Below are 52,626 nucleotides of genomic sequence, written 5' to 3'. Positions count from 1 at the left end.
TGCCTCTTCGATCCACATTAGGGTAAGCAGGCTTCGACGCTCATAGATCGATGCCTTCCTCTTGCTTTCTTTACCCTTTTGTTTTTTTTACGATTTCGGATGACTTTCTTTGTTTTCGGTGTTTGCAAGTAAGATAAAAACGATTCTTCCAATCGGTGTATTTACTTGGTTTTCGTTCTGAATCTTTAGGTTAGGATTTTAATTTCGTCCTTAAAACTGGGGATCTACACGAGTAAATTTTTGTGATCATTTCCTTTTGACGATTATAGTTTCCACGTTATCATGTGGAATCCGTGGTAGGAAATCGCTTTCCTCTGGTTCTAATGGATCAAATAGTTGTGATGGCAACTCAATTGATCTTATATGCTTATTGACGGTCCAGCGCTGATTCGATCTGAGTACGTCAGCGCTTAACAAAATCATAAGCTAAAGCAACCATTTGCTACTGAGTGCTTGAAATCCCTTCACGAACAAGTATCAACTTCTGTGAAGGTGCACTGGTGGTATTCATTTCAGCAATTTCTCGAGATTTTATTGTAGCAACCTTTCGGTTTATGTTTTGCGGTTTTGATCTCTTGCTTTCGGGGATCGGACGGAAACGTACCCAGAGCTGAAATGCTCGTTATGGACTAAAAAAAGAGGCTTTTCTATTAAAAAAACTAGAAAGGTGCTACGGGTCACTAGGAATATTCCCAAAGGTTCATATCTTGAATATAGTTTTGATGATATAAAATTGTGACATGTAATGCAAACCATTTCGGTGAAAGACTTGAGGTCGGAAAAAAAAATGATAAATTGGTTCTGATGGTTAAGATTTAGTAGGTTTTAGTGGAATAGTAGAATTGCATTGAACAAAATTTGTTACATTAAAATGAAAAAAAAACAAGAAGAAAAAAATAACTAACTGAAGGGCGTCAATTTTAATGCAAATAGTTGAGTCTTTTATCTTTGCCACTATCAAGTCTTTTGAGCACAACATGAGCCAACATGGGTGAGGTTGCGAAGCAGCACGAGAGGTCATACAAAGGGACATAGCTACATCTTACAAAAACTAGAGTTGAAGTGAAACCTCGGGTGGATGGGTGGTTTTCTTATTATCTCTCTTAAGAGGGCTCTCAAGATAGTAAAGCTAATGCTGGTCATTGTTCCTACCATTCCATAAGAACAAAAAAGTAGGGTAATGATGCAGCAAAGGAGGGTTTGTCGAGATCAATACTTTCCTCCAAGTAGGCTCCCTAGCGCCAACCATCAAATCCCTTGATGCAATAAGAGAGCTTCAAGATGTGGTGAAGGGAATCAGATCCTAGAGACTGGAGCAGGTCTTAGAAAGATCAGACAATGTGACAAGAGAAGATGTAGTGAGTGAAGGGAATTAGAATCCATTTGCAAAGAAAACAATGGTTGATTTGGCAATGTAAGATGTTGGACAATCATAAAGAAGTGGAGAGACAATACCAATGAAACTTCCATAAGAAAATTTTAACGTTATGTGTTACTTTAAGTTGCCAAGCCACAACCAATTCTCTTCCCCTGGGCTCGGTCCTCTACTTAAGCTGATATGAGCATTACTTACCGAGGTGCTGGTGCTTCTAGATGAGTTGAGAGCCTAGACTCATCTGGTGCTTCTAGATGAGTTGAGAGTCTAGACTCATATCTCATCATTGCTCATTTGAGAGCGATGGATACTTTAGGATTTGTCCATCAGTTGGCCATGCAATAAGGTAAGGTGTGACAAAAAATTGGAGTAAATTAGATTAGACACTCGAGGGAAATAGTCCATGATACTAACATTAATGTCGGTGGGCCATCTAAAGAATGGAGTGTTATCGAGCCATAACAATCTAACGGATAAGTTTTCTAACTACCTTTGAGAGAGTGGAATCATTTGAAGATTGCATAAAAAGTCTTGGATATCTTTTTCGGAGTCTCATTCCCCTAAGAATACATGGGGCCCATATTTAGAGAAGATTTTAATTCATAAATAGTCATCATTGTTGAGAATAAGTATTAATTTTTAGGCACAGATGGAACTTTGGCTACGAAAAGATCTTTGATGCTCAATTTTTTGTAATCTTTAGGTGTAGTCAGAATTTTCCAATGTATAAGATGCATATTACAGTGATTAAGATTATCATTCCATAGAAATTCCTTGGTCAAGGAAGAGATTCTATTTAGTCTTCTTTCTTTCGAAGACCCTAGAGTTGAACAGATGGTAAAATTTATGTATAGTTTTGCCAACTTAGGACAAGAGATCTCTATACTAACCTTGAATTCTTATCATAATTTTATCCATTAGAGTGTTGAAATTGGTCTCCTAGTCTATCAAGGGAAAGAAAGGTTTCGAGGTACTTGATAGAGTAATTTCCCTCACTAATACCAAAGGTAGAGCAAACGTTATATTTGGACGAAGGAGGATAGTGTTTCGAGAAGTAGATATTGGATTTGCTCAGGATGACTTTGAGATTGGCAAGGTTTTAAAAATGCTAAAAATTTTCGTATGGGAGTAAAATTTGGGATTTGCTCTAAAGACAAAAAGTAGATCGTCGGTAAATATAAGATGAAAAATTTTGATGCCTTTGAGGCTGAAAGGGGTGATGCCTCTATACACAACATTAGAGACTAGAGTGGATATAATTTGTTGAACAATGATGAACAGGTAATGTAAAAAGACAGTCACTTACCTAATTCCTCTCCCTTTTGAACCAAGTAGATTATGCATTATTGATGAAGTACGAGAAGGTTAGGGAGAGGCTCCGATCCAGTCAATAAATTGGGCAGAAAAGTTCTTTTGTGTAATATATGCATAATGGTAGACCAAGATAACAAATCAAAGATCTTTTCTAGATCAGAGTATGAGGATAATGGGAGATATTTTCCTAGAGTTACTCGTGGAATGAACCAGTTCGTTAGCTATGCATATGCTATTCATAAATGGTCTTGCCTTTAATAAAGATGAACTATTCTTGACTTGTTCAGGGAAGATCGTTTCAAAACATGTCTTTTAAATGTGCATTTAGAGAATAGGGCTTGAGTGAGTAAATGTGCATTTTAAATGTGTAATTATAGAATGTCTCTAGTGTTTGTAAACAATAGATAAAAATTATATTTTAAATATGTTTCGTGAGTATTATTTAGTAAAATTGTATTTGAAAAGTCTATTGAATGTTATATGATAAATTTATGCTTTTAATAATTTGAATATTTATTCAAAAGTGAATACATATTTTTTATGTTAAATTAATTAATAAATAAATAAATGAGCGGATGTAAGCTTATGAAAACGTCTTATTACCTATATATAATAAATAAATAATATAATCATATAAATAAATATAAAATAATCTATAAAATAAATAAATAAATAAAATTTCACATTATAGAAGACATAGATCATGTTGGTTTCTTACTATATTATGTTGGTAATTTTATGATTTTATATAATGTCATAGTGTATATTAAAATTTTAAAACTTATATTAGCTTCCCACAAATGATGAAATGCTAATGCTATCATAAGATAGCATGAGCATTTAAGCATTTGCAAAGTAGCTGCATCTTGGCCAAATACGATTTAAAAAAAAATTATCAAAGACCAAATAATATTTAAAATATATATTAGATTCTCAATGCATATTTTAAATATATTACCAAATGCACCCTTATAAAGAATATTGTAAAAGGCAATTGGGTCAAAGTCCTTGATAAGAGTGGCATTGAATTTTTTGAGAATGAACACCAGCCAAGTCTTGCCCCCATCTGGGAGAAAGAGTAGCAGTGTCATGAAAGATATCAAAATTGGATCATATTCATAATGATATCCAAAACCTAGAGTTTTTGTATCCTTTTTATATTTCAATGAATTTTAGTTCAAACCATCATTTAAGTTTAAGTTGTCTATTGAAGATTAAGGGGGCTAGTCTCCATCGAGAGGGTTGGTAGAGTAATAATTTTTTATCGAGTTCACAGTCGTCAAGCTCAAACCAATACCACTCAATCTTGATGTTGAGGTTAGGGTTTTTTCCTTTTGAGAATGTGACCAAGTTTAATGACGAGGAAAATGGTCGGAAACACTAAGGGGAAGATATCAAACAAAAGTCAAACTATATTCCTTCTTTCTTATTTCCCTATATCAAACAAAAGTGAAGGGGGAAGAGACTACTCGATGGGATATGCCTTCTTTCTTATTCCCCTATATTCTTTCTTTTTCTTCTTTTCTTTCTTATTTTAGGTTCGTAGACTCTTATCACTCCGAAAGTCACAAATCTCATCATCATCCTTGACCAAGAGAGTCCTTTATTCATCACCCTATGGAATGTAGTAACCATGTGATCTACTAAAGCATCAAAGGTCAGAAGAGTGAGACGTCGGTACTTACAACAAACTCAAAAATAGAGCAATGATCAGGAGGAAGATACATACCCATTCCATCTTTGGCTTAAGAAGATAAGATAGGGGGATGGTTGGAAGCAAACGGGTTGAGGAATTGGATATTTGAATGGTCTTTCATATCAATATCCCAATTATTCGGATATGAGAAGGAAATACACCATCAAGTCGCGTGAGGAAAAAGAGAAGATTGGGATAAATGGTAATAACTTACTATCAGGTAGATTTTCACCCTTCTCTTATTCCCTAGCATCGAAAGAGGGAGAGATTTTGGAATGTGTGATAAGCCAAGCTTGACCTTAACAATTGCCCCCTAGAGTTGATAATAAATGGAAGGCATTTTTTGAGTCATTGAAGTGACATATAAATAGTGCCCTTGCTATATGTGTTAGATAGAGGTATTGGGAAATTATGATTTCGAATAGTCACTATGGCCCAACTGTGAGCTTGACTCAATCAAATTAGCTAAGTCGATAAACTTGGGGAGAAAATTACAATCTTTGTAGCAATAGCTTTTCTAAGTCGAGGAGAACGCAGACTAGCAAATTTGCCCCGAGTTCCTATGATTAGTAGATCTTGTCAATCTTTAGATACTAATGGAGGCAATTTGACTGGAAGATTAGGTTAAGGAGTTCAAGAGGAACACCAAGAAATTAGACTCAAATTGAGGTTTTATCAATCCTTTTCGAGGAGAGGTTGAAAATTGAATTTTAGGTGATTAGGATAAAGAAGGCCTCTAACAAGTTAAGGTCCATCCACTAAGACAAGAATTATATCCATATTCAGAGGAGAATTGAAACCAGAAGAAACCTATAGCTAAAGTCGACATCCATGGGAAGATATCTAACCTTGGGGAGAAGAAAATTGAGGAGGAATCCTATTAAGAAACTTACCGAGTGGCTCTTTTCCGATTCTTGCAAGCCCAACTCGCCTCTGTTGGGTCAAATTTCAAACACAATAAGGAGGAATTAGATTTGAATCTTCTACAGTTTAGCTTCTAAAATAGCATCTAAGCTTCCACACATTCTGGACCCTTGTGCTCCTTGGGAAAAGAGGAGGGGGTTTGAGGCTTGGTGGAAAGGGGGGTTTTCCAAAATGACAACGAAGGGTGAAATCAATGACCGACGAAGAGTTGACGTAGGTAGGCATTCGCCGTTCTATTGGAGAAGGGAGATGTGGATCGGTGGGGAGAAAAAGAAAAAGAGTTTACCAAGGCATTCCTCGGTAAAGGTTATATCAGCCATGTTCAGTTTGTAAACAAATGGTAAAGCCAAGGCACAAAAAATACAAATGAAATTGGAATAAATATCTCAAAAGCTGAAGAAAAAATTCTATTTGTTCGAAGAGCGAATCAGAACCCTGTGACAAAGAATGTGACCGATAATCGAATCAAAGGGGAACCTAAAGTACTAACATTTATTGATCAAATATAGCCAAAACAATGATGTCAACGGAAACCAGCATACAGTGACATGACAACGAAGGGTCGGTTAGGTATATAAAAGATGGAACCTCAAGAAACAATCTCAAGTGTGTACTGACTCAGAGCACATCAAAAAGATGGTTCATTCATCCAGTTTTGCTTGTGGATCATCGACCAATTTTTCTGTGGTTAGCATACAATCTCAAGTGTGTACTGACTCAGAGCACATCAAAAAGATTCCCTTTGAGGCAGCAATTATACACAGATGACAAAAGTTGGATGCTGTAAAGTGTCTTGCTAATCCTTCTTCTAAGCTGATGATGGATTTTACCAAGAAAAGAGAGAACGAAAACTTTACCCTCCCTTAAATCAATGCAAAAAAGAAGACGGCAAAGAGGAAGGTGGACGAGTAACATGCAGAGGAGAGGGTAGTACATGAATTTTAAGGCCGCTCAAAAAGGGAGTTAGTTAGTTGCCCAGCCTGGTGGTTCACGTGTGTACCAAAAACAAGAAAACCGGAAAGGGTGGGTGTACCTTACCCGGAGATGGGTTCTGTCTTGACCATTGCCTTCTTCGCTAGCTCGTATCCAGCAAAATTCATGGCACCCAGAGGTGCTATCCAGAAGAACCTGGGAACAGCTCCCTTGAAAAGCCCCAAAGGGCCCTCTTGTTGAAGAATCGAGAAAGCCACCATTGACATCGATACCGGCAAGCCCTGGGGTGCTGTCATCATTCTCGTCTTCATCACATCAAACGGAGTAGTGACAACAGCAGCAAGCCCACCTGACAGAGCCCCCACCGCAACAGTCTCCCAAGGTTTCAGATCTCGATTGAGAATGTTCTGTGCAGCCTATCATAGCGCATTTAAAAAGCAAACATGAGGATTTTACCAAAAAATAATAATAATGAATTTAATGAATCCAACAACAAGAAATTTCCTACAAAACAACAAATAATGCTTTTCCAGATACAGTAGTCGAGTCATAATTTAGTTGACAGATGATATTGATAGTCATTAATAAAATGAAAATTCAAATTATTCTCGTTCAAACAGAAAGACTACTGAATGATGTATGCTGGGTCTATCTCAGACAAGGTCGGTCAGTGTTTGCCCTTAGCTTTGCTGGAAGAGGAAAAATGCTATATCTTCTACTAATCGAGCAATGACAGACCTCTTTGCACATGAGAAGGTTGGTACACATGACAAACCTTTGCATTCACATGCACTAATGGATGATACTCCAAACAAGCTGAGGAAACCCTAGTATCCAATAGGTTTAGGTTGCTCTCTTTCACTACTGTTTCTGAAAATTAATAATGCACAAAAGAATGCCCAAAAATATTCTAGAACAAAACTAAGATAATTAGATGTAAAATTAATGCACACATGAAACATTAAGAAGCCAATTCACAAGATATTAGCGGAATATAGAAACTTATAGATTGCAGTTTATCACAAAGCTTGAATCAACCTCAATTATGTTCATATTAAAAGAATCTCTTCAATCGAGGATGAGCAATAAATAGCAATCAACAAGTCCAAATGATACCTTTTTGGCTTCTGCATATAGACACATTCCAGCAACATAAAAAGGGACTTCACGGCAAAGTGTGGCACCGGTCCCGCGAAAGAAACCTCTCAAGCCATCTTGATGTAGAGTACCTACAATTGCCTCTCCTACATTGTCAAAGATGCCTGCCTGTAGTCGCTGCTTCAAAACCTCACAAGGGATTCGAACTGCTGTTCCCAAGATCGTGCTACAAAAGGATGCCATAGATTGCACCTATAGAGGAATATATTTTTTGTTTAAATCTGAATGATACATGAACTTTTTCACCTTAGCAACTTTATCCTTGATGTTTCTCTAAAAGAAACAAGTCTTGTTGTCTCAATCAAAGAACGAGAACGAGATTCTAATGCAATTTGTGATAATATTTAACTATACAATATACATAGGTTTGTGACTGAACAAACAAAGATCCATTGCAAGTAGCCTCAACAAAATATGAAAATAAATTGTTGAGCCAAACCAATTTTCATAAAGAAGAAAAAATTCATAGACAACTATATTACCTGAAGCTCTTGGAGTGTTGGTGCAACATTAATCAGCACAAGCTTGCTTGCCTCAAAAATACCAGTTCTCAATCCATGGCTGTAAAATGCAATACAAATCAGTCTTGCTTCAACTCAAAACTAGCGCTGTAGAAAAGAACTCTTACCTTGAAAACTGCCCAAGGATTGCTGGAATAGAACCCCTGTATAATCCACGAAACCCAATTTCTGGTAGCTTCGCAACAAGCTCTGGAAATGAAAGGGTTGATGCTTGTACACGTGTCTGATGAAGTACAAATATAAAATGATCACAACCAGCTTTCAGAGCATACAAGATGAAAAAGTGATTCTCAATCAGAATTCAACAAGCATGGTATTGAAGAAACTGCATCGTGGTGGAATTGGAAATACTTGCTAAGATGTTCTCACTTATAGTATGATTACTTTGTAATGTACTTTAAGAACCACCGCTTTCTAAATTCATTGTGGAATACATCAATCTAATAAATACTATTGTTTCTCCAATTCGCATGGAGAGATTTATTTTAGTAATCAGCATTCCGGTGCATAACGTGAAACCAAAATATCAGTTATATCTTTCCAGGTTTGTCCATGGCAACATGACTACTAGAAGTGAACAAACAAAATGGATACATTTTTAATTATTTAAATAAAATCCCATATTAATTTATATATACATTCAATACAAAATCTTTTGCTATATTTTATTGTATCTATTATAAGCATAAAAGGCATAAGTCAAACTGCACAAGTTACTACAATTGTAACTCCCCAGAGACTATTTTTTCTTATTTTTTCATAAGTTTCTTGTACATGGTGGTATGTTTCTACTTTCTGTACAGTATTGAGCAAACTAATAATATGAAATATAAATAAAAAAATAATAAGGACTGTAATAGAAGGTGAAAAATCAAACTATTACACAAAACAACTAATAAGATCCCTTCATGAGAAAAGGCTTCTAACAAGCTGATATTTGGCCACATTCATTAAAAAAGGGTGACCACCTACACAAGGCTACTGCCAATGTGGAGTTTTGAAGGTTCACATAATATTCCCTCTGGTGCAGAGAGGTATTCTTTATGACAACCCTAGTCACCCAAGTTACAAAGGAACAACCTACTGTGACATAAGACTCGCTCTTCTTATAGCATTTATGTTTCAAAATTTTCCATTCAGAAACAAAAAAAAAAAGAATTATAAGCTATTGATCCAATTCTGTAAGCTTCCAAAATGACAGAGAGCTTATATATGGATCAAATGTTACATTGATTTGACATGGTATTTCAACTTCATCTTTCAATTTCAATAATTTGTCGGATGAGGTTAGTTGCAGACAAAATATAATTAAAAGTTGTTTTTTATCCATAACAATCAGCTTACTAGTTGTAAGGGAAAAGGATATAAATAAAAGTGGTCATTTTGAAAGTAAAGATTCTACCTATCTAAATTTTATTTAGTTTGGAAGTATCAACCAACAACAAACAAGTTTTAAAAAGGCAGTGTAGTCAAAGCTGCTAGGCGCAAAAAGGTGCTAAAATACCCGAGGCACTAGGCGCTCGCCTGAGCATAAAGATGCACTTCCAAATATGAAAATTTACAAAATATATATCATGATTGATAAAAAATAAATTAAAATAAAAATAACACATCAAAATTACATTGTCCATATCTAATAATAAAAATGACAAAACAAACAATATTAGCATCAAAGGTCATTAAAATCCACTTCATCATCCTCAATCCTGTCATCATTATCCTCTTTAGCTGATTTATATTCATTTCTTTTGTTCATCTTCATCGTAATAAATTCCCTCTTAGACAATTGCAGGTGATGAACATGAGGCTTTTTTATTCATCCTTGTTATTGTGAGTTGTCTTATTTATATTCTTATTTTTCCAACACCTGAAAATGATACTATATCTCTCTATGTCAAATTATTATCATCAAAGACAAGCTCATCTTCAATATTTTCCAAGTTAGCACTCATTATTTTCATCAGTCATTTGTTTCAATCATCTATATCGTCTAACGAAATCATATCAATGGTATCTCGTAAATTATAATGAGCTTTTAATACTTAATTATACTTTATATAGACTATATCATGTAAGCGTTGATGCTCCAACCAATTTCTTTACTTCGTATGAATTGATCATATCATACGAATTAAAGATATATTTAGTTGCATCGATATCTAAAAAATAAATTAGTTAAAAATAAAATATTCTTCTATACTTCCATTCTCCAACACTCCAATTTTGATCACAACCCACAGCCCTACAAGTTAAACTCAGAAGTTTTATACCAAATTGCTGCAAGTTCAATGTAGAATTTTCAAATAAGTTTCACCTCTCAACTACAAATTTAAATTAACTATTAAAAATAATATAGTTTAAAATTTTACATGATGTTAATGGTGCATGATTGCCTATACTGTTATGTCATATACTTAGACTAATAAGAGACAAAGAAGTATTAATTAATTTCTTGGTAAATTGTTCATTAGGAACTATATTAAGTCAATTGATGCATCATCTTTTATAAAATCCGAAGAAAAAAAATTGAAGTACCTGACAAGTTTGTTGGCAAAACTGGAGAGCAAAAATGTGGTTCCAGCGATATCAAACAATGAAAACAATTATTTTTATGTATTTTAAACAATATTAATTTTAGTTTTCTCTTTGTCAGGTAAGTTACTACAAGCCAAAAGACCACACTTGTATTAAACTCCATGAGCAACACATTGTCTTGATCTAATGTTAAAGATATTGCAAATATTATAAACATCGAGAAGAATTGATGAGATATGGTATGACACAATTTGTCATTTCACTCCTGACATTCACATTCCAGTGTTCCCAAGCAAAAGCACAACCTTAGAAATATGTTTACCTCGAAGAAATAGGTGATAAGCAAATGGACAAAAGAAGTAAAAAACAAAAGGACAAGTGATGTTATTTTGATGCCATCATTTTGGAATCATATGGGTCGTGCATTAAAAGTAATGGGCCCTCTCATTCGAGTTTTCTGGCTCATAGATAATGAAAAAAAATCAACCATAGAATATATTTATGAAATAATATTTATGAGACTATGGATAGAGTCAAAGAAACAATTCAAAAATCTTTTGCTTGAAATAAAAAACATATATAAATATTTTTATAATCATCGATAGAAGATGTGAATGTAAACTTCATCATTCATTACATACAGTAGGGCACTATTTAAACCTAGAACTTTTTTGTTAAAAACTCTTTCATTGAGTTTGATGCAAAAGTTGTATTTGAATTATATCAATGCATTATAAGATTGGTTGCCAACATTGAAGTTCAAGACAAGATCATCAATGAAATATATTTATATAAGCATGTCAAGGGTCTTGTTAGAATTCATGTGGCTATTTAATCAATGGCTACTAAGTCCCAAGTATTTCTAACTTCAAATAATTAACATCATGTAAAATTTTAAATTATATTATTGTTAATAGTTAAATTTAAAGTTGCAGCTGGATGGTGGGGCTTATTTGAAAATTTTACACTGAACTTGCAGCAATTAACTATAAAAATTCTAAGTTTGACTTATAGTGTTGTATGTTGTGATCGAAATTAAAGTGTCTTCGACAGTTTAAGTATATAAGAATATTTTGTGTCAACTAATTTATTTTTTTAGATATCAATACAACTAAATGGATCATTAATTCGTATGATATGACAAATTGGTTGACGCATCAACACTTACATGATATTTTCTACATAAAGTATAGTCAAGCATTAAAGGCATTGTAATTTGTGAGATAGCATTGATCCAATTTTGTTAGAAAATATAGATGATTCAAACGAATGGTTAGTAGGAGAAATGGTTGCGAACTTAGAAAATGTTAAAGATGAGCCTGCCTTTAATGATGATAATTTGATATTGAAAGATATAATAAGAGATTCAGGTGTTGGAGAAATAAGAACATAGACAAGACAACTGGCAAGAATAAAGATGAATGAAAAAGTCTTTAAGTTCATCGTATATAATTGTAGAAGAGGAAGAAACTTATTATGATGAAGATGAACAATAGAAATGTAAATCAGTTGAAGAGGAAGATGATAACAAGATTGAGAATGAAGTAGATTTTAATGATCTTTGACGTTAATATTGTTTTTTTATCAATTATGTTATTAGATATGGACAATGTAATTTAATATTTTAATGAATAATTTTTTGATGTATTATTTTTATTTTAATTTATTTTTATCAACCACGATATATATTTTAAAATTTTAATATCCGAGAGCACCTCGCTATGCTCTCGGATTCCAAAAGGTTCCCAAGAAAAGAAAATTCCAAAGTTCAACCAAAGGAAGAAACATTTATTTATCAATATCAAGTTGTGCAACCTTGTCTAAGAAAAGGAAAATTCAACTTGCCTAATGAACGACACATTGACAAAGCAAGTATTATTCCTCCGTATGCTTCAGATGCATAGATATATATATAGAGAGAGAGCAGTTTTGTCAACAAAATACCAGCTGATATATATTAAAAGTACAAACCTATAAAGGCATATAAAGTGGATTTAAATTTGTAAACTAGTATTTGAAGTAATTCTACATGATAAAGTGAACTAACTTCAATTAATCAATGCCTATAACCTCTTAGTATTAATTTAAAACTATGAAAGAATTCATAAGGCATGACTTATATGATACTAAATTCATGCTTTTAAGTTAATAGGGTTACCTTCATTGTATCGACAGGATACAACACAGAAGTAGAAAGTGCACTTGCAAGACCTCCCGCCAAAGCCGACTTTAAAACACTCCCAGTGGATATCTCCACTGGTGGGGGAACAGATACCACCGTAGCTGCCTCAAACCAGATGTTCCTGTATATATTAAATTAAGCATAAAGATTAACTATAATCCCATAAACTAACCTTTTCTAATTGGAATAAAATACTGATATTGGGTACTATTTAGATTGTGCATGAAATGATATACAAACTCTATGAACTAGCTGCATAAACAATATTAGAATAAATTCAATGATCAGAGAACATATTGACTCAACGAACATGACATGGATGTACCATCTAGAAGCCAGATTATGTCCAAAAACTTGCATAAAGTTGAGTTTCCAGATAATTTATGTATCGTGACATACCGAGGATCATCTTCAAGTCTCTCCGATGGAAGCAAAAGCATGAAGTTGCGGAAATGACTGTACGAAATTGATCCCTCACTGTCTACATTGAGATAACGCATCATAGCAATGGCATTATCTTCACTGGCAGGAAGTCCTGCACTCCTCAATGATGTCAAAATCTGATTTTTTTGAAGGGTTCCAGACTTGCTAAGACAAAGGGTTGTGTAAGCTCGAAGAATTTTTGGCTCCTTCTGCTCCATCAAGGACAAGAATTGTTTCCATCCAATTGAATTTGAAAACAAGTTGCTTCTAGTACGCCGCAAAAGATCTTTGGCATACCTCCTTGGCAATTTTCTCTTTCTCATTGCAATTTCAAAGTCTTGGAGGTTAACTTGGCCATCACCATCTCTATCCAACTCCTCAAAAAACCGCCTTCCTGTAGCAAAGAACAAGAGACATGAAACTCAAATGCTTCTTCATTTAAGCACCATATACATCAATTGATAACCTGTGAAGATGATCAGTAAAAACACTCTTTTACAGGTTGGGCACTAACATATATCAGTTAATATCGTCCAAAAATATTGCTGTAGTAAAGAAGTATGAAATGTAAGCCATATAAAAAGATCCAAAACTTGCAGAACTTGAAAATGGTGATGGGCCCATCTTGGCCTCGTTGTCTCTCTAAATACCGTGTGAATGCTCTGTAGATACAGTATGGGCAAATTTGATGATATCTTACCTGTATAGGGCATAATTGATCATTGCGTGTGTGAAGAGGCATGTGACATGTTTTGAATATTCATAGAAATTTAGCAAAAGGAAATTAATATTCAGAAATATTTATATTTCAGATATTCATAAGAAAATGTAGGGATATTTCCACATGTGAAACCTAATGTTTTTTCCTTTAAATGTACCACCTGTACATACTAATTTTGTGTGTTCTATGTTGAGATAAAACATTCAACATTTGATATTCCATGTTCGGCACAAAAGGAAGCTCGAATGAGAATACACAACACAGACATTAACAGTGAGTTTCAAGTCTGTTAGACTTACCCTGCTGTTTTCTAGCTTGTTTGTTTAATTTCTCATAGCCAGTGCTCAATATTTTAACTTCAGAACTCAGACCATAATTTAGTTATCTAAATAGCCTCTCAAAGCTCAAACTTCCAGGTAATTGTTGGCACTTGTTAGGCAGAGAGAAGTACACATCTGTGAGCATCAATAGTTTGTAGGAATTGTCCTGTAAACTCAACTGAACAATGAGTTCTTTAAAAAGACACCTTATGCCAAATAATAATATTATTAGCTATTAGAGATTAGTTAAAAAAAATCAATTCCAGGCTAATGGATTGTGAATTGAAGAACTTTGAATAACACCATTGTTGTGCATGTTGATTTGCGTGCAAACAACCATTAATACAGGAAAAAATAAGATAACAAAATTGAAGCAATGACATGGATTAATAAAGACACACAGCTCAGTTGGGACCATTAAGATGGTTATATGGTTAAAGAACTACAAAAACATCTTAGTGTTTACCTTCTGCCTCGGTGTAACGGAAAAAGTCTTGAACTGAGAACAACTTCTTCTTGTCAGGATAGTCAGACGAGGACCTCCCTAAATGAGGCATGAACTCGACCAACTCAGCCAAAGAAACAGTGGAGAGTGTTGATTTTAAGCGTTCGACATTTGACAATGGAATGTTCAGCAACCCACTGGCAACCTTCTGCGGTGATCTACTCATAGGCTCTTCTTTATCATCACAATTGGCATGACTCGCACCCTCAGTATTCACAGATGAAGTGGCTCCCACAAAGCTAGCTGGAGCCCCTCCAACCCTTGCAAAACCCAAATTTGAAAGAACTCCATCAAAATCTGCTTTCTTTCCATTAATTAACCCCTCGATTGTCTTCAAGTGATCAAACTGTGGAGGCCAGGAAGAATCAGAAGCCCCTGGCTGATCATATTTCTTAGCGCTGCTCCTCTGGTGACTCAAATTTAACATCTGAAGATTCTGAACTAAACTGTCCAATGCAAAGCAAAAAATTAACTCAAGTGACAACGTTTCTCCGTCAACTGAAGCTGATTTATCGGTTTTATCCCAATATGCGACCTTGTATGATCCTCTCCTTGCAGTTTTACCACGACGAGGCTCAGAGAGGGAGTCATCCTCTCGACATTGATTCCCGAAACACTTCCTAACTGATTTAAGTGGTCGCGGACACGCCTGAAGAAAGCTGTTAACAACAAGTGACCAAGTAGCCGCAAAGGGCGAGCAATTCACGCGAGATTTATCTTTATCGTCTTCTCCTCTTCCTTTATTGGATGAATTCCCTGTCCGACCACGGACGCCATCCCCGCGGGAACAATTCGGAAACAAAGCACCAAGAAAGGACTTAATGGGGCCCTTTTTCCTATCCTCAGAAGCCACGACGGACACAGCCACAGCTTGTCTCAACTTCGGTTTCGCCAATCCATGGCAGCTCGTCGGGGGCTCCGCATTCTTGCACTCGCCCCTCGAATTCAGCCACTGGGACTCCAGATCCCTGGCGGCGCGCAGGACCGCCGACTCCAGCGGGGAGAGTGCGTCCCGGACGGCCTGGAGTAGTGCTTCCGACGGATCCTGGCCGTAGACCATCGGGAGACAAAAAGGGAAAGAAAAAAGGACTTAGGGCGGGACTGACACTAGGGTTTCCGGCGCGGCCGATAAGATTCACGCGACCCGAAACAGAAGCACGATGCTTCTCCAATAGGCATCAGACCCGACGCAGGGAAGCAAGGGTTTGAGTGAAGGAAGAGGCGGAGGAGGAGAGCCGAGGCGACGATGGAAATGGCGGAGAGACGCTGAAGCCGAGATGAGGCGACAAAATGAGATAAAAAACAAGCGGGTAGAAATATCACGATTTCCCATGCTTCGGGTTCTTTGTGGCTTTTATCATCGTCAGTTCTCCGTTACCAGAATTTATTACATGGACCCCGCGAAATGACCAAGTCGGTGGCCCGTGCCTTGCCAATGGGACCCACCTCTCTAATGAGAGTAGAAGTCAGTCGGGGCCAAGTTTGGGTCACGGTGACGCCGATCCGTGGATAACGCCTGCAAAAGGTAAGGCTCGTGGTGAGACGAAAAGCCCGAACAAACATTACGAGGTGATCGATCGCGGAGCTCCACCAAAATCATGTTTGGTGTTTCACCAAGAGCAGCAACATCACCAGCTGACCAATCGCGGAGCTCCACGTTGTCTTACATTTGGAACGCTGCAACAGTCACCGAAATCATGTTTGGTGTCTCACCAAGAGCAGTAACAAAATTGATTTTATTTTTATAAATATTAAAAAGAAGTAAAATTTCCCACAACTGAAGCACATAAGCGTCCAATATAGCAACGATTATTATATGTGACAACAAGAGTTGCTTACAGTATCATTTTTATATTCGTAGTTTCATGCGTAAGTTAAAACTGTTATGATTGAAATTAAATAATATTAAATCGATTTTATAATACGTACCTTTTGATATCATCTTATGAAGATCGAGAGAGAAACTATAATGAGTTTTTTAATCTCTAAAAATTATTTTTTATTTATAAACGAGAACAAAGAATCTAGAATAAATTATTATGAGAGTTTCTTCCATCAAAAATATCTCATAAAAAATTATATATAATTTTTTTATTAATTAATATATATTTTATTTAATTATAAAGAATCACGTAATCTAATAATTATAATATACGATTGAAAAATAGTGACAACGGAGAGCTGTAGAATGCGTTTAGGTGGCTGCGTGAATAGAGTGCTCGTATACGCGTATCCAAGAAAAAGAGAACAGATCGTACACGGAGACACGCTCATGTGTCTCACGTTGCGCGCCGGCATGGTGCAAGGCACGACGAGCATTCACGTCGTGGCACGAATCTTGAGGCTGGGGTGGTTGTGATGCAAGGCGGTTTTCTCGAGACTTGTTCCCTCACGTCCGTTTCTTGTTCTCGGATATGGTTCCCATGGTTCCCATATTTAAAACCGGTTATGCCAACGGGGATGCCTCCCTCGTCTCCCTCCCCGTCCCGCGAATTTGGATCCACGTTTGGTCCCTAGGGCGGTTCAAATATGTCCTCAAATCCCACCCACCACTTCCGGAGGAGCCACCGCTGCCCATTGCCCCCCTCCCCCCAAAAAAGTTGCTTCCTTTCTTCCCTTGTTCCGCCTCTGTTCCCTGATTAAAGATCCTGCTTTGGGCCGACTCGCACCCCCCCCCCCCCAACTGCGAGGGACTTGGATCTCCCCGGATGGGCTCCTAAGCCTTTCAGGGGCGTCTTGAATGAAATCTAGATATCTCGCGCGTTACGCGATGAATCTTGTTTTGACGAACCAGCGGTGACGTTGATGTAGTGTTTTGTGAGCTAGGATTGACCAAAATTTCTAACCGTGTTGAGTTTTCTGGAATCTTTGGGGATTTTAGGGCTTCGGTGCCGGAAAGCCTTCATCTTTTTGGTAAATCGGATGTAGTTTTACGCCTTCTCAGAGAAATGTTTCTTCCGATTTGTAGCTTACAAAGCTTGGATTTTGCCTGCAGATTGGGGGGCAGTCGACGCGAATTGAGAGGCAACCCAAGTCGCGTTCTGCGAAATGAGCTGCTTTCCTTGTTTCTCGAAGAAGAACGTCGCTGAGGAGGATCTTTCTCCGGTCGCACGTGTCGTCAAGGATAATGAGCTGAAGCCTGGTGAGTTCTAGCTTCTTCTTCTTCATCATCCACGTTCTTGATAGCCTAACCTTGTTAACCTGTGTTCGTGCAATTATGTCTCGAACTAAGGATTGCATGTTCTTTTTCTTCTTTTCTATTTTGTGTTTGCTGTCGCTTTTTCATGCTCTCAGTGAAAACAGAACCAAATTACTGCCTGACAGATGACCCAATCTCAAATCATCAATAATCTATTTAGATACCTTTGCGAATTTAATTATCTAACAGCTGAGGATTCAACTTCCTGAAATTTAAGATGCTAATTGCACATTTCTCGAGGTGCTTTATTTTGTTCCAAATGTTGAAAATGATTCTCAAGTCAAATTGTGTTATACTCTGCTTTAAATGATCAAAGGATAGGCAAAGTGAGAACTACAACAAGCTTTCATCATGTGTGTCAAAGTATGCAAATTGCAAACATGAAACTGTCGTCTATTTGGCTTTCTTTTATAATGAGATTCATTAAACATTTTCTGATGAAGTTAAAAGCTCAATCTCTGACTTAACTGGAATCATGAACCATTTTAGAAAGCAAGTCGTATTTGGAACAAATTTCTTATTTGCTCCCAAGTCCAAACTCTTGGTACATTTAAGTGAAAATTAAATATGTTCTTTATGTTGGATTGCTACATAGCAGTATAAATGTCATGCCAACTCCAATCTTGGTATTTTTTTTCTCTCCTTATTAGCTGTGCTTGTGTTTATCTAGATTCATTTTTAAGGCCAAATAGCTTGATAAAACTCTGTGAGGGTTGCAAAGAATTGACTTAGATTATGAGTAGGTGATGGCAAGCAATTGCTTATCAAGGCTGGTCAAGAAATTGGAAAGCTGTGTTAACTACTTCATGACTGACTGTCCTGCTTACATCCAATGGCTGTAATCTATTACTCTTGCATGGATAAACTTGCAACTTAATAGCATCTCCAGTTAGGAAAATTATGTCATTTTTTATGATTGGTGGATGTCAAAGATATACTCTGCGGTTTGGAATTACAAGTCGATGCATGGGCTGAATCTTTGACTTCGATAGGCCTTGTGACAAAAATTATGTTGGTATTCTCTAGTCAAAAAATATATTTTTTTTCTGATTCTTCTTTCTATGAGTGAATCATGTGATTCGTATGATAATTTGTTGTAGTAAAGTTTTTTTCCAACAAAAATCAGAATAAATTATATTGCAATCATGGAACTACAACCTACATCATTTGCATCCAAACGGACTAAAATTTCCAACTCCATAATCAGAATTTGTTATAGCGAATTTGAAGTTGTAGCTAGCATACAATGAGACTAAGGTATTGGAATTTAGATTGGTTTCAAACTTTTTGTTTACTTTTTTTAAGGAAATAGATTCGTTTTAACCTACAAGAGATCTAAACTATCAATCAAGTGAGCACGATTAAGTCTAGAACTCAGTATGCACAAGAAACTTTTTGGTGAATAACATCATGTCTGTAATTATAGCAATCAATGTGGATCAAAAAGTACTAGAGTAGAATGTGGTTGAATTAGGACTGCAGAAACTATTCAGAAGTTGTCTTTTTCCTCTTCCAACTTTGCCTTCAATTGCTTCAATTTCTTGCTAAAGTTCTCTGTATTTACATAAATAATTGTATTTTATATGCAACATTAAGACACTTCCATTCTTAACCGTTACATGTTTTTGAGAAGAGCAGAAGGATTACAGGATTTATTTGGCATGATAACTTTGAGCGCCCAAATATGTTGCAATTTTATTCTAGCATCGTCTTGTTTAGGCTCCATTCGTGCATTCTGGCATTGGTCAGATATTTCTCCATTTTCATACTTGTAAAAAGCCATCTGTTACTGCTCATCCTTCTTATAGATTTACTGCCAAACTTCTCCTTTGTGCAGATTTTCAGGCACAAAAACCCTCCAAAAAAGAAACTCAAGATGTTGGAAATGGAAATATTGCAGCACGGACATTCACATTCCGTGAGCTTGCTTCGGCGACCAATAATTTTCTACCTGAATGCCTCTTGGGCGAAGGAGGATTCGGTAGAGTTTACAAGGGTTCCCTTGAGAACACCGGACAGGTAAATCAAGTGAAATATACTTTTCAATCTCTAACTTCTTTTGACATTTTTAAGATACCTCTTAATTTGTGTGATATGGTCAGATTGTAGCTGTTAAACAGCTAGACAGGAATGGCTTCCAAGGCAACAAAGAATTTGTTGTTGAAGTGTTGATGCTCAGTCTTCTGCATCATCAAAATCTGGTCAAGCTTATTGGATACTGCGCCGATGGTGATCAAAGGCTTTTGGTCTATGAATATATGACCATGGGCTCCTTGGAAGACCACCTTGTAGGTACTGTCACAAGAACAGCTTGGTTTATGTCTTTCTACCATGCACATCATCCTGCCACACTCTTCTTCGTGGCATTTGCTTATTGCATGATTTCTTTGATGCAAATTGTGCGGTAGGCTCCTAGAATTTATGCAATGTTTATCTTAGACCATAACTTGACAAGCAAACCTTCTCACCAGCAAACTGCTTTGCAATATTTGGAATTTAATTGTTTATTTTTCCTGTTTCCAGATGTGTCAGCTAATCAGAAACCTCTAAGCTGGTACACTAGGATGAAGATAGCATATGGTGCCGCTCAAGGTCTGGAGTACTTGCATGAGAAGGCCAACCCACCTGTGATCTTCCGCGATCTTAAATCATCCAACATTCTACTTGATGTAGATTTCAACGCAAAACTCTCGGATTTCGGGCTTGCCAAGCTCGGTCCCATAGGGGATAAAGTCCATGTTTCTTCCAGGGTGATGGGCACATATGGCTACTGTGCACCTGAGTATGCAAGAACAGGCCACCTTTCTTTGAAGTCGGATGTCTACAGTTTCGGAGTGGTCATGCTCGAGTTGATCACGGGGAGGAGGGCGATTGACACAAGCAAGCCAACGAACGAACAGAACCTCGTTGCTTGGGTACGAAATCATCAAGCCTTTTTCTTTTCCCTGCAGGAACAACTATAGCTGACCAACGTGGATCCTTTAAAGTAGCTGCTTCCTTTAAGGATCATTCTTCTAACATTGATTAGTTCAGCTTCATGTTGGTGTAACTCCCACTTGTTTCTCAGGCATTGCCCATGTTTAGAGACCAGAAGAGGTTCCATGAGCTGGTTGATCCACTTCTACAAGGTGACTATCCGGCGAAGGGCTTGAGCCAAGCAGTTGCAGTCGCTGCGATGTGTCTCCAAGAAGAGGCTTCAGTTCGCCCGTTGATGGCTGATGTAGTTATGACACTAAGCTTTCTTACGGAGGAAGTAGTCCCTGCGCCATCATTCGGCTTCCCACCACCAGAAGATAGTACAAAGTAATCCGGTCAAAGCTGATGAGAAATTGCGCCGAGGATTGGGATTGGAGACCATGGGAGTGGTGTTCTTCCAAATCAAGGCATTAGCATGAGTCCTACAATGAGAAAGTGAGCTGTGGTATGGATTTCTCAAGCTTGCTACTTTTGTCTGTGTTCATAACCTCTCTCTTTCACCATATGTAACACGAGAGAGCATATATAAGATTTCAGGGTACGTGTGGCAAATCATGACTCTCTAATGCACCTTCCTTGTTGGATCTCTAAATAGCCATAAAACCAGCAAGACACTTGTTTTAGGCTCTGTGAGTGACCATCAACAGAGAGTGATGTGACAGGTGATTTAAAATAGTCCTCCAGATGAAAATACTAAATTGGGATCAACCTGTTGCACTATGCTGCTACAATATTCTGAAGCAATGAAATCTTTTAATCCTGTTAAAGCCAACCATTGAGAGTTTTCGGCAACTGTCAGTCCACAAGTAGATGATGAAGCCCCTCTCTCTCTCTCTCTCTCTCTCTCAAGTCTGGAAAGGATCAATAGCAACACAAGCCATCATCTTACAAAAAAATTGAGTAAGGTATTACTTTTTTTGCTAATAAACAATGCATCGTTATGAGCCTTCCAAATCAATTAGAAAACATACGCTATAATAACCTATATGGATAAAGGTTAACATTTACATTTTTAATATACGTGTGAGGAAAAGGATTTGAGTAAATGTACAATTGTGAAACGCCAGATAATAGATGAAAAATATATTTTAGATATACATTGACGTAATGTTATTTGATAAAATTATATTTTAAAAATTTATTGAAATTTTATGATAAATTTATCCTTTTAATATTTTAATATTTATTCAAATGTGAATACATATTTTTTTATTTAAATTAATAAGTATAAAAAAAAAAAAATGAATGTAAGTAATCTTATAATAATTTCATATGGCCCAAATATATAATAAATACAAATATAATCATATATATATATAATAATCTTTAAATACAAATAAAATAAAAATGTACCTTTATAGAAAGTATAAATCATATTGATTTTTCACTAAATCATTTTGACAATTTTATAATTTTAGATAAAATCACAAGATATTTTTAAAATTCAAAAATTTATATTAGCATCTTCCAAATTAATGCTATCCTGAGATAACATCAGCATCTTAGCCAAATGTGATTTGAAAAAAAAAAATCAAGTACCAATTTATATTTATTCCTTAAGGTACATTTCAAATATGCTCCCAAACACTTTATATCCAATTTATGCTAGAAAATCTCAAAAACTGATCGAAGATAATCAAAGAAACTATAAGATAATTCATCCATTGAAATACCACACAACAAGGCCTAGTGTCCACGATATCAAATGCAACAATATAATGAGAAGTAGGCAGCTTAGAATGAAACAATTTATAGCAAAAACAAGCCACACGCGGAACAGTTGCAGTCAGATTTACATGGCTCGTTCTTGACATCGAAACAACTATCTTATTTGAAGCCAAATGTCACTATGACTTCTTGTGAGGTATTGAAAATATTCTCCATATTACATATTATCACCATCACGATACCTCAATCCCTTTCTATCCTACTCATTATCAACTTCGTGTTGCTCATCTTACATTTCTTTCTCAACCACTATTTGAGTATAAGCAACAAGAACCCGCATCACAACTTCTGAAAGAAAACTGATTATACACAAAGACATGGTTCCTGATATATTTACACGTTCGGTACACATGTATGTGTGTTTACTGGTGTGGTAAAATTGGGATGCCCAAGTAGAAGACACAGCAACAGGTTATTTGCCTATGAAACCTTAATAGATTCACTTGTATGAGAAGGAAATCCATTCGTGCTCTAGTGCTTCTCTTGCTGTTGGTCTCCCCCTAGGGTTTATTTGGAGTAAGTAAGAAAGGAAATCAATAAACTTGGCATCACAATCTTGCAGTTGATGTGACAATGAGGACCTCTCTGGTATTAGATACTCTTCTTGGTCAGTTTCCTGTGAAAGATTTGGCGATAGAAAAAGAAATAAATAGTTTTAATAAAGCAAATCAGAATTTGTATGTTTCAGAGTACATAAAATGGCAAGTGAGAATTCACATCAACAATTGGTTGCAATTCCTTGAGAAGCAAAAACGAAGATGCTTATCATACATTGTTTGAAACTGATTCGTGTCAACCAACATAATACAGGCATTTGATGGTGAATTAAAAAAAAAAAAGAAATCATTCACCAAGACTTCACATGAAAAATCTTACAACTGGTAGTTTGGCATACTAAATTTTTTGTCACAAAATAGTATTTCTCATATGAAACTTCTACAAGCAAATTTCTATTCAGCATGTTGATAGTTGAAATGGCATGAAAAACATTAAAACTATAAAAGTTTGTATATTGCAGATAATACCCAATGCACTTGCGATGCAATCATAAACAAGCAGGGAACTGGAGGGCATTTGACCAACGTGTGATGCCACCAGTTTGATTTTGTAGGAAAGAGATATTGAGTGTTCTGCCACCACAACATGGTTTGTAGAACATCTAGCATCTAAAACCTATACAAATTTCCTCCACTTGTACTATGCTAGTTGAACCAAACAAGTCTACAGCTATCAGATGCTCCACCTAAAGTAACATTTAACAATTTGAGTGACTAAAAGAAATTATGAAGGTCCTCCAATCAGATGTATGGAGATGCAATTATCACAAATCTAAGGCCAAGTACCAAAAGGAGAGATTTCTGTAACTATCCTGATGTGCATTTAAGTTCGATCATTATTCACTGCTCACCTTCTTCAATATCATTATGTACCCAAGAAAGGTATTTTGGCACCTACACATTGGATCTCCTTCATGGGAATGTCCGATCTTTAATTTCATTAATTCCCTTTTTTTCTCTTTTTTTTTTCAAATTATATTTTATTAATTTGCTTTTTTTTCTCATAGTCTCAGATAAATCCAGTGAATCGCATCGATGTATATAGGTTTCAGCTACTTTTTGTCATCCTTGGTAACAAATTTTGATATACGTTCCAACCTTGATACCACCAGGAGAGAGTGAAATTAGCCAAACCAGGGTTGTATATATGTATTATGTAGTATGTACACATGTACATAGCAGGTATAATTCACTTCCGTAGAATATACTAGTGGCACACCAAGGGTGATCCTCTACAACTTACAAGGTTGCAAGAAAACAAACTATCCAACAATTGATTTAAGTTTGAGTGAATTAGTGCAAGTAGAAATGCTTATGTCAAAAGTAGGAACAAGAAAGCGACACTAACCTTGTTTCTGTGATAAAGGTCACAATTTTCAGTGAAGTATTTACTAGTTTCGCGACCCAGTGCAAGCATCTCCTCGTCAATCGGACCAAGTATCCCAATAATGCGAGCAAGTATCATGGTGACCGAGTCATTTGGAAATAGCACCTGATGTAGCAGAGAAGTTCTAGATCATAACCTGTTCTGTGTACACTGATATAGTTGAAGCATGAAAAATTATAAGATGTTTCCTAGCAGCTCGCAAAAAAGTATAGGTTTCTCTGAAAAAAATTCTCAAGGAATTATTCATATATTCAGCACATTAATGAATAATGATTTAGCAAACTATCTAGTAGGGGAAAACATGGAAAATAATGCTAAATTAAAACATTGAGCACTAGGCGTGTGTTATCAATTTAATCTGTCAATTTGTTAGACATTAACAACTTGTCCCGGACCAGCAGTTTTGAGCTTCTTGCAGTTGAAGATATCTGTGTGTTTAACAATCTTTGACAGTCATATACCTAGAATTGATTGGAAAAGCTAGATTGCAGGACTTATATTTACAAAGAAAGATGTTTAGATGCTTTTGAGTCTACCATTTCCAATTAGAACTTTCTTAGCTAATTACTAAACAGCAATTAAGATTTAAGTGAATTAGAATTTAGGCATAATGATTCAGGGTCTTTTTCTTAACAAAATGCTTAATAATGAGATAGAAAAGGTTTACAAAACATTGTGGTAGATGATAGAAAAAACACTACCAAATGGTACAGTTGTTTCAGAAGAAAAGGTTTTTTTGGGACCTAAGGTCCACATTTAGGTAAAGATATCACATGTGATATCGCCTGTATTAGTTCCTTGACAACAGGTCTTTTACCTAGCTATAAACAGATGTTGGCATCATGGTACTAAATATCACCTGTATCAGTCCATAGATGTATTTATCAGTCTGACAATGAACAATGCACGGTACTAAATAATAGTAAATATCGCCTGTATCAGTCCATATATGGTACTAGACAGCTTTTCTCTTGCCTTGCGCTCCCTCATCTTCCTCATGCCACATGATGCCTAACATTTCTCCACCGGCCAGCCCGTCCGCCCCATACTCCTCTGCTTCCTCTTCCATGCCTCCTCCTTCACTACTACTCCTCCCATCCATCTCCTTTTCTTCTTCTCTTTTTCCTCCTCTTCCTCCTCTCAGTACTGCCTAGCATATTAGTATACTGTGCACCATTTCATAAATTTTTTAACCATGATCAGTATTATTTGAAATAAAAATAAATAAAAAAATTCAGATTAAATGATTTTTTTTATTTCAACCCATCTTTTACTCTTCAAAGGCCTCCATAAACCTTAGTTTTCTCCTATGCATATATGCCTTGGGTATTGACCTCCTAATTTGCAGCATTAATCCCTTTTCTTCGTTACACAATGAAATCTATATTGAGGACTGAACAAAGAAGCTTAAAACAAGAATGTCTTTCTGACTTAAAAAGATTCTTATAAACAAGATTCTGCATTCTGAAGCCAATTACCTGCGGCAGAAGTCAGATAATTTACATCCTTAATAAATGGTGTAGAAAGCTAGTTCAGAAGAAACTAAATAAAGAGGGCAGCTCTCAACGATATAAAAAAGTAAAAATCATTTTCTAGTTCTTGTTAAAAAAGCATATTTTATAGATTTAAAACTAGAAATATAGGATCCAAACTTACATCACCAGTTTGAAGCTCAGCAAGGATGCAGCCTAGAGACCAGATATCAATCTTCTGATCATATGGGAGACCTAGGATAACTTCAGGGGCCCTATAAGAACGAGACTGTACATATAAGCATAAGTTGTCTGTCTCGAAGCAACTGCTTCCGAGGTCAATAACCTTGATTTCACATCTGCTATAACTCTTGATAAGAATATTCTCAGGCTTCAGATCACAATGAATTATCCTCAAATTGTGCAGGTACTCCAAGGCCTCTAGACATTGTCGAGCTATAGCCTGTAACAGAAGGATAATTCAATGTAATCCGTCATTGAAAAAAATATAACAACTAATAATAAAAATGAGAGTTATTTAGATTCAAAAATGCTAATGACAACCTTAAGAGAAAAAAGGTGTTCCGATATTCACAAGTTCAGTCCTTGACCACATTTTGTCTTGAAATTGCTTGAATGAGGAGGATGTTAGTGACAGAAGGTATGGATTCTATGGTATTAATTCTATTATGCTATTAGACGAAACGACTGAAAGATGAAAACTATTTCAATTGCAGCAGATGCTAATTGTGCTTCCTGCATCATCATTAATTTCCATATGCTCCCTAATTATCATTAAATAGCTCAACACATTTTTCATGAACTATGATGAGTCAATCACATACCTGTATTCTAGGCAATGTATAATACACTTGACCACCAGATTCATGATTGTACTTCTGAAATTCATACAGGTTAGCTCGTAGCAACTCCGTGACAATGAAAAGATGTTCCTGTAGCATTTTAATTGTGTGATGTAAGGATACATTCTTTATCAACTAGAACCAGGACATTATCATTATATGCTATTTCTTAAAAGTTGCAATCAGTTTTGACAAAAAAAGAACACATCCATAAACAAAATACCAAGAAAACACAAGAAACAACTCATAAATGGTGGAGAAAGCACATCTTTATTGCTCGAAAGTTTTGGATATTTGAATACATATTTGGAGAATATATGAAAGAAAATACATAATAATGTCTTCAAAATATTAGAGGGGGAAGAGATTTTTCCCACCCAATCACTAGAAATAATCATTCTTACTTTTTTAGACCAAAACTCAAAAGTCACTAAGTTGATACATATTAATATAATACTATTCAAATATGAATTTTAAGTAATGATGTAATAGTATGGACTTTTCACCAATGTAGCATCCTCAAAAGGAATTTATTGAGGATAGGCTGGGCTGGCATGTGGTAGCTATCTGATTCTTGCAGCAGACTCTTAGCTTACTGGACTAGCATTACTTTATGGTTTCTGTTCTACTGCAATTGGGGTCTCATTGTGTGAAGAGCTTGGTTTTTGGAGTCCAATATGTTTCAGGTCTAGATGAGAGTGCAAACAAGAGAATACAACCATTCATCTCAGTGCTTGGCATGATCCTTGCACATACTTTGCCTTGCATGCACTTATGGATAAGAAGAACCTTCTTTGCTGCAATAACTTTATATAGAGAAGTTCAAGGACTCCCATATTTTGGAATAAATATGACATGTTTACTCCCTTGCATCTGTTACCACTAAAATCATTTGTTACTTATTCGTATTACAAAGCCTCCTATTGTCATCATTTACAGCCTCTACATGACTTTATGCTGCCCTTGCAAGTGAGAAATGCACTGAAGCTTCCAGTGCTAATCAAAACTCGTTTTTGTTCCACCTCCACTGTGATGGATGTCATGTCATTTATCTAAATTCTTTATGAGTTACAGATTTAACTGAATGAGATGGTCACTGGCAGTCTGTAATGCTTGCAATGCAGATCAAGTAAGATCATCTATGACAACAGAGTAATATGACATAGAGAACACACTGTTGATCAATCATCAGCATTAGCTACAAAGCAAATATAAACCAATGATCTGTACTGAATGAAGGGATTGAACAATGCTCAATGCAGATCAAGTAAAATCATCTATGGAAACAGATTGATTTGACATAAGAGTAAACCCCATCAATCAATCTGCAGCATTAGCTAAAAGGAAATATAAACTAATGATCTGTAGTCTGTACTGAATCAAGAGACCGAAAACGATACCTAGAAGGAACAAGGAAAAACAAGCGTTTGACATTGTACCGATGATAACATATACAAAACAAAAAATGCATACCTGATGATAGAAGTAGTCATAAAGGCGTAATAGATGGCGTTCATCAGAAGGATCATGCTTATTAACAAATTTGAGGAGTTTAATTTCATCCAAACTCTGGTCAAAAAAATCCTTATCGTTCTTTATTATTTTAAGGCACACATCTATGCCTGTATGAAGATCACGTGCCTGGACAACATCGCTAAATGCAGCTGAACCAAGATATTCCATGATATAATATCTGCCTGCTATAACTGAATTCAAAACTATTGACAAATCTTTATTTTCTTCAAAACCAGTCCTGCAGTTGATTGCAAATAATATGTCAGCACAATGATTTTGTTTAATTTGTTTTCGCAAAAAGTTCCAAGAGGAAGTTGTGGATCTAAACCTGTTTTTCCGATGAACTATTCTCAAGTCAAATACTTCCATCTCATCCTCACAAGAATTATAAAGTTGAAGCTCATCATCCATACCATCTTCTCCTTCAAGGCCAACAGCTCTAGAGTCCTCCAAGTCTCTACCAATTGTCCCATAATCCCCAAATCCATAAGGATAATTAACATCTTGTTTGGAAGCCTCCTCTTCAGATGGTGGCATACTATAAGATTCCTTTTGTAACTCTTCATCATCCATCTTGTTTACGAAGATTAGATTTCTGTTACATGAATCTCCTCTGAGATCTTTATTGTGTGTGGGATCATATTCTGCATTCAAAGACAAACATCAATGAGGATGATACTTCAAAAGTGCAACCACAAGTCACCATGGAACAGAAAAGAAATAAAAATCGTCCAGAATACATTCAGATGATCAATATGAGAGACTACGGAGGAGTTCTCACAGGACAAAAAAAGCAATGTTCTCTGATCGAGGTGCAGCAAAATTCAGGCATGCCAGAAGCACTGAACGGTAACAGCCTCATTAAAATGCAGACCAGTATAAATCATCTTTAAAGTTGTTACTCAGGAATTATATAATGAAACAAAACCAAGTCAAATAGGGAAGGAAGTTCCATTGTTCATGACCATGGTCTACTGATATGAGAGAATGGTCACCTTATAATGGTGAAATGAAAACACAAGAAGACCATAGGAGACAGCACAATGAAGATCTTATACACGAGTCTTACAATAAACTGCAAATTAATAAAAGAGGAAAGCTCCGATCAAAGTCCACCGGTACAAGCAACTTTATTCAAGTTAGACAGAGAAATCAATCATCATGCTTGTTTAAGCGATAAATAAAGCTTCTTAATTCACCAATAAAGAGGATTACAAGTGATAAATAGAAGACTTACTCAAGCGGTTGCTATCATCAGCTGCATTATTGTCAAACATCTGCAATTCCTTGTCCGGCAGACCTGATTCTGAGCATTCCTTGTCTTCTACTGGATTTCCATTGTGAAAGAAATCATGCTCCAGAACAGTTTCAGGCCGCTCATTTACCCTTATTGACTGGAACTCATCCCCCCCACATTCATCTAACATCTCCGTATGATCATCCAATATCTGATAGCGGCCATAAATAGCGGAGCTCGAGCTCCTGATCATGTCGGCAACCTCTCCATTGTCATGCATCTTTGATCCACGGCAGCAATCACAAATAGGGAATGGACAACTGTAAATCTCAACACAGCCCTCGCAACCTTCATCATCATGATCACTCGATGCAAAACCAAAAGTAGCTCGCTTCTTGAACTGCTCCTTACCCTCTGTAGACAGGATGAACTTGTCCTGGCTATGCGATCGGCCAGGGTCACTCATCACGAGGAAGGGATCATTGTGACACCCTCCATACTGGTCGTCGTACCAGTAGTTGTTGTATTCTCGGGCGGTCCCAAATTCTGAATGCTGATCAGTTGACTCGTCATCCGATCTAGCCCGAGCGGGTGACCAGACTCCATAGGGATTCAAAAGCTCTGTTCCAAGAAATCCAAGTAAACGGAAAGGGCAGATTGACCAAAACTCGATTCAAGATTTAATCTTTAGCGAGTTGTCCAACAAAAAGATGGCATTTTTTTAACAGTTTCCAATTGCCATTTTCTTTCTTAGGAAATCGACAAATTGGTGAAAAGGAATAAGAAAAAAAAGAAGGGTACTCGCTGAACAAAAAGGAGTGGTTTTCTAATTCCAGATATCATTAAGTTCTTGGTAAAAGATTCGGCTCTCTTATCGAGAGGCCATCCCAAACAGCACGTCGGAGACCGAGGTAAGGTGGAGCAAATCATTCCCTGTGAAAGGAAAGGGAGACAACGGGCGCCGAGATCAAGAAACGACCCACGTACCGGAAGGGGACGAAGCAAGGCTGACGAACGCGTCGGAGGAGCTCGAGGTGGCGCTGGGAGGTGCGCCCTCTCCGGCGCCGCCGCTGCCACGGGACTGCGGCGACAGCCTCAGAGGCGGCAGCCCGGATCCGACGTCGAGGTCAAGGTCGGTGGCGCCGTCGGGGGCGCAGCGGGAGAGGAGGTCGTCGCGGAGGGCGGAGGCGGCTGCGGAGAAGCCGCGTGCCGTCAGGAAGGCGATCACGTCCTCCACCCGCGGCGCCTCCATGGACGATGGCACTCGAAGCCGCGGAAGTATCCAAGCCGCATGCTACCTTCGAAGCGAAGAGGAGGAGGAGGAGGAGGAGGGAGGACCGGGTGGGTGGACAAGCGACCAAAGTCGAGCGGCGGGCCCCTCTCTGAGCGGGGGGATCGCCACGGTGGCCGACATCCCCTGCACCTCATGTTGCAGCGTTGGTGGGTCCAACCCTCCCTCTGATTCCCAAGTATGGAAGGGTTCATGATCCGCCGCCACGTGTGCGTCTAGCACCGATAGCTGCAATCCGCATTGCAGGGCATCCGATTCCCTCGAGCGTCCATTGGCGCGGGCGGGCCCTGCATGCGGTGAGGCGGGGAAGGGTGAGTTGGTGGGGACGGGGTCTATTCTTTTTTTGTCCCGAAAAACGGAAAACCTAAACTCACCCTCTTGCTGACCCAACTTGTGACCAGCTGAGGGAGCGACGGTGCCATGTTTTGGGCCCCGCAGAGCCTCTCTCGAATTCTATCGATTCACCGTAACGAAACGGAGAGTAGAATTGTGTCGGGGGCTTTTCCCTGCCGCTGATACTTCGCTTTCCATCTGATGCTCAACCGTCGTCTCCGCGTGGTCCGGTCACCGCCCGGTGCCACACGCAACCCACACGATATATATATATATATCGTGATCTCTTTTGCCACATAAACAAAAGTGAAATCCTTCAGAAATAATAACATACATAGTCTTTTGCCATTATTATTATTTTATTTGCCAAAAGGATATTTAATTTCATAAATGGAAAAGCTATTATTTTCATAAACTGTGCGCTGGATTTCTTCGTTATTAGTCGAACATTTGTCATGTCTTTTGAGGAAACAACAACCTTTTCGTGTTATGGTGGAGAGTTACATCTTACCAATCTAAGGACAAGTCAAGATCAAAGATAGAAAAGCATGAGCTTGCTAGGAATTCAGTGTGATCCAGCGATCAACATAATCTTCTTCTAAATCTTTCATTATTCAATCAAATTGACGGTGGTAAAAATGACACTTGCTGTCTACGCAATACTCAATAAAGTTTCCGTCTTCTGAACCACGCTGCAATGCGTGTCATGATCCAAAGATCTGAACTGGCACCCAATGGACTTGGACATCAAATCTAACAGACATTATTATCTTTGTCCTCGGGAATCCAAAAAGGGCATCTTCTTTCATCCTTGTAGATTTTAGGTGACGGCAGAAGCTGGTGCGTCGTCGGATTTGCATGAAAGAAAGGATGACTGTGTTCTTAGGGATAAGCCTCGCTCTGCTGATGGTTCTGTACCACCTTGTGTTGTTTCATCCATAAACCCACCAGCCACGGGAGCACGCCCCTGCAAACATCATGATTCCTTGAGGGAACAGTTTGACTCCGAGACGAGTTTAGCTATCTATCTATGTGAGAGAAGCATCGGCTTCCGGTTACATAGATCAGCTGGTTTAGCTGCTTTCATTGCCGTGTCAGGAGACACTACTGAAGGGAAAAGAGTCCGCAAGGATGGATTCACTGGCTTCTTTTTCTAGTTTTGAGTAGGAATTATGTTGAGGAGCATAGTGTGCAAACTCATATCGACGGTGTCTCGCTCTTGGAGAGAGAAGAAGATCTGAGAAAGAGAGACACCTTTTCCCCACCCATAGAGAAAAGTGAAAGAGAGAAAAAGATGATGATACATAAAGGAAGAACTTTTCGGTGCTTTTTATTTTGTACCATCCATCTATCTATCTATCTCTTAGATTTCCGGTGACCTCTTTTAGTGTGACTATTTTGAATGAGCTCGTTGGTGCGGGGATTAATTTCCTTCACGAACGATGCTATCATAAAGAAGATGGACCTTTCTTCTTACACATGTTCTATTTCTGAATCCATGGTTAATGTTGCAGAGTCCAATGTCTTTTTTTAGATTAACTGTAGTTCCTCATTTATAAGCTAGTGGATAAACTTATTGTAACTTTACATATTGTTGTTATTGTTCACTTGTTAATTATTTTAAGAAAGATGTGGTTGGTGAATTACAAGTCATTTTCAATCTTCCCATTATGTGTCATTGTGTAAATCTAAGAAGAATTATTCATGAATAAGATCATAAAAAAAAAAAAAAACTCTTGTTCTCCAAAGTAAAGAATAATGGGTAGTCTTATTTTCGGAATCGATGATTTTGATTTTCTAAAATTTAGAATTCTAGAAACAGAATCCAAATCGACGATTCCAATTTTATTTTTTAATTTAAAAAATGAATGTATACCTATAAAATAATGAGTGTAATGATATTAAATTGAGTGAAATTAAAATTTTGACTTGACTTTGATCGTCGTATTGATTTTCTTTTGGCATGTACTCAATATTGATGTGTTGGCTTTCCTAAGTTACCATTATCGGATTTTCTAAAGCCTACTTGGTGGCAAAGTGGTGGGTTTCACGTACCATCGAAATCAGTAGAGAGCCTAAGAGCTTAGGAGAGAGTATGAGAGCTTAGCAGCATTCAAAGAATCCCTAATCAAATGGGTGAGGAAGGAGTTTGGGATGGTAGTTTTAGGATTTTAGGATTTTTTTTTTCTTAAAATATCTCCAAAATGGATTGTTATTTAGCTATTAAAAGGGGCAAATCTATTTTTTTTTATATTGTTTATATTTTATAAATTATAAAATGATCAAAATATCTCTAAAAATAATCGTTAATATGACTATTGTGATAGAGAGAGATACTGATCATTTGTCCCTCCATAGAGCGTTGGGCCAAGCGTTGACCAGACTGTTGGGCTAACCGTTTTAGCCCAACGATAGGTCAAAAGCTCTATTTTATTATATTATTGTTTAAAAAAAATTAAATAACTGTTCGAATTGGAGCCAAAACGAAACCAAACCACCTTTTGTTTGATTTTTAATTGATAAACTATGGAAACCAGTTCGATCTGATCAAATTCAATTTCGATCCAAATCAAAAGACAACTAGATGTCATGTCTCATGTTGAATCTCAAAACAAGGACGACTAGATGTCAGGTCTCATCTCCTGTCCGATCACAAAAGTTCTTTTATTGCTGCTGATCATCAGCTGATTGTCAAATAATTCTATGCAAATATATTGATATTTGAACCATCTGATAAATCTCATATTTGAATCCATCGACATATACGTTATTTAATATAATAAAAATTTCTTGTGTGTGTTTTATAGCTGAACCATAATTGTCAAGAAAACCAACCTACAACACCTAATAATCATATGAAAGGGCACAGAGAGAACGATGGCCTGATTCGCCATTGGAGCTTTGATTATGTACGATGCTTTGGAATGAAAAAAGTACTTTCGATTCCCTAAACCAGCAAACATCTCAGGAGGATTCTAAAGCAACCACGGAGGCACTCAGAATGGATATTGTGCATGCATCTGGTTTACAGCAAACTCTTTTTATGGTACAATATTTCCACAGCAAATACAACCCACTGTATCTATCAGACAGTGGCACCTCTATCATGGCGGTGGAGGGAGAAGTGATTACATAGCGGAGCAAATCAAATAAGAGTCCATCAAACCTTTTTGCCCACCCAAGATAATTAAGATTGAAAAATATTTTGTGCATGGAGGACCCGTTCTCAACTCTACAAATAAGCAGATGACATCTAGCTATTCTTTTTTTTTATTCATTGCTCAAATTTAAGGATCCATCCATCATTAGTCTGACACTTTAGACTACTATTGAAACTTCCTCTTGAATGGTGCCATGAAGCCTTCCTCCAATCTGCTCCAGTTTTCATTATCGCCACAAATTCATCGTAGCTGATCCGGCCATCCTGCGATTATACAAAAAGATTTGCTTGTTGGTGATCAAAGAGACTAACAGCATAGCATCGAGAGAAGGAAGGGATCACTACCTTGTCAGTATCAACCTCGTATAAGATATCATTGGCCAATCCCGTGCTATCAGGGGCTCCATCTTCCTCTAGTGCCTCACGAAGTTCCTCTGATTCAATAAATCCGTTCCCATCTTTGTCAAAATAGGAGAAGGCCCTTCTGAGATGCTCATCGTTTGTCATTCTTTGAAAATGAAGAGAAACAGCTACAAAATCTCCATAATCTAGGGTTCCTTTTCCCTTGGTATCGATCTGTTTGGCAAATTTGAATAATTAGATTCTGCAGTATGTTGTTCACTGCCAAGCAAAAAACATATCAGATATATACAAAAGAATCAACCTACTAGGCGCATAGTATATAGATAACCCTTTCTTATCATTAAGCATGTCGCCAAGCAAATAAAGTAGCTTGTGATCTCATTTCCTTGTACATCAGATGTACTGTGATCTATGATTTCGCTGAAGATTTTTTCAATAAAACAATTGAAAGCAATGATGAGCAGAAAAGCACGACATGGATATGCAATCAATGAGATCCTTCAATTTGATCCATTATTCAAGGCTTCCAAGTAACTTAAAACAAAAGAAAGTATTTGTCATCATCGATAACTTTAAGATAAGAGCATAACAACAGCCATAAAGGGTAAACCGGATCTACCATTTAAGAAAAGCACTAAAAGAGTTCCCACATCATTTGGATTTACATGAAGGTCGTTCCACTGATTTTATTTCCTGATTATATAAGGATGAACTAGAATCTATATAACCTCTATAGGCTTGTATCTCTTTAGCCTTTGGTAAATAAGTAAATTAATCTTGAAATATAAGTGTATACCTAAACTATCATTAAGCAGGGAAGGAACTAGGAACACGACAATCTCTCAAATATTTGAAGAGAAAATTAAGGATCCAAAGCATGAAAAAAGAAGTAAATTACCATTAGCCTTCTATCCAGAAGCTATTTTCACAGACATCAGTATGGTGCAAGATTTTCACAACATAAAATTTGGTAATTAAATCAGCAATGAACCCTCTTTTAAAGCAATACGAATTCAAGGAATGCCGTATCGCGTACCGGATCCATACCGGTCAATGACTGACCAGTAGGTACTAGTGCTTCGAAGACGAAGAAGAAGAAAAAGAGGAAGGAAGAAGAGGAGGTGGTGGAGGAAGAAGAAGGCGCAAGAGAAAAGAAGAGGAATCAGTGGAGGAAGCGGAAGGCGCAAAAGGAAGGAAGAAGCGGAGGCGGTGGACGCATACCGAGAGGTACGTGATGGGAATGGCATCGAATAGTAGGGGCGAACAACAGTTGCGGCAGCCAAGGTTCCATGCTCCCCACAAGAAGAGTTGGGGCCGACTGCCCTAATTAAGTTTTTCTATATTTTTCTATCGGGTTGGACCTGAGCACCCAAAATGGGGGCGATCCACAAACTGGTCCACGATCAGACCAGTTTATCAACTTATATTGCAGCTGTTGTCACCCTAATCCCTTTGCCACATATACAGAACCTCCTAGATCATAATTTTCTGGAAATTAACAAATAAATTTTTTTCCAAAAATTCTTCCTAGGTTCTGGTTCTGTATACTTGTATTAACAATTAATCTAAAAGAAAATTTTCTTGCAAAACAAACCTACACAGAAAACAAAGATTAATGGTGGAAACTTATCAATTTCAAACAATTTTCCTAAAGAAGAAAGAGAAAAGATGTTCCTCCATGATCTGAAACTTCATTGCTGATCATAAGATAGAATTAAGCCAAGCTTGACGGATGGGTTGACCAGGGCACTTAAGCCAGTCCCAAACTGTAATCAAGCCAAGCTCAAGAAGCTCAGAAATATCTCCTTGAGGGTTCCTAATAACCACAGGACACCCAGAGTTTATGCTTTGAGTTAAGCAAGTCAGTAGAACACAGTTAATGGATGAAATGCTTATAACTATGGTTCTTTTGCCTAAACAATAAATAGTTACAAGTTAAGTTTTGAGCATTTAGATGGAAATTGATTAGAACACAACGCATTCAGCCTAGACATCCCAAAATACAAATTTCAAGCCTAGACATAAGGTTGTGGTGCTGCACCATCTTATCAAATCAAATACAATTTTCCAAAGAGGTCTTTCATACTTAACTTTGGCCATAAAATACATGAAGATTGTAAGATCTCATAGATATGTGAAATAGACTTACAGCTTCAATAAGCATCTGCATTTCAGACTCCACAAGGTGCGAATCAAACTTAGGAAGCCCAGCTTTAAGCTCATCATGGGAAATGATGCCATCATTATCAGTGTCCATCATCCTAAACATCTCTTTAATATCCTCAGCTTCTTCGATGGACAAGTGATCAGCAATAACCTAATCAAAAGTCAATCAAAATTAATATACACTCGGGTTTCCAAAAACATTTGGAATAGTTAACCAAGATTAATATAGTGCATCGAACCATCAAAGCTCTTCTTTTAAATCCATTCATCCTTGAAAACTGTTTGAGCCTTGACTTGACAACATTACCAAGAGGTACATTTGGAGCTTTCTTAGTGTTTTGAATCCAAGGATGTTCTGCAAGAAGAAATAAACATCTAAGAACAAATTCAACATAATCTGGATGAAAACAAAATTTTTGTAGAGGGGCAGTCCTTGTATGTACAATACAAGATCAGGATTTCAAAATACAGAAAAAGAAAATCATTCCAGTTAATTCCTATGATCTCAAATTTGTCAATACCAATGACATCACATATTCCTTCTGGATAATATAAGCAATCAAAAGCCAATGCAATAGAACAGATAGAAGAATCTAACGAATTATCTTGATAATTGTGGAAGCAAAATTTTATAAAACCTTGTACTAACTGGATAATGACTTTATTAATGCGTAAGCAAGAAAACACAATGTACCATACCAAGAACTTGCTTTGCAGTTAATCGTAACTTGGGGTCAGGTTCCAACATCTGTTGAACCAAATTCTTAGCACTTTCTGAAACACTAGGCCATGGTTGACATTCAAAATCTATCACTCCCCGAAGAATGGCTTGTGCAACACCTTGTTCGGTTTCTACAATTCAAACGTTATATTTCTAATTAGAAAGAAAATTTATATGCAGAATTAATAAGGTACAAGCAAAATTTACTTATAAATAGTAGATTTTATATTACAGAATGAAGTATTAAAAATATTCAGTAACATCGGACGGATTCATTATTAAGGAGCTTACCAGCCCAAAATGGAGGAACTCCACATAGGAGGATGTAGAGAATAACTCCAGCACTCCATATATCAATTTCTGGTCCATAACTCCGCTTTAGAACTTCAGGAGCCATGTAATATGGGCTTCCAACTATCTCAGAAAACTTTTCACCTGGAATGGACAAAGAGAAACAATACAAACTACCCATTGCATTAAATTAAAATGAGAAGGAAACATGTAAGAATTTGTTAGAAAACCGTACATAAAAAGACTTCATGCTTTTAGCAATCTATTAACTCTCAGCTCCAGATGGAACAACTATCTGATGACAAATAAAGTTATAATTTTTAACAAGAATCAACAGCATTAATCAGAGTTGATAGATATAAAGCTTAGTAGTATTAACATATATAGAGTACTCTGGAAAATAATGGCTATTAGGCACATCAATGTAATTTATTACCTAATAGAACCTTCATTCAGACAAATGGAGATGAATTATATGATAAAAGGAAATTTGATTTCCTTCCCATATTTGAACTTAAATCTGTGTTCTGAATATTTGTCGATCGCCCAGCCATTGTGCTTTTTACACTCATACACCATCCACCTATGTCACATCACTGAAAGAGACAAAGTCTCACCCCAACAAATCTGCCACACTAGCCACAAATAGAGGCCACTCACGGTTACAGAAGATGCCAACTATAAAATGGAGGCACAAGCACAATTTTACAGGTCTGATCCTCTCTCATCCTTCCCCTATCCACCTCGAGATTATTAACGTGGAAGTCCAAGGGACGTATCAAAAAACCCTCCCGACATCAGTCTTCGTGCAGGAAAGAGACCTACAGCAACTTGGTATCACATCAGGAGCACTCGATACTCAAAGACAATGTTGGTTTTTTCCTTGTGCAAGTCGGGCTCAGACCAGGTCGGGCTGGTCATTCCTCTCGAATGTGACCACCGACATCAGGAGATAACCTACACACCTACACTCATAATCTTTCACAGGTATACAACTAACCCTCTCATTTGAGCTTATAAAGGTATCCAAGAAGTCTTAGGTGGTTAAGCCTGCTCCTCAACAAAACCATGCTCATCTTCATTTTTCAATAACTTCTTCAATCCACGCTAGTACTTTCATACCCAAGAAACAAATTTGATTCATTTCCAAATGTATCTCTTTGTCATGAGGAGTAATAGATTGCAAAGAAAGCCCAATCCACCCTCTGAAAATGAAACTAAATAGCTGACTTTTCAATTAATATACTTTTCTTTATTCTCTAAATTTAAGTGTACATTATATCCACAACAGGTGGGGCTGTCAATAAGTTATGCCAAACCTCAAAAAGAAAAAAGGGCCAAAGAAGTAAGTTTGGATTTTTCAAGTGCCAATCATCAAAGTGACATTTTAGGACTGGAAGTCAAATTCCTCCGACTAGTCAAATCAAAGTTATTGTAGGAGTGCTTCATAGAGTAGTCAGTTTGGGCTCTTGTAGCACACAATCACAACTAGCAACTAAAAGAAAAAGTTAAGGACAAAGGCTGCAAAACTGTGTTCAAAATCATAGCAACAGAAAACCTGAAAAGGAGAGTAGACTATGATAAAACAAGGAATTATTGGGAGTGATAAGTGCAAGTGAGAAGGCAACAATCTGCAACATCAAAGGATAATACAAAAAAGTCAATTAGATTGTTATGGAAATGTGCAATAGGTGGCTCATTGAACCCAAATCAGCGCGAAAGACCTAAAAACAAAAAAGATGGCATTTTATAGAAAAGGCATTTCATGATAGTAATGCCACCAGAGATGCCTCTTAACCGGACTAATCAACAAAACATAACTGAATAAGTCAATACACAATTATATAACTGCGTATTGTAGCTTGGACATTTTGAACGTTCTTTCCATTATCTATAGATTTACCATGCCATGATGTACGACATCTAGCAACACCAATGCAATAGCCTGGGAACTTAAAAATACCAAATTCAGTACAGCTATATATAGATTCCTAGTAGGAGCATGGAAATTCCAGTTTATGAAACAACTTAGCACTGATAAATTCCTAAACAGAATCAGACGTTTAGCAGAACTCAGCAGCGACGACAAGGTCCAGAAATATGTGTTTGGCAAGTATATCATCACAGTTAACCACAAACAACTTGCAATTTCATCATAAACAGACAGATAGAGCAGAGAAATAGACCCACCAGGCTCGAAGAATATAGACAACCCGAAGTCAATCGCCTTCAACGGTGAGTTATCCTTCTTGTCCACGAACAAAAAGTTCTCCGGCTTGAGGTCGCGATGGATGACCCCGTGTCGGTGGCACAGCTGCACAACCTCAACGATCGTCCTCATGATGGCAGCAGCGGCACGCTCCGAGTAGTGCCCCTTGGCCACAATGCGATCGAAGAGCTCCCCGCCCTCACAGAGCTCCATCACCAAATGCACGGCGCGGTCGTCCTCGCATGCCTCCCTGAGGCTCACGATGCTGGGGCTCTTCGGCACGTGCCGCATTATGGCCACCTCCCGCCGCACGTCCTCCACGTCCACCGCCGTCCGCAGCTTCCGCTTGGAGATCGACTTGCACGCGAAGAGCTCCCTGGTGTTCCGATCGATACAAAGGTAGGTGACGCCGAAATCCCCACGGCCGAGCTCGCGGGCGAGCACATACCTCTCTTCGATCCTGCCGACAGACTTGAACTCGCTTCCTAGAATCGTCATCCTCTCGCGGTGGCCGCCGCCGTTCTGCTGCAGTTGGTGGTTATTATTGAAGCCGGCGTCGGGGAAGGTGGGACACGGCCGTCGACGACCGGCAGCAGACGATCATCCCGCGCTCCGGATCCGATCCCTTTGCTTCCGGAAAGAGATCGAACACCGACGCGGTCGCTAGGGTTTCACATCATATCTCGCATATAATAAATCCAATTTCTTGAGGGGTTGGATTTGGTTAACTTTAGGGGAAAGGGACGGGGAAGCTTTTAGAGTGGGAAAGCCGAGAGCCGAGTCTGCCAGAAGTTACCGCGGACGCAGGTGCGACAACATGGAACGCGAGGAACGGCGAAAGGGAAGGAAGGGGAGGAGGAGGACGAGGAGGCTCTTCATAGTGGTCTCCGTCATCATTACGGCAAGTGGAGCCGTTCGGGTTCGACACGTTGACTCACGATCGAACGGAAGGTAAAAGATCCAATAAAAAGTAGTGCGGATGGGAGGTCAGTCGATAGCCCTCTTCTGGAGAATTCCAAGCACCGGATGCTTTCTCCCCTCTCCTCTGTGCACTTGTTCTTTTCTTGAGCGAGTACACCATCTCCTTCATGATTTCATATTCGATTATGGTCTAACATGTCTCGTACCTCTGAGCTCCGAATCTTGTGCTCGGACCAAAAACAAAGAAACAGATCGGTGTAATGGTAGAGATGATGCTTTGGGGATAAAAAGAGAGTGAGCGCTGTAAATCTTTCATTAGCGCTCAGAATTATGTGCTGCAGATAAGAATTAAAGAATAAAGTAATGTATGGATATAAAGAACAGGTGGTTCACGAACTGCTGTGAGCTACGCGAAGAGAGAGAGAGAGAATCACACACCTTAAGACAAAAGTTAAAAGAGTAGCAGTCGTTTCAATGTCGCAATAATTGAGTAGAGACGGCTACTCTAATAAGAGGAGGAGCCCAGTATCTTAGCGCTGAAACCGCAAACACATCATCGTTTACGTCAGAAGAGGCATCAGCGTGCAAAGGATGGAAGCATGCGATGATGCTGACTGTGTTTCTCCAATCTGCTCAATGCTGCATGTGCCACAGGAAAACGAAGTCTTCTTTACTTCCTGGAGATGGACGCTATAGGAAATAAATATTTTAACAATAAATACAAATATAAAAAAAAAACTCTCGACACATCATGCTGTGTCAGGATACGGCATCTCTCTGGAACCTGAACCAGCTAGAAACAGTTATATTTGATGTTTTAAGTCATCTTCGATCTCAACCCAATTAAGGAGGCTGCCACTGTAGGATAGATCTAATCAAAGGCGTTGTCAGGATCATCCTACCTCGGTACTGATATGAGAGAGACGACCTCGATTAGTTTTTTTATCAGCTCGTACACCTCAATCTTGTGAACTTACAATGGAGAGGATCTGCATAAACAAACATCAATATAATTCGTAGAATTCGATATTTGCAAATATCAGTGTGGAAGATTTCGTATTGGCACATGAGAGAGTCCACCTTACCTTCCTCGCAAAATATTGAAGAATCTGTCCTTCCATGGCTTCAGTCAATTGCTGTGAAATGTTACAGATTGGGCTTAAGCTTAGAGATACACCTTACTTCACGAATTAAACTGAAGTCAACGAGTGTTCGACCAGAAGAGCAAAAGGCAACAGTGATTTCAAGGTGGCAAACAATTACATTTTCCGGATCATCACTGCCATCAATTTTTCTGTATTATTCTTCGTAGGCTTCCAACCTTTAAGGCCTCCCGTATCACTTGAGTTTGCTACATGAAGAAAATGGCATGTGAAGGATCGTTGCTTACCAATAATCGACAAGTTAAAGAAAGAATAAGTAAAGTGTTAGACACTAGGTATAAAACAATTATCGTGCCAGACAGAGTACCTCATTCAATTAGCATCGGGGAACAAAAAGGCTTTCTTATGACATAAAACTTTTAATGTCAATTAATTATTCTGATCCGAATGTCAATTAATTACTCTGATCCGATGCAGGCATCAAAACCATAATGAATAATCTCGGTATGAAGCTGACCGAAGCAGCATTCCAGGATAGAAAAATCATGAACCTGATAAAAGAGACCACCAAATGCCAGGCAGCAAATAAATGAGGAAGCAAATACGTAGCTGGCTTTTATATATGTGACGATAACATATATCATAATTAGAGAAGGTTGTAGATTGCAACACTAAGTCCTAGGGGATTGACAGTTTGATATCTGCAAGTGTAACGAATATTAATTTGTATGGGGTTCAGGTTCAACAATCCATTGACTCAATACCACCTTTCAGATGGAAGTTTTGGCAAAAAGGAAAACTATTGCTAGGAAACAAGCGTGAAACCTAAAAGAAACAACCTCTATTACTTGTAAAAGCAATGAAATTAAAAGTGTGATAGAACACTTATAAATGCATAAGAATGCAGATTATCTTTGGACAACACCTGGGTACTCTCAATAGTTTGCAAAACGCTATTGCTTTTTTGTCTCCTTGTATCTCGAGAACCTCCTAAGATTTGGACAACAGGCTTTGGGGGCTTCTCATAGCAGCTGGGCGGAGCTTGATGCAAAGCTTTGGTTGCTGGAACTCGAGGAAAAAGATTGTGGTTGGAGGGCAAGGCCCTTTTCTGAACTCCTCATCTTCTGACTCTCGACGCAAGCTGAAAGGCTAGAGCCAGCTAGGGCTACTTCTGGGTTGCTGTGGGGTCTTCTTCTTCTTCTTCTTGCCAAAAGTCTCTTAGAAAGAAATTAAGGCTAGCAACACGTTCGAAAAGATCTCTATAGTAAGGTGGCTCTAGGCAGGAAGAAGGGCTGCAGAACTTGCAAACCTCTTCCTCTCTTTCCCTCCTCCCCCTCTCAGCCTAGGGTCAATTGGCTTCTCAAGAGAAGGCATGACTTGGATTTCTTTAGATGGAGCTCTTCTCCTTTTATAGCCGAGGAAGGGATGGAGTCCTAGCTAGGTTAGGACTTAGAGAGTCTTAATACCTTTAGGACTTGTTTAGGGCTGGCTTATGAAAGTCCTCCTCCTATTAAGAATTGACGCCATGCTCTCCCCGTGGCTACACGTATTTGGGTGAGGGTTGCCCTAATCTTAGTCCTAGTAGGATTGTGATTAAGCTGAGTGCGCTACTATATATGATATGGACTTTGCTTGGCCAAATAGGGTTTTGAGGCTTCAAGAGGCCCTTCAATAGGGGTCAACTAGTATGGTTGAGTGTTTTTGAGATTGTCCCTAATCACGACTCCTCCAATTAGGCGATTCATGTCTCGTTGAATCTTACTTTGAGGCTTCTTCTCTCTCCATCCAGAGTTGGAGGTTTTGCTTTGGCCCATCAATGTGGTCGGCTTCGGTGCTTAACCATATGTCGTCCACGTGTGCCATTTTGATGTGGTTCACTTTGTTGTTGATCACCATCAACTTGAGGGCTTTGTCGGACTTCTTGGGGCTTCAAACTTGCTGCTACCCCTTTTGGTTTCTCCTCATCTCTATTGTTGGAGGTAGACTTTGGTTTTTTGCATGCCGAAGAAAGAGTCATGAGCTTTCGACAAGCATTCACCGTCCGCTTTGCTGGGTCGATAGATGTCGAATCCTCCGTCGAACCAATCTAATCTCATGTGACGAGGAACTTCCGTCCATCTTTCTGAAGTTATACTTCTAAAGTTGGCGAAAGTAAACAACATCTCGATCGTATAAGTAGGGGCTCCCAAGGATGAGTTGGCATATATCAAGTGGAACCGCCTCACATGTCACCTCATTGATGAATGCCTTTATGATGACAAAGCATATCATGCATTGTTGGTCAATCTTCATCTCTACATCATTATAAAGCCATCCAAGAGGATACGGGCGTAGATACAATGTCGTCTCTAGGCCGAGCTTCTTCACCAAGCTCATCGAGATGTTCTTTTAGCACCCGGTATGACCTATGTTATTGGTCAATCTTCTCTCATGTATGACATGCAATTTTACAGTGTTAATAGAATGAATCACTTCATTTTGAGGAAGAAGTTTTACCATCCCCAAAATTCTCTTGGGCCTTTGGGTGGCTCCTTTTAACCTTCTTTGTAGGCTTCTTGTTGTGGGTGTGATTCTTTCTCTTGATCGCCATCACTATGTTATAAGTGATCGAAATATCATATACTTTGAAGAGGCTCAACTCTGTACGAATCTATTCATGGAGGTCGATAGTGTATTTCATCATTGTTGAGTAATCGTTGAGCGAGTTTCCAAGTGCCATCGCTTGTCATCGAAACTTAATAGTGTATTCTTACATAGACTGGTCCTAGTCCAATAAGTTTAGTTCAAAGTCATAAAGTTTCTCCAAAGTAATCCAAGTGTCATCGAAAGCTGGACGATCATGCCACTTGATAAGGAAGTGTCGAGTAATGCTAGTAGCAGACATAACAAGGCTGTCATAAAAAATGGCCTCTACGTCATTCTTGTGTTATAGGAGAATTGATGCTTTGGGATGATTGTCACCTACAGGAACATCGTTAGACAAAGGAAGCTCAAAAGTATCATGATATTGAGTTAAATGCTCCATATTGAAAATTGGACTAATATTTAAGTCGGAAGACAAATCGAGCATATTTGCATTAGATCCCAAATTTTGGATAATGGGAAAAGAATCAATGGCTCGAGCATGCAACTTTTTGAATGAGTTTTTAGGGGATCTCTCTGGGCGAATGCGAACCAAGACATAATCACCAACTTGAAACTCTTGACTTCTACGATGTGCATTAGCAACATGTTTGTAACTTTCATTACTTACAGTAATTTTGCGTTGAATCTCAACATACAAATCATGAACATGTTGAGCGAAGGAGTGGGCTGGTTCTACGGCCCGATAGTCAAGTGGAAGGAGTGCAAGGTCAATGAGGGTGTGAGGAGTACAGCGGAGGATAGTTTGAAATGAGCTTTTTGTGGTGGAGCGATTGACTGAGTTATTGTTTGCAAATTTTGTACTGGGTTAGGTTAAGTCTTAATTTCCAGGTTTCTCCCTAACTAAACATCTAAGAATATTTTCTAAGGAACGGTTAACAACCTTTGATTGCCCATCGGTCTAGATTTGAAAGGTTGAAGAGAACTTCAATATTGCGCCAAATAGTTTCCATAAAGTTTTCTAAAAGTAGCTAACAAATTTCACATCCCTATCGGATACCATGGTTAAGAGCAAGCCATGTAATTTAACCACTTCTCAAAAGAACAATTTAACATTGTGTGAGGCATTATTGGTCTTGTTATATGGGATAAAATAGGCCATTTTTGAAAATCGATCAACAACAACTAAAATAAAGTTATGGCCACAGGTTGTTTTGGGAAGTCTAAGGACAAAATTTAAACTCATATCTTGCCATATGTGAATGTGGAATGGGTAAAGAGGTGTATAGGCTAGTATTGTATTTGCGAGTTTTCGCAATTTGATAAGTGCAAAACTGCGACAGCATTCGAGCAATATCTCGCTTTAAGGAAGGCCAATAAAATCCATCCTCGACTAATGTAATGGGGAACACACAATCTAGTAGATCAAAAAAGGTAACCGTCCCTAAGAATGAAGTCCATATGTTCACGACGCTTTCCATCTTGGACTTCTCAATATATGTGACTAAAGTCTAGGCATTGGGTATACTCTTCTTTTAATTACTCGAATCCTATGACCTTGACACTCATGGAAGATAGGATTGTAGAAATTCGACAATTAGCAATTGTTTTGAGTGTAAGAACAATGCTTAATTACAAAAGAGTCTTTGTTAAGAAACTCAACCCACTTGGCATGTCGAGTATTAACTTCTTTTGGGCATTTAAGTACCTTAAGGCCTGGTGGTCAGACAACAAGACAAACTCTTACAGTAGAAGGTAATGTCGCCAATACTTAAGACATTGTATAATCATGTAGAATTATGTTGTAGGTAGAATAATGTTGCTTTGCATCATTGAGTTTCTTATTGAAAAAGGCGTATCGCTTGACTCTCTTGACTAAGAATCCCTCCTATGCCTACACTAGAGGCATCACAAAGTGACCTCAAAGGGTTTACTAAAGTCAGGGTGCCTAAGAACACGAGCGGTGGTCATTTTCGTCTCAATGTCAGCAAAGGCTTTAGTAGCAGTCAGGGTCCAAGAAAACTCATCTTTCTTTAGGTAATCAGTGATAGGTATCATGATGGAACTAAACCCTCTAATGAATCTCTTATAGAAAGAGACTAATCTATAGAAACTTTGAATCTCAGAAAGGTATTAGGCTCAGGCTATTCTAAAATGACGTGAATCTTTTATGGATCAGTGGCAATACCTTAGGTAGAAATGATGAAGCCTAGGAATAGAACATGGGTTTGCATGAACGAATACTTTTTAGATTGACATAGAGCTCAGCAACTTGAAGGGTAGTAAGAAACTATTGAAGATGTTTTAAATGATTCTCTTGGGTCTTACTAAAAACCAACATAACATCAAAGTATACTACAACAAATTTACCTATGTATGGTTGTAAAACTTGGTTCATGAAGCGCATGAAAGTGTTTCGGGTATTGGATAGACCAAAGGGTATAACTAGCCATTTGTATAGGCCATCTTGAGTTTTGAATGTTGTTTTCCATTCGTCACCAGATCTAATACGAATTTAGTGCTATCCGCTTCTCAGATCAAGATTCGACAACTAACTAGATCTAATAAGAAGGCCTAGCATATCCTCAAGTCGAGGAATCTGGAACGATATTTGATTGTTATTTTATTGATTGCTCAACTATCGACACACATCCTCTAAGGCCCATCTTTCTTAGGGGTTAACAAGGTAGGGACAACGCAACGACTAAGTCTGTGTCGTACAAAACCTTTAGCCAAAAGTTCTTCAACTTGCTTGTTTAACTCAATTTTCTCCTTAGGATTTATTCTATAATGCGGGAGATTAGGGAGCTGCGATCGTTGGATAAGGGCAATGGCATGTTGGATTTCCTATGAGGGTGATAACTCACTAGGTAATTCCTAAGGGTATGACATCAGAAAATTCATCTAAAAATGATTTAACCTCAGAGTTAGGTCAAGAATGGTGCAAGAGCTAGGAATTTCTCTAGCAATGATGACCACACAAAATTTGTTGTCTAGGCTCTCAATTTTAAAAGATTTAGGATCTAGTAAGTGGAACCCATTAGTGGTTAAGACTTGTGGAAGAGACTTAGGAGTTCATGTTTTGTCCTTTTCTGACGGTTTTGCTAGTCACAAGATAATGTTTTTGCCTCTGTATTGAAAACATATGTGTTTTCTCTCCCATGATTGGTAACATCAACGTCATACAACCAAAGCCAATCTAAAAAAATGTGGGCAACATCCATTAGTATGACGTCACAATAAATCTCATCCTAGTAATCTCCTATTTTGATTGGTACCAAGCATCTTTTGGTCACGAATAAAGTGGTTTTGTCAACCCAAGCTACTTTGAATAGGGTTGGATGTGACTCCACCTTAAGGTTTGGTCTTTTGATATCAGATTTTGATACTACGTTCATAGTGCTACCCTTATTTATAACCAATTTGCAAGTTCATTCCTCGTTTCGAATAAAAGTATGGAAGATACTTGTCCTCTTCCATTCATTGGAATCACTAGCAGTAGAGAGAATAATGTGGACAACATTAACATGGGCAACTTCAATTTCTAATTCGCTTTCGTTGCTTGAGTAGGCTTCAGGTTCAACTACTTGGTCTGCTTCCTTGATTTAATCCTTTAGTTCTTGTTTTAAGATAAGGGTATGCTAAAGAAAATGAGAGGCAATGTGACATCTATTATGGCAATAATGCCACTAGATTGAAGATGAACTAGTTTGAGAATCAACAATTAAATGGTTGGGCTAGAATTGCAGCTAGCAGTGGGGATTTTTGGCTTGGCAGAGCCACTACTTGGGGTAGATTGGGAAATAATTCTATTGTCGAGAGATTGAGGAAATGCTTAACGAAATGGATAAAGTTTGATGTACTTCTTAATCTCAAGGACTTGTCCGAAAGCTTCCTTTATAGTGTCGGGAAAACTAAGGGAGACTTTCGATTGAATACCAAACCTCAACCCATTAACAAATAATTGGACAATGATGATTTGGTCCTTTTCTCCTTCATACTTAAGTAAAAATTCCTCAAATTGGGCCAAATACTCTATCACACTAGAATTCAACTATTTAAGGTTTAACAATTATTCAACCAGCTAACTTCGAAAGTAGATTGATAAATATTTTTTCTTAAGTTTTCGTTTCATGACTTCCCATTAAGTGATGGGAGACTCTTGATGATGTTTAAGACTATGTTGAACATGTTGTCAATATTTCCTAGCGGACCCTATCAGTTTTATTTTTGTAAACCGTTCACGTTCAATATCAATCATTCAGTACCACTCATAGTAGTCTTTCATGCTATCTAACCAGCCAACAAACACATTTGAGTCAAATCTACCATCAAAGTTCGGCACATCCACTTTGACTCTCCTAGTCATTTCCCCTAGATTGTCAGCAAACTGAACTCGTTGGTCCATTACTCGAGTTTGTGAATTTCTAGTAGGTTATAGGAATTTATCGTTAAGTTTAAAAGCTTGATCATTAGAAATTGTTGGAGCATGATTATGAACAGGTGCCCTATAGGTGGATCTAGGATTTGTTCGAATTGGAGCTTAGGGAGTTAGTAAAATTCCTTGATTTAAAACTATGGATTGCGGAGAATGGATATGTTGCCTAATTGACTCATCAACCTCCTCATTCATGGATCATTTTTCATGGTGTTGGAGATCTCTTTGGACTTGGGTCATTTGGTCAAATAACTAGTTCAACATTGCGTCATGATTTGCTAGTTTGGTCCTAACGATGTCTACCTCACTCAGTTTAGAGATTCATCAGAATTGGTTTGGTTTTTACCTTGCTAAGTCATTATTCTATTGCTATCAACAATTTACCTTTTGGTATTGAGGTTGTTAATTGTTGCAATGCACTAGGTAGAAATGCAATGTTTCAAATGATTCTCACTTGTTTTTCACTTTTTGTTTGGTTTTTTTTAAAGATAATTTTCAATGGTTCAAATTTTAGTGGTACTATAGTTGTAGCTAAAGGGAAGAGAGAGGGTGATAAATATAAAAAAAAAAAGAAAACGAGAGAAAAGTGATAAAAACCATGATCTAATGAAATATATGATTTTTCTTTTCGATAAAAATTATTAATAAAGTTTTTAAAATTTACTCGACACTGAGAGCCATGTGGTCCACCAATTCCATAGAGACAGTCACCCCAATGTCCAACTCCACACGCAAGGGGTTGACATTGGAGGTGCAAGGATCCCTGAGTGTTGATCGAAGCTTTTGCTACTAGTTGGAACACAATGGGGTTTAGGGCGGGTTTCTTGATGTGCTCTAATATCAAACTGATATGGAACAAAGTAGAGAGAAGAGAGAAGTACAAAGAAAGCACAAGAGAAATAGAGCAAGATAGCAAGAGAAGAGTGTAAGAGACTAAGAGAGAGAAGATGCAAGCCTTTCTTTATTCAAATCGGAAGTGCTTGATCCATTAACAAGCTCTATTATTTATAGGGGTTTAGGAGCCTTGATACAATTAATAAAGACAATGATTCCCTAGAGAGAAGAGAGAAGTAGAGAGAAAGAACAAGAGAAATAGAGCAAGAGAAGAGTGTAGGAGACTAAAAGAGAGAAGATGCAAGCCTTTCTTTATTCAAATCTGAAGTGCTTGATCTATTAACAAGCTCTGTTATTTATAGGGGTTTAGGAGCCTTGATACAATTAATAAAGACAATGATTCCTAAGAGTAATCTCCTAGGGAATTAGTATGCCTCTTAGAAATCCAAGATGTGACTTCTAAGATACCTAAATAGTAAATGAGTGCACTTAATACAAAAAGAGTCCATAGAAAGACCAAAAGACTTTTCAATTTTCAACATGACTCTTAGAATTTCTAGACTAACTAATTGATGACTTTTTGTTGATATCTTTGCCTAGAATAATTTTTTTCGAAATCCTTTATAAAACTTAATAGTTCTCTATTAATAACCCAACTATCACACAATCTTCCGTATTAGCTATCATCTCCGTTAGTAGTGCACAAGTTTCAAAATCTCTATAGTTGATTTTGGTAATCTCCAAAATTTATGCAACCTAAATATGAAGGTCTTCAACAAAATAACAGATTGACCAAATGCATGGGTCTCCCACCAATATGGGATTGGTGATTAGCCAATGTCTACAGGCTTACTCATGTAAGAAAATATATTGATTTGATCACTAGAATGCAAGTCAACAATGTCATAAGGAGCAACTAGAAGATCTCTTAAGGACTCAAACCAAAAGATAGAGCCCAGAAATATAAATAGAAAAGCTGATGTAAGAATTTAAGAAATCAATACCTTTATGCTCTTGAAGCATGCCAAGGAACAGCTGGACAAGCAAAAAATAAAATATATAATGTTAATAACTAGTACAACTGGGACAAGCACCAAAGAACACAATAAACTAAAAGAAAAAGGTTGCAGAGTTCCAGTTACAAATTAACCAAATAAAAGCCTCACAAAGGTTTAGAATTGACTTGCATAGTTCTTCAAGCATGTCAGCTAAAAAGCTAGATCGACATAGAAAGTTGCCCCTTACCAGACTCCTCATTACCTTGTATATTAGAGAGGATTAGCGTGGCTTGTTTTAGGGTTTCTAATATTGTCTACACTACAACATACTTGTTTGGCCTATCACGTATAGTGTGTCTTACACACTCTCTCATACGCATGCACTTTCTGCACAAGGTCTTCTTCTACAAACTAAACTGCTTGGAGAAGCTTTTGTTACTAAATTTTACTGACCAGAAATTGCTCTGAAACATTATCATTGGTCTCGTGTAGCACTCGAGCTAGACAACAATCACTCTAGCGTAGCGTTCCTTTACAAATATTCAACATTTGCAACATGTTTCTCCGTGAGCATTAACACGATGCAAATCAAGTATCTAGCATTTAGTATATAGACCCTCCATTGGAGAGAACTCGAGCCTCAAAAGAGTACCCTTTTGGGCATGTTGCTAATTACCAAGGACCGGTGAAGGCGATTGATAGTAACTAAATTTTGAGACAAGATCATGTTCAACAACGTGACTACAACATCATCACCACCCTAAAAAGAAAAAGGAAGGAATAAGAAAAAAGAACATCTTTTAGTCAAACGCTACAAGTAAGAGCCACCGATTAATTTCTGCACCTACAGATATGCGATGAGGAAAGGGCAAAAAAGAGGTACGGAACATGATGATGCGTACTACGGGGCAAGGCAGCTGGGAAACTTGTATTGTACTTGGATTGCGCTTCGTAGCAGACCTCGAACTCCAGAGGGGGAGGACGAGAACTCATCTCTGCTGTATTCTTCAGCCCCCAACTCACCACCCTTGTTCTTCTCCGATTTCACCGGCGCACGAGTTCCAATCGATCGATCGGATACGGTTTGGGGAACCTGTGAGCGGGTGGATTGTCGGGAAGCGGCGGAAGACGCGGCTAAAGGCCTTCGGAAGCGGAGCGGGCCGGGCCTGTCAATGTTGTGGGTTTGATGAATTATTATATTCTTTTATTTTTATTTTTTTTGGGGAACCAATTCCCGGAAGAAATATTTTTAAAAATTTTCCTATCCTTTTTCATATTTCAATGGAGAATCTCATCTTTTTTTTATAATTATTGGAATATCCTTGACATACCATAATAATAATTTTCTTTTTTGATGGATCGGTCAATCTACCAATTTTTGACTGATGCATAGGATGAATCAATCAAATTTCTTAGTTATTATGTTTTTTAATAGACATAATTTTTTAAAAAAATATGAGTATATTTAAAAATATCATAACTGATGTAAAAAGTTATTATTTTTCATATAAAATGATTCAATTTATTTTGAATTCATTTGCTTTCATCACAATGTTTTTACATTGTTATGATGAAAATATCATAAATACTTTAATAAGCTTTAAAAATATTATAACTTGATGGTGATTTTCAAGGATGATTGGATGGAAAAAGAGAGAATTTCAAGATTAGTAT

At 37.6% G+C, this 52,626-nt stretch overlaps 4 protein-coding genes and 1 long non-coding RNA gene across 6 annotated transcripts; 1 reads left to right on the top strand and 4 right to left on the bottom strand.

Annotated features, from left to right (window-relative positions):
- Positions 1-5,937: 5,937 nt before the first annotated feature.
- On the bottom strand, positions 5,938-15,933 carry LOC103982040 (uncharacterized). The gene is made up of 7 exons (XM_009398829.3): positions 14,569-15,933; positions 13,038-13,455; positions 12,615-12,759; positions 8,029-8,144; positions 7,883-7,961; positions 7,359-7,592; positions 5,938-6,658 (listed from the first exon to the last, which is right to left on the bottom strand). Exons 1-7 carry the CDS (start codon positions 15,665-15,667, stop codon positions 6,344-6,346), a joined length of 2,406 nt encoding a protein of 801 aa, XP_009397104.2. The 5' UTR covers positions 15,668-15,933; the 3' UTR covers positions 5,938-6,343.
- A 1,445-nt stretch (positions 15,934-17,378) lies between these two features.
- LOC135672503 (probable serine/threonine-protein kinase PBL26) lies at positions 17,379-21,252 on the top strand. Its single transcript, XM_065180981.1, has 6 exons — positions 17,379-17,520; positions 17,603-17,749; positions 19,644-19,825; positions 19,909-20,098; positions 20,330-20,721; positions 20,874-21,252. The coding sequence occupies exons 2-6, from the start codon at positions 17,656-17,658 to the stop codon at positions 21,111-21,113; spliced, it is 1,098 nt and encodes a 365-aa protein (XP_065037053.1). The 5' UTR covers positions 17,379-17,520; positions 17,603-17,655; the 3' UTR covers positions 21,114-21,252.
- A 1,249-nt stretch (positions 21,253-22,501) lies between these two features.
- On the bottom strand, positions 22,502-30,868 carry LOC103982039 (uncharacterized). Its single transcript, XM_009398828.3, has 8 exons — positions 30,529-30,868; positions 29,542-30,162; positions 28,633-28,948; positions 28,263-28,542; positions 26,772-26,879; positions 26,111-26,389; positions 24,416-24,559; positions 22,502-23,126 (listed from the first exon to the last, which is right to left on the bottom strand). The coding sequence occupies exons 1-8, from the start codon at positions 30,791-30,793 to the stop codon at positions 22,950-22,952; spliced, it is 2,190 nt and encodes a 729-aa protein (XP_009397103.2). The 5' UTR covers positions 30,794-30,868; the 3' UTR covers positions 22,502-22,949.
- Positions 30,869-34,167: 3,299 nt separating this feature from the next.
- LOC103982036 (calcium-dependent protein kinase 3) lies at positions 34,168-41,308 on the bottom strand. Of its 2 annotated transcripts, XM_065172714.1 has the most exons (8): positions 40,524-41,308; positions 40,057-40,451; positions 37,867-38,010; positions 37,554-37,706; positions 37,094-37,209; positions 36,838-37,005; positions 34,671-34,901; positions 34,168-34,589 (listed from the first exon to the last, which is right to left on the bottom strand). In XM_065172714.1, the coding sequence occupies exons 1-8, from the start codon at positions 40,571-40,573 to the stop codon at positions 34,440-34,442; spliced, it is 1,407 nt and encodes a 468-aa protein (XP_065028786.1). In that variant the 5' UTR covers positions 40,574-41,308; the 3' UTR covers positions 34,168-34,439. The 2 variants fall into 2 exon arrangements, with proteins under 2 accessions (XP_065028786.1, XP_009397101.2); XM_009398826.3 differs by having other exon boundaries at positions 40,057-41,308.
- Positions 41,309-41,679: 371 nt separating this feature from the next.
- On the bottom strand, positions 41,680-52,378 carry LOC103982035 (uncharacterized). The gene is made up of 4 exons (XR_010502041.1): positions 51,855-52,378; positions 50,959-50,989; positions 42,082-42,347; positions 41,680-41,985 (listed from the first exon to the last, which is right to left on the bottom strand). It is a non-coding gene; the product is annotated as an uncharacterized LOC103982035 (long non-coding RNA).
- Between the last annotated feature and the right edge of the window lie 248 nt (positions 52,379-52,626).

Source organism: Musa acuminata, chromosome BXJ1-4 (assembly GCF_036884655.1).
Source record: "Musa acuminata AAA Group cultivar baxijiao chromosome BXJ1-4, Cavendish_Baxijiao_AAA, whole genome shotgun sequence".
In the NCBI taxonomy this organism is placed as follows: Eukaryota; Viridiplantae; Streptophyta; class Magnoliopsida; order Zingiberales; family Musaceae; genus Musa; species Musa acuminata.
This window is presented reverse-complemented; position numbering and strand designations above follow the sequence as displayed.

Coding starts and splice junctions, on each gene's coding strand:
- LOC103982040 (XM_009398829.3), bottom strand. CDS start 15,667: ATGGTCTACGGCCAGGATCCGTCGGAAGCACTACTCCAGGCCGTCCGG. Junction 8,145..12,614: donor ATCCTGTCGATACAATGAAG/GTAACCCTATTA, acceptor GTACTTCATCAG/ACACGTGTACAAGCATCAAC. Junction 6,659..7,358: donor TATATGCAGAAGCCAAAAAG/GTATCATTTGGA, acceptor GCGCTATGATAG/GCTGCACAGAACATTCTCAA.
- LOC103982036 (XM_009398826.3), bottom strand. CDS start 40,573: ATGACGATTCTAGGAAGCGAGTTCAAGTCTGTCGGCAGGATCGAAGAG. Junction 37,707..37,866: donor AGTTCCTCCATTTTGGGCTG/GTAAGCTCCTTA, acceptor TTTGAATTGTAG/AAACCGAACAAGGTGTTGCA. Junction 37,210..37,553: donor AACTGCAAAGCAAGTTCTTG/GTATGGTACATT, acceptor TTCTTCTTGCAG/AACATCCTTGGATTCAAAAC.
- LOC135672503 (XM_065180981.1), top strand. CDS start 17,656: ATGAGCTGCTTTCCTTGTTTCTCGAAGAAGAACGTCGCTGAGGAGGAT. Junction 20,099..20,329: donor CTTGGAAGACCACCTTGTAG/GTACTGTCACAA, acceptor TCCTGTTTCCAG/ATGTGTCAGCTAATCAGAAA. Junction 20,722..20,873: donor AACAGAACCTCGTTGCTTGG/GTACGAAATCAT, acceptor CTTGTTTCTCAG/GCATTGCCCATGTTTAGAGA.
- LOC103982039 (XM_009398828.3), bottom strand. CDS start 30,793: ATGGAGGCGCCGCGGGTGGAGGACGTGATCGCCTTCCTGACGGCACGC. Junction 30,163..30,528: donor CCTTGCTTCGTCCCCTTCCG/GTACGTGGGTCG, acceptor TTCTTGGAACAG/AGCTTTTGAATCCCTATGGA. Junction 24,560..26,110: donor CTGAGCTTCAAACTGGTGAT/GTAAGTTTGGAT, acceptor CTGCTACATCAG/GTGCTATTTCCAAATGACTC.